The 60,948-nt window shown below is 33.2% G+C and overlaps 1 protein-coding gene across 3 annotated transcripts; it reads left to right on the top strand.

The window, feature by feature from the left end:
- Positions 1 to 1,152: 1,152 nt before the first annotated feature.
- LOC143252030 (regulator of microtubule dynamics protein 1-like) lies at positions 1,153 to 44,629 on the top strand. Of its 3 annotated transcripts, XM_076503564.1 has the most exons (9): positions 1,153 to 1,620; positions 7,593 to 7,761; positions 13,221 to 13,332; positions 15,605 to 15,741; positions 20,076 to 20,153; positions 31,528 to 31,626; positions 34,447 to 34,497; positions 40,301 to 40,381; positions 43,543 to 44,629. In XM_076503564.1, the coding sequence occupies exons 1-9, from the start codon at positions 1,169 to 1,171 to the stop codon at positions 43,603 to 43,605; spliced, it is 1,242 nt and encodes a 413-aa protein (XP_076359679.1). In that variant the 5' UTR covers positions 1,153 to 1,168; the 3' UTR covers positions 43,606 to 44,629. The 3 variants fall into 3 exon arrangements, with proteins under 3 accessions (XP_076359679.1, XP_076359680.1, XP_076359681.1); XM_076503565.1 differs by lacking the exon at positions 20,076 to 20,153; XM_076503566.1 differs by lacking the exon at positions 40,301 to 40,381.
- The last annotated feature ends 16,319 nt before the right edge of the window (positions 44,630 to 60,948 follow it).

The raw sequence follows: 60,948 nt of genomic DNA, 5'->3' as shown, positions 1-60,948 counted from the left end.
CTGTAATATTAGCCACGATATGATTTAGTGATGCAGTTGCTTTAACAAACATTGTTTTCGGCGTCTCAACTGAGGACTTCTGCAGGTTGGAAATAAAATTAGGAGAAAAATTTTTATTTTCTAATAATTATGAAAAACAACAGCAAATGCTTATTTTAATCTACGATTTGCCATTACGGCTTCTTCAAAGATTGCACAAAAACTGAAAGTTTGAAAACTAACCGTACTCTCCAAATAATAATGATAACATAAACACTTTTTATTTCAACCTACGTTTTGCCATTGTAGTTTCATAAAGATTTATTAAAGACTAACAAAATATTGAGATTGTTTGTTTGTTTTGAATTTCGCGCAAAACTACTCGAGGGCTATCTGCGCTAGAGGAAAGGCAGTTAGTCATAACCACCCACCGCCAACTCTTGGACTACTCTTTAACCCATGAACAGTGGGATTGATGGTGACGTTATAATGCCCCCACTGCTGAAAGGGCGAGCATGTTTGGTGCGACCGGGATTCTAACCCGCGAACCTCAGATGAGGAGTCGAACGCCTTAACACGCTTGCCCATGCCGGGTCAAATATTTATAATAAATTAATTTTATTCACCAATTAATTTAAAGAAAATCATTAACTCTTTCACCAAACGTTTGACTATTGAAGCTTCATTAAATTTTATAGAATACTAGAAGTCAATTGTTTGTTCTGAAATTTCGCACAAAGTTACTCGAGGGCTATCTGTGCTAGCCGTCCCTAATTTAGCAGTGTAAGACTAGAGGGAAGGCAGCTATTCATCACCACCCACCGCCAACTCTTGGGCTACTCTTTTACCAACGAATAGTGGGATTGACCGTCACATTATATCCTCACGGATGGGAGGGCGAGCATGTTTTAGCGTGACGCGGGCGCGAACCCGCGACCCTCGGATTACGAGTCGCACGCCTTACGCGCTTGGCCACTGAAAGTCAATAAAATACAATGATAAAACGGTTTTTGAAATAACAATAGTTTTTTTTTTTTAATTAACTGGAAAGTAAATCTTTTTTTCTAAATATTGTTATTTTAATAGTGTTATAAAATGGCTAAAGCCATCCAGAATGTATTATAAATTCTGAAAAACAACAAAAACGTTTATGTCACTACATGTAAGGATTCTTGTCAATAATCTGTATATGTTCTGTTACGAGGCGAAGTTCGAAGTGGAGAGGGGTGTTAAAGTGTTTGATAATTGTATTTTGTGGACTATTTTATATTTTATTGTCAAAAAAGCACGAACTGGGAAAATGAGTGGAATTTTGCGAAATAAGTTGACATTGGTTGTCGTATTCGGGACGGGAGTTTTCATAAGTATAAATAGTTTAGGTTTATATGTGTGTTATATTTTGAATAAAGCTATTCGTCGGGAACTGTCTGACTTAACTTCTGAAGTACGAGCATTAAAACAAGAATTTAAAGAAGTGAAATCTGTTTTACCAGTACAATTACTCAGAAAGCGAATTTCAGAGCCAAACTTATCAAGAGTTGATATTAATGTTATTAGAACTTCAGAAACACGAATACCATCAAGTATTGCTAGTGGTGATGACGGAGAAGAAAGTGAAATTTTCTATGAAGTTGCAGAAAAGTAAATATTGTTTGTTACATGTGTAGTAGAAAATTATACACACAAAATTTATCGTTTTTATTTATAAGCTATATATTTACATTTAATTATGTTAGGAAACTATATGAGAATTGCATTAAAATTTCAATCACTTGTAAGTATAAAACTAAAGTGACTTAAAATGGTGTAATGTTTTGCACTACAAACTTGGTAACAGTATATTACCATGGAGCTAAAAATTAGATTTTAAATTTGCATCACAAGTTTATAGTTTTTCTTTATTTTCTTAAATGTCAGGTATTTGTGAAAAAAAAAATCTTAAGTATTTGCAAACTTAAAAAGTTCTTATGTTACTAGTATAAGTAATAAAATGTAAAAAGGTCTTATAGATTAATTCACTGTAATACAGCTTAAAAGAATTTCAAGTGTCTCATGGCTCTTGAGAATTCCATCTCGTTTTAACTTTTGAAATTGTGGTTTATGTAATGTCTCAACAGGAGGGTTTGTAATGTTTGATATACACTGTTTATATTAACAATTTACAATGCTTCTTGAAGTTAAGAGCCACTTGTCTAAATTTTCTGTTGATTTTTGATATCCTATTAAAAATTGACTGCAGTAAGAATTTTTCTCTTATTGTTATCTTGTTAAGACAGTACTCATGTATATACAAATATTGTAACTGCATCAGACAATAAACAGGGATCGAAATGAATTCCTAGTTTCAAGAAATGTAAGAAAATGTAAGCTACTTTATGTAACTAACTAAACCAGTAACCTACCTTTGGTACAATTGGATAATAAATGATGAAATATTCCAACAGTCGAGATTGATTGTGGTCAAGATCTGATTCCACTGTGAGGATTGTAAACTTGCAGAAGTAGGTCAGTATTCACTTGAAGTGTGTGGTGATAACTTGCAATAGATTTCAACGTATACTGGCACAAGTGTTGTAGATGGAACATAGAGGGCTCAATAGCTTTGAACATTGACTGAGATGATGCAGTTGTTATCAAAGAAGTGGTCATCATTTAAAACTGCACTATATTTACTTAAATACTTAACTACCTACATTGTCCTTAGAATGTTGCATATGATCCCAGTTACTGTTGCTGCAGGATAGTAAAAGAGAATCTTTCCCATTTCAAAGCTAAAATTAATTAAACTTTCTTGCCTTTTACCATGTCTCAAAAAGGATAAACAGGACTGTTTGTAAGGTCAAAAGAAAATTAAATTGCAACAAATCTGGACTATACAAAATTAATGAGCACTTTTTCTGTTCTCAAAGCCATAAAAATATCACCAATGTAGTCTACACAAACAGACTGTTTTGTTCTATACTTCTAATTTGTTGTACAATCTATATATTAATATGTTGTTGCTCTAATTAAATAGTTCAGGACATAAAGTATCTTGGAGTTACATTTCTTCCTTTTGAGAGTAGGCCTAGAAAGAGGATGGAATAGGAAAGGCTGGAATATCAAAAATATTTCTCCCTTTAGTTCTTCAAATTGCTACGGCCAATCTTGTATGTGAGACTTCAACTTTTATGCAGTTTTGTCTTCTCATTGTAAGAAGATTATTATCAGTAGATAAGAGTACAAGATAAAATGCTAGATGTGTGGATGAAAAAGTCTAAAACATGAGAGAATTTTAGACTTGAACATAACTGTGATGAAACATTGTTGGTACTTTTCATTCTCTGAAACCTGCTGTTTGTCTGTAATGGCCAGTGACTCAAGAAGGAGACATAAAAAGATGATTTCTGTAAACAGTATGTTTATCAACTTCCTACCCACTTATTTAAGTTTTGATTTTTTTTTTTTTTTAGGGTGTGAAAAAGCCAGAAGGAATGTAATTGATTCAAATGCTTAGAATTGTTCAAGGCTAGAATAATCTATATATAGGAATGAAAAATTGAAAATGTAAACTTGAACGAACCATAAAAAACAATATACAAGCAATATACTTGAACCTTAAAAAATCCAGATATAGAATAGTTTTCTTGCAAAATTATCTTGCATTTAAAGTTTCAAATATTAAGCTAAACATTTTAAAGTCTTTGCCAAACTATGAAGTTTGTGTTATTTAAATTATTATAAACTGTTATAGGATAGATATATGGATGTAAATAAGCAACATTTAATTTGTTTAATTCTCTTATTGGTGAAAGCTTTCTTGTGTAGGTTAAACAACCTTTTGTTACCTTGTTCTTTCCTGTGGTATGTGTGCACTTATAAATTTTATGTACTTGTTGTAAGGGGCTTACAACTGTATTTGTTATTCTAAATTATGATTCTCTAGAGCCTTATTTCAGGATATTCTTAATTTTAATAAAAGTTTCTTAATAATATAATTGAATGTTTTTTTTTCTAGGTATATCAAGACACATTGTAGTGTGTTGTGGCAAAAAAATACCCATGTGATGCAGTGTGTGTTATTAACAGCTGTCATAGTTTAGTAATTTTCTACCTTCTGCACTTATACTTTGGTAATCCAAACTATCTCATATTTTTAGTGGATTTGCTCTACTGGTCTCTTGCTTCACAAACCAGATTTCAAAGCAATTCATTAAGAAATACTGATAATATAGCATCAACTTTGATTGAATTTCATCCTGATTTGTTTCTTCTTTTCACCAATAGTACAAAAACTTACTTGGTAGAAAAACATACTTTTTATGGATTTATACAACCTACAATTAAGTGTCTCGGTGTAAATATAAACCATCTGTGCAAAGTAATTCAGTAAAAATTATTCATATTTCAGGAAAAATTTTGTTCATACCTAAGCAAAAAGTCACATGAGATATTGGTCCAACATTATAACTTCACCTTTATCTAATGGTAAAATAAACAGTTTTTAGTTACTTGCCATTTGGATTAAAGACAGCAGCAAACCTACAAAGTATAAGGGTATGCAGATACATAAGTGTTGGTAAGGCAAGTGAATTGGATTGGCAGGTTTTTGCTTAAATTTGCAAAAGAATCATACAAAGGGATTCTTATTATTGATCATTCATTGTCAACTTTTCAAAACAAATTTACTACATTTTATGGATTCTCCTAATTAAAGAACCTTTAGCATTTTGTAATATTTGCTTAAATAATTAGCATAAATATGATGCTTGATGAAGCTGTACTGATTGCATGGGGTTGATAGCAAGAAATTTTTAATCTATATTCCATGGTATTATTACTGTAAAGGAAGGTATTACCATATATTTTAAAAAATCTGGTTGATTCTGTAAAGGTCTATCATGAATAATAAAGCTGTAATCCTGAAGCTAATGTGAATTACTGTTATCAAGTGTCATTTTCTTACTTGCTGTGGTTTTTTAGTGTGTATTAACAAAATTTCATATCTAATTAAAAACACCTTGGGTGTGAACAAAGTTGTGGCCAAAATGAGGACTGAGTCTGAGATATAAATGAGTGAAATCAAAATTGGCAGCTGAACTGGTAGCTACACTTGTAGTAGTGATGAGAATTGTACAGTAAATATTCATTCATTAGTTAGGCCATGTATGTTGTTTTTTCTTACCTACCATAATGCCCAAAGTTTAACAAAAAATGTGGCTTGGCTAACTGATAAATGAATATTTGCTGTAAAGTTCTTACTGATGCTACAAGTACAGCTACTAGTTGGGTTGCCAGTTTTGATTTCCTTTCTTTTATTGGCACACTGAATCCTTTCTTGGCTGCACCTTAGTTTCATATCCAAGGTCTTTTTGGCTAGATAGAATCAACTGGAGTATTCTTATCCAAAACCAAAAATGTGGAAACTTATCAGAAATTTATGAAATCAGTTAAACAAAGAAATCCTTTTTAAAAATCATGTTGAAAATCACTATTATAATGCAAAACGTCAAGATAATTTTCTGAGTGAAATTCTAGTTGACATGAACATTTCTTGTTACCTTCATCAGAATGTGTTTGTTTTTGTAAGTTCTGTAACTTGTGTCATTTTGGCATTGGGTTAAGGTGAACACAAGATAACAGTCTCAGAGGTTGTACAAAGAGTTATTGATTCTTCTTGTAAAGGCAGGCTACATCATATGAGGTAGAGGAGAGTTTGGGTGCTCATGCTACCAATGACATTCTGTTTGTATGTCATGTTCCTGATAAGTGCCCATGAGAGTAAGGAGCTTGTACACCCACTCAAATGGGCCTTTCATTTTAGAATTCTCTTAAAATAGTGTATAATTATTATAATTTTTTACAGATGCTTAAAACATAATATCCCTTTCAATCAAATTTTATCTTTTGAGTTGCAGAATTTCATGTTAAACTGTACAAGAAGTTTCTTTAGTTTTTATGTTCTCAATATCTTTGATTTCACAATAATCTCATATCCATACAAGTCAGAAATTTTTATTCTCTTAGATGTTTAAATTTTCTTTTTATCTATTGAAAAACAAAGAGTGGAATTTACAAAATTTATTGGGAATGCATTCCTCTTCAATTACTCTAGCATAGTGGCCCAACATGGCCAGGTGGTTAGGGCACCAGACTTGCAACCTGAGGGTGGTGGGTTCAAATTTCTATCTCACCAAACATGCTCACCCTTTCAGCCATAAGGGCATTATAATGATACAGTCAATCCCATTATTCATTGGTAAAAGAGTAGCCCAAAAGTTGGCAGTGGGTGGTGGTGACTAGTTGCCCTCATGTAGCCTTGCAAGAAATTCAAAATAAACAAATATTCCAGAGTAATTAAATGAATAAAATAATCTAAGCCTCTCAGCTTTCATCTACTTTTGATTAACTCTCCAGTCTCTCTTGTTTAAAGTATCTTTCAGTTTCCGTATGTCAATTTTCATGATGTGAGTGACTTGACTTCACAGTTGGTTTCCATAAGAACAAAGTATAATGATGTTCTGATTGGTTTTATCCAAGTTCCCAGTTAATTTTCTAACTATATCATACTATATAAAATATTTTTATTATGATCTTTCATGTACTGAGTGAATGAGTGAAAAACAATCCTCAGAACTTCTGATTCATGTAATAAAAAACAGAATAATCCAGTAGGCTTCCAAACAATTCAAGCATTCCATGATGATGAGCCTCTTTCCATTTGGATCTCTACTAATCTACATTTACAGTCAGGCTGTACATAAGAGATACTAAGAAGTTTTGTTGGGAATCTTAACCAAAACATATAATGTTGTTTCCAGTTTCTTTGCTTTCATTTTTCTATTGTCTTTCAGCTTATGTTTTTACAAACAGAATTATCATTCCCCTCCTTTATTAACAGATTGCTTATAAAAAAACTGAAAAGTAATACTCTTATAACTTGCATTAACCAATATTTAGTAATACCTGTGTCATCTAACATGGTAACTGATCAGAAAGCTTCCTACTCTGACAACTAACCTTGGAAAGTACTAATATTAATATAAAATATAAACTTCTACCACCATAGTTAGTTATTCTTTTTATCTCACATTGTCTTCCATGATGTGTTATTCTGAGGTCAAAAACTTTCTCACTTCTGTTAAATAGCTATTTAGCACTTCCCCAAATACTGTTTGTAAGCTGTATAAAGGGAGTCTATCAGGTGCAAAAATCTCTCCTTAGTAATAAATCTATTTTACAAATCTAATCAACATGTCATATGATATATGTATTCCCAATAACATATTGTTTAATCCATGCATCAAGCTCATTTTAAGAGATATAAATAATACATTGTAATATTCCAAACAAATGAAATGGAGACTGAAATATTTAAGTTTTGTTCAAAACCTGCAAATATCATTAAAAGGACTTTTAGAAATGACATTTAAACAAGACTAAAATGACAATCATATGTTAAGTGAACGAACCTTATGTAACACAAAAATCTAAAATATCACTTTTTTTTATTGTACAGTAAGCTGTAAGGAGAGAGGATTCTATACCATTTAAAAAATATGACAATTATAATAATGAGTGCATTGTACACAAACATTTTCTTCCAATAACTTGAAACATTATTTAACTTTCAGTGAATTATTGCCCAATGACTGGACATACACAAGTGGCTCTATAGAGTTGCTAAACACCGTTGGAGATGTATCAGAACAAGATTTCTTTAGAGACATTGATCAAAGCCTGGAAGGTTCAACTGAAGAAAGACAAGATGCATATGCAACACTGTCTTCAAGGAAAAATGAGGTAAAGTACTTTTGAAAGAAAATTTCAAGTTTTTTTTTTTTCAATTTAGAGAATTAATAAAATTATTATAAACATTGTGCCAAGTATAAGAAAGAACTCAACAGGTTATTATTACAGACTGAAGAGTATTCAACAAGTCATGGGGGTTTGAATTTATTTTCAGACCATGGTTAGGATTTCAGTGCAAATTTTTAAAAAAGTAACAAATAAATATAAACTTTATTTTTAAGAGACATGAAAACCTGTAACTGATATTTTACCCTTTATCATCTATGGAAGGTTTTTTTTTCCATTATTTGTAATTGGTATAAATATGCAGGTGGAAATGGCAAAGGTTCAAAACACAAAGGTCATTCACAAGAACTTTAACAGGAATGACATGGAATATATATATATATATTTACTATGCAATTTAGTAAATCTATTCACTAATATTATCACTGTTTGTTATATTTAATGGCTATTTATTTATATTTCAAAACATTACTTAAAATCCAAAATAATTTCAAGTTTTCTGTAGACATATAGGAAATGATTTTTTCATTTATTACTATCATGGATTTCCTAGTAAAGGGGTCATCTGGTACCCAAAGGTTTTTTTTTTTGTTTTGATGTTATTGTTTAACACCTGTAATAAAAACTTAAAAATGCATTTCCATAATTGTACATTGCATCTAGTTTCTATGATTAGTATATGTTTTCCAGCTAAATAGTTTAAAAGCTATTACAATAAGAATTTGGTAGACAATAATCTATAAGAAAGATAAAATGATATATTTTGGGGGGAATGTAAATAATGTTTTGACAATACATTGGACTGTCTTCTTTAGGTATGTGGATGACTCCACAAATTCATCTTTTGTTATCTATGCTATTTGGTAGTTTTGTTTTGTCTCCTAATGAAATTTGACTGCCACACAGCAGGACCGTATGACCACAAAATAGGTTGTGAAAAAGAAATTGTACACATTCTAATCAAAGACAGCAAAATGGCTGAAGAATGGCAACTAGTGGATACATTTACCAAAATTCTCATTAAGCCACAATAATGGAAAGTGACCATTCCATCAGCCTTGACTCTGCTGGTTCCCACTGTAAGATGGGGTGTTCCTCAGTATACTTAATTGTTTGATCCAAACTGTACCTATCCTATGGACTATTATGGAAAAAGCTAGAACCAAGGAGGTGTTCTGCCCATTTTTGTTGGCTCTCATTTGCTGGCTTTTAAAATAAGATTTTAAGATCACCCATTACATGTCTTTAGTAAAAGACTTTTCCAACTAGAGTTCTAATGGAGATCTGGGTAAATCTTCAGGTCTCACCAACATAAAATTCTTCTCCCTTTGTTGAGTGGAGCACTGGAGACCTTTCCCACTTACCAGTTCCTATCTACTAGAATGGAGGACCCTGGAGAAATACTGCTAGTTGGGATTAGCACAATGCAGTAAAAAGTGAGATGATGGTGATCCTTCTAAACCATAACTGTTACCACTTGTGCTCTCCTACTTTAGCCAGACCCTGTTCAACTGCATAGAAGTGAGCATATGATGTACAAAAAATATGATCCAGATCTGATGTGCTTTCCTCCTGCAACCAAAGTCTATTGAATAGAGTAATAGTGAGTACAGATTATATGAAACCATACTGCATAACTAAAGTGCCTTCCTCCTGCAATAGGAACTCATCTTGGTAAAATTTATCTTGGCTCTTCCAATAATTCAATGTGGGATTCTAGCTTTTCTATCAGTAGAGGTGATTTATGATCTTAAAAGTTAACATTTTCCCGGTTTGAATATGTATTTCTGATAGATACCCATCTCTGAATACATTTCTATCCATTCCTCCCCATTTCTGATGCACATTTGTGTCTTGCCTTATCAAAGAATGAAATTATAAGAAGTGCATAGCAGGAGAGTAATTGTGCATGGAAGTTTTGTTGCCCTCTTATTGATGGAGGGCTTTTATCTAGCTCATTTCTTATTAAAACCAATGAAATTAGGTATTAGCTACCTTAAGAATAGCATGTAAATCTATCAGGCAGAACATGAAATAGATAGTTTTTCTGTTTAAAGAGATAAGTATCTATCAGTCATACACTTTCAGATCAGGAAAATATTAATGTCAGGTGGCATGGATTTTGTTACTCAAGCCATATATTATGCATTAATGGAATCTGCTATTTTTGTAGAGGAATCATGATACCAGGTGGTGGTAGTAGCAGTGTGATTTGATCAGGAAGCAGAATTTGAGCCCCTCGGTGTGGATTCATGTACGTGGTGAGGGGACCTCCCAGGGAAGGTTCTGTTCTTTCAAGTTACCTCCTCTGGGATCTAAACATTTACCTACATGTTTGCCAAGCATGGCAACCTGTGAAGGGGAGGAGAGGATCTTGGTGGTTCAGGGGTCCAACCCTAACACACCACTTTGGCCTTGAATTCCTGTAGATGGGTGGCTCCCCCTCGGGGCAGTTGTCTGGTCTACTTGGGTTAGGTTCAACCAAGTACCAGTGTCAGAAGTTCTCAATGGGTGTTGTGGACATTGTGTCTGATGCTGGTGTTTGGGTATAGTGCTCACAAAACCCTGGAATTGCTGCAGTGTCCTTGCTTGACATTGTAGTGCATCCCCTCATAGAGCTCCATGGTGGGTGGGGTCAATGGGCACTGAAATCTTCTTTTTTTCTATAGATCATTCAAGTAGAAATTTAAATAAAATAGTGAAAAAACAGTCAATAGGTAAATGACCACATCTTGAAGACTCTAATCAGCAATCTTCAACATCTGTACCACCAGTTGTACCTCATTTTCTCATCCTACATTCTCTTTCAGAGAAATCTTTAGGGCAAATGTCCCCCTTTTTTATTCAGGAGGGACTGGAGGGACTTTCTGGCTCTCCAAAGTCAGTACAGAAGCTTTGATCTGGAGACATATTGGTTGAAACATCCACATCCCAACACAGTGAACTCATTTTGAATTCAAAGGCAATTGGCAATGTACCTATTGAGGTTACACCTCATGCTACTTTGAATTCATCATGAGGAGTTATTGTTGAGAGGGATTTGAAGAACTTCCTGAAGTTAGAGATTTTCGCTGGTTTCTCCACTCAAGCAGTTTCTGCAGTGAGTCGCATCTCTACTCACAAAGATGGAGTTACACTCTCGACATATATCCTTGACATATTTGACATTTACATTGCGATGTGTACCTGTCACCATCAAAGCAGGTTATCTAAATTGCTGGGTACGGCCGTACATTCCAAACCCTCTATGATGTTTCCATTGTCAGAGGTTTGGTCACTTAAAGACATCATGTCATGGTTCCCTGATGTGCTTGTTGAGGTGGCAAGGACCACGATGCCTATGAGTGTGAAACAGACCCACATTGTGTCAACTGCAATGGTTCTCACCCTTCCTACTTTCGTTCCTGCCCTAAATGGTTGGAGGAAAAAGAGTTGCAGCATTTGAAAAGGCTCGTAACATTACTTATCCTGAGGCTCGGAAATTGCTGTCCACCACTTCATGAAAAGCCTTTTGACCACCATGGTTAAAAAAGTTGATGAATCAACTTGTACACCCATCTCTATTCCTCCCATACATTCCAACAAACCCCAAGATACATATCCTTTGGTTCTAGGTCCAGGAATTTCTTCGGATACATCTTTTTCTCCCACCCCAAGATGCAAAACAATCATCGTTCATGGCCTCAGTCACTGGAATTCCCTTCCAACAACAAAGACCTGCCCAATCGACCCAGGGCAGGATCCATGGAGATCGAATGACCTCCCCTGAATAAGGACAATAAGGAAAAAAGACGTGTCATAAACAGAAGGGTTTTCCAGCCAATTCACCTTCACATCATTAAAAATGGCCACCTTGATACAATGAAACTGTCAAGGTTTACGTTCTAATTTGGATGACATCATAATGCTGATTGCTTCCTACCATCCTGTATGTCTTTCCTTACAGGAAACATTTCTGAAGAATGCTGATATAGTTACCTTTCTGCAGTTTTCTCTGTACAGAAGTGACAGGCTGTTTGATGGACGAGTACATGGAGGGGTAGCACTGTTGGTTAATCAGCATGTGCCCACCCTGTCTTTGTCACTCAACACACCCTTGGAGGCCATAGCCATCCATGTTTCCTTGGGTCATACCATCACTGTTTGTTCTCTCTACATGTCACCTGGAGAAACATATGATCAATGGTTGCATGCAGAATCACCTCTACAGCTTTTGTGTTTACTGCTGAATTTTACACCATTTCTCTTGCCCTGGATCATATTGAAGCTAAGCAGTATTCCAACTGCACTACTTATACTGACTCGCTCAGTTTTCTACTGGCCCTGGAATTGCTTCACGTTGGTTCACACCCTGTTCTCGCTGATATTCAAAACCGACTTGTCCATTTCTCATTAACATCTACTTCTATCCAGTTTTTCTGAATACCAGGCCACGTTGGTATTCACGGCAGCTATAACCATTGGCACTATCACCACTGTGCCTATTCCATACATGGACTATGGCCTAGCTGCTTTGTGCCATAAAACACTAAATCAACCAACCATCCAGAATTTGAGGATGTATCGACCACTACATTCTGTAAAGTGGCACCAGTTATACTGCATATTTTATGGTCACATTCTCTGTCTTTTCTTAGTTCTTATTTGTTTATACAGATAAATTTGACTTTGGTCAGGTGGTTGATCATACCCATTCTCACTGTGCTGGACTAGTAGATGCAATTTATGCTGACTGAAATTCAATCTCATTATGTTCTTTGAAATCTTTAATTGAAAAGCAGAGTAATTTGTAAATATGTCCTTTGAAAGAGGACAACTTTAACTAGTTAATTTCTTAATAATTAAAGCCCCCTACAATAGTAGCTATTTATATTAACAGCATAACTAAACCACCTGTTCACACTTATATCACTGTCAGTTAGTTACCTGATTGAGAGAATAAAATACCAGTAAGTATATTTTGTATAGGCTTTTTAATCAAAACTTGCACATGCATACTAATTACTATTACCTCACACATATTTCAGATATTTTATTTATTTCTAATTGGTAAAGTATGTTGATTATATTGTGCTTATACCAGCTAAGGGCCACGTAAAATGCACATTTGGTGTTTATATGTAATGTGTACAAAGGTCCTGAATAAAAGAGAAATGCAATGTGTTCCTATTACACTGCTTCTCCAGTTTCTGAGGTCACACAGCATTCAATGCAAAGAGTTCATACTTGCCTTTGTTGTCTTTCCAAGCCCGTTTATTGAGGGTCATCTGCATGTGCTTTGTGTTTCTTTCAAGTGGCATTTGGTGACACTTTAATTCATGTTTTGTAATGAATATGGATCATTCCTGATTGAGGTCATTTTAGTGTCCTTCTCCTGATCAATTTGTTTACACTGAAGTTGAATGTTTTACTTTTATATTTTATCACTGGTTTGTTTTTTGCAGTTTGAAGGAAATGCAGAATATCTTTGGAGATTAGCTAAAGCTGCTTATCTTTGTGGAATAATAGCAGAGAACCATTCAGAACCAGAAAAGAAAAAAGATTTTGCTTTTGAAGGTGATATGTTTTTGTGTGTTATTGTGTTTTTGTCCAGTAAGTACTGTTATATATTTCATGTGTTTTCTTTGATCTTTTGTAGTTGAAGAAGACAAAAGAAAAAAAAATCTGCATCTAAATAAATATATTCTTAATGTGAATTAGCTGCCCAGAAATGCTTATCCACAAAAGTGTTTGTTACATAAATAAAATGGTTGGTTTATTTGAAAGTTTTTGATGTACAGTGATAATCTTTTTATGATTATTTTTTATATATAAAGACATGAATAATGCATAAAATGTTTTGTTTTTTATCATTAGCAAGTTACATATATATTGACATAATACAGTCTCATAAGTCCAAGTTGACATCTTTTGTCCAAATTTCCTAGTACAGGTTTCATGAACGTCAAACATAAGCATATCATTGTGGTAAAAGTTCATAATATTTAAATAATTTAACAGAAAAACTCATTATTTCAACATCTAAAGCACATTTAGTTTTATTTTTGAATGTGGCATAATAAAAAATTGTAGATTTTTTTTTTTTACTGTTATTGTGTGTTATTTTGCTACTACAACCAAAGTGGAGAAAAATATTACTTTAACACACATTTTCAGTGACATTGTTATCTCTATGTATTTATATATATATAATTGTTGGTTATCTGTTGATTAACTTTTGGTTTTGACTGAACAGATGTTGCTACTTATTAAGCATTAAATTATCAGTGATTTTGCAATTTACTAAGACGACACTACAAGGTTGCGATATGTAACTTACCAAGATTTTGACAAGCAGTGCGTAACTATTACTCTATATTAACAAGCATGCTTTGACCTTTATACAAAGGCATCAACTTTTCCAAATGATTGAGGTGCAAGGAGTAGCAAAACCCACCTCTCCATCCATCATAAAAAAGAAAAGAATGCTTGCATTTATATAATGGCAAAAGTGTTATTTCTCAAGGTACTTCTGATAATGAAGACCTTTACAATTGCTTCAGAGTCCACTTATTCTTTATGAATTTGGAGCATAGCAATGCTACTTGTAACTCTTTTTTTGGACAGCTTCAGGGTGCTCAGCAGAACATGCATCAGTAAATTTGGGGGATCTCCAAGAACCCACAAAATTGGCACCTATGCTCTTAGAGTTTATTAAGTAAGTTGATTTTAAAGCTTGTACTTGGATTTTTTCATATTAATTGTTATGGATAATTATTAATTGGATACATGACATAATCAAACTAAACATAGAATGTTGTTAAACTGAATAATTTTTTTGTAAAAGTGCAGAGCTGCACAATGCATTATCTACACTATATCCAAAGCAGATATTAAACCCTAAACTTACTGCTGAGGCAATGGGGAGAGGAAACTGAACTGAGAAATCTTTGAAGTACATTTTACTCGAGCATAAGGAAAAAATACAAGAAAAAAAAAAAGCCATGTAGTTACATAGCTTTACCTTAGACTGAAATATTGATTTTTTTTGTTAAGACAGTGGGTTAAATCAGGTCTTATCATTATTTAAATTTAGCTTGAAATAATAAGAATTTTAAACTAATAGAATTAAATCTGTTACATACAAAGTAATTGAAGACAGAATATTATATTTTGGGTCAACTTTGTTTAATATTGAAATAATCACAGTTTTATTCTTGTTGATGTATCACTGGGATCTAAGTCTAGTTGTTTGTGATTTCTGTTATTTTTGAAATTGTTGTTTCAAAATTTTATACTATTTACTTTAAATGGAAAATTTGGTGAATGTTTGGATTATGACTGACAACTAAATTTATAAAATTGAAAATATGTTTTAAATGTTTTAACTGGAGATGGAGGTACTTTTAGGAAGTAATAATTGGAATATTTTTGAACCATCAAATATAACTTATTAATTCTTATAAATTCACAAACAATTGATAATAATGTGCAGTACACACCAAACAACATACAGTACTATTATTTTAATAAATATTCAGTTGTGATTTTGGAACTCAGCTCAAATTATTTGATTTTCTGTATTCTCAACTTTTTAATAACATGAAATCTCTTTAAATTTATTACAATAAAATTTGAAAGTTCTTTTCAAACTCCTGTCTATCACTTCTGCTGCTTGCAAACTATATACTTTTACAATACTTCAGAAAATCACTGAAAGAAACTTGTAAAAGAATTGAAACAAATACAAGAGTGATTTATATTATTTATAAGTTATACCCAACAGTAAGCTATGATTTGAAGAGAATTTCCATCAATTTTATTAAACTTTTTTCATAATAATTTCCAGCTTTTCATTATGGAAAGCAAGCATTAGAAGCAGAACCAAGTATAGCTGATGTTCAGAAGTGGTATGCAATCACTCTTGGAAATCTGTCAGACTATGTCAGTACTCAAGAGAAAATTCAAAATGGATTTGAATTTAAAGTAAGTTTTAATATCTAAATTGTTTAACATAAGACTTTGCAGTTCAATGTTAAGTTGATGCGTTCCTAAATTAGCTTCATTCCAGCTCTCAAATACCTCCTCATCCTTAACTCCAGTATTCCTTTGTCATGGCTACAAGGCTAAGTTATCTATCCTCTCATCATCTCATGTCTGAAACCATACACTGTGATCTCAGTAGTCATCATGGGGATTTAAAGTTGGCTTTTTTCAATACCTTGGCCAGTCCTCTCTTTCCTCCTTGGTTTCTCATCTATAAAAACCTCATGATCCAGTGAGCTATCACTGTCTCTCTCAGTTCCTGTTTCTATTCCTCCTGCTCATCAGAGTCAGCTGTTTAAGTTGTTACTGACTCATACACATATAGTTCATCAACCTTGAAGTCTATTTTTTTTTTCATTTCTCAACTACATCAGGCTCATCCTTCTTCCATCTATCTATGAGATACAGAGTAATTAGTCACCTCAATCTTACTTTTCCTCCTTCCTGTATATGAGGTTTTCTTTCTTTTGGAGACTCGTGTTTGTAGAGCAAACCCCAAAACAGAATAAATGTAAAGCAGGAACATTCTGATACTTACCTCTTCTTGATTTGACTGCCTTCTAGTCTTGAAACTCCAATTTAGTTTCACATGTTTACTACATGGTTCAGCTGCATTTAAGCATGCAAATTAATATGTAATAATCATTCACCAATAGTAGTGTGATGTGGACCCTCTTCTTGCAGCTGACTCCCTTTATGCAACTGAATCTAGTCTTTAGTTCTTGATTTGGTAACTGTGTTAAGACCTACTGCTTGATTTCAAACATTTTTTTCTTCTCTAGTACATTTAGAAAATATGTAGTTACTGAATTTCACATTTCAAAAGTATTGTGTGGAATACATTGTTGTGTTCAAAGTCTTATTTAATTGTGAATTTATTTCTCACTTAATTATTTGTAGTCAGTCAGTATTTATGAATTCACAATTTAATGTTATGACTATAATGGCTGAATGTTTTGTAGATTAATTACATGTGGGAAGTTAGTATGTTATGCCCCTCATGTACTGCAAAGACTCATGCTCTTGTATATATATATTAGTTCATTGAACTCTTGGGTTATTCAAGTTTTGTCAGAAAGACTCTTCCCCTTTTCCTTCCATCTCCTGCTTCCTTCCTCTTCTTGTTTTCTGTCAGTGTCTTGCAGAAATGGTTCGATACCTTCTCATGAAGTTTTTTTCTCCTGTACTTCAGCACCTTCTCTCCTGACATGAGAGGTTTTGTCTCTTTTGGTGAGTTGGGCATTACTAGAAGTTCATATCCCTTTAGTTGAACCCACATGCATTCCTTGCAGTGGGTACTATAAAATCAATGGCACCTCATCAGCAATCCTCTGGATTTACAGATACCCTTCCTGTGCTTTCCTTTACTCTTACTTCCTTAGTGGTTAGACAGGAAAACATGGTAATGGGGGTACCTATTTCTCCCCCTCTCTAAATATCCATCCATTCACAGATGCCTTCTTGTGAGGATGGAGTGTGTGCTGGTAATACACAGGATATCTCAAAGCCATTGGTCACAGGAGGAGTACAGTATTTATGTGAGTGTTTTGGAACTCCTTCCTGTTTGTCAAACAGGATTTTTGTCCCCGCTGATTTCTCAAAGCCCGTTCCCTTAGCTGTGGTTAGATAGTAGATAGTAGATTTGGAACTCCTTCCATTGTTTGTCAATTAGAATAGGCATTCATTTCTAAGAGAGTCATAGTTAACTATGACTTTATGCATAACAGTTATGACTCATTTTGACAACTGAACATTTGTCTCTTAAATCACTAATCAGTGGGTACTTCATCCTGGTTCTGACACTTCTGCACCCTAAAATTCCTCTTCTGGGCTCACAACCATCAAATTTATTTGCTGGTATGTCACATACTGAGTATCTTTAATCTTGTTTCAATCATTGCCCCTACCTGATATATTTCTACTCACAGAGTGGTCTCTTGACCCCAAGTATTCTTATGACTGTGTGCTCAGTTGGATTCTAGACAACCGGATGCACTTGCCCGTTCTTTTAAATTTCAAGATTCCTCTTCTATGTTCTTAGTTCCACTTCATTTGGCTTTGTCTGTAAATGTATTCATATTCATGTATGATTGGACCTACCATTCATTTCTTCCAATTTTTACCATGTTATTTCCATTCCTTCTATATTCCATGTTTATTCCCACCCAATTGTCTTGTCCAGTCCATGATTTACAGTGTTACATGTGAAACACAACACCCATCCATGACTCTTGCTTCCATTTGTTTATTTATTGGAATCCATCAATTTCTTGTGATATTTCTAATATTATCCTTACCAGTTGATTTCATCAGGTTATCAATCCTGCATATTCTTGTCTTTCTAATGAATCATAACAGCTGTCCTGTGTATTATCCCATCAGATCTACCATCTCACACTGTTCTTGGCTGTTCATTTTCATCATCCTTTGGAGGATATTATTCAGACCAGCATATGGATCATTGCCCATGTTTTTAGACATATTGCTTGCACCATCTGGCAGTTTTCTGCTCAGCCAAATATTGTTATCCCTCTGTAACTATCCTTCATACATTGCTACATCTCTGTGTAAGTTTTAGTTTTTTTTTAATTCAGGGACTTATTTCACATGTAATGGATCTCACTCTATGGCAAGCAGCATTTCTCCAGATATACTGATGTTGAAAATCCACAGTGTGAGATCTGTAAGGTCTATCATGCTTGCTGTGAAGATTTAGTGTTTCACAAGACTGCTTGTAGATTTTCCTCATGGTATATTGCACTATAAATATGTTGGTACTGGACCGTACACTCATGTACTAGCATACAGAAAAAGATTGCCACCCATCTTTACGTTCCGTAGATTGTTGAAATCTGAAAAGGCCTTCTTTTTAAAATGTGACCATATTTTATAAACACTTTTCCACTAGAACAAAGCCAGGTCAGGTTACTTTGTAAAGGCTGGTTTTATACTGTTGGATATGGTAAGATTAGTGCACGTGTGCTGCATCATTGCAACTTCTGTAATGCTAGTGGAACCTGGCTGAAAAGTCAGTAAAGTAAAAATAATAAATATATATACAGATGTACAATGTGAGATTTAAGCTATTCAGATTAAACATTTTCATTTTGTGTTATGATTTGTAGTCATTCTAGAATGAATAATTAATTTATCTCTTCCTAAATTTTTATGGTAGTTACGAGGCTGATCAATTTGACCAAACCCATACAGGCATACAATAATGAAATAAGTAAATAAATATGAAGTTTTATTTTCAAAAGAAACATTTGATAATTATCTGGAAGTTATTAGCAGGTTATAAAGACTTTGCATGTGAAATTTGACAATTTTCTGATACATAAAACCATTCTTTATCTCAAAATTATTCTGCATGTTGGACAATCAACATTTGTGAATAAAAAATGCATGACTAAATAGTTATTTAAAAAATCTTAAAACTTAATTTAAAAAGTCAAATATTTTGTATACTGAAGCCTTGTAATATTTTTCTGATAATATGCAAGCTTTTGTGAAAATATGCTTACTGTATTAAATATTATAGTATAAAAAACTATAATAAGCACAAAATGGGACTGAACGTGTAGTGAGAAAGTTAACAAACAATCCTCATGGATCAATTTTGCTTTCCAACAACAACAACAACAAAAGAAATTGTTGCATTTTTAATTCCTCTGAATGTATTTTATTTGGAAAATATTAAATTTCAGATGAAATACACAGTAGTGATAGCCCAGCAGAATTTAGGGTTTACACAGTGGTAGAGGGTCGTAGAAGTATCATGGCCTAAACTCCACCAGAAATAAATGGGTCGATAAATATATTAACATAAGTAATTAATTAGCTTTTTAACCTTGTAGAGTGTTTAGAATGTTACTTTAAGATAAAATCCAACCAGCTGCCACAAAACTGTGACCAGCAGAGAGGAAGAGAAAGATGAGGGAAATATAATTCATAACTTTAAGAAATATTAAAAGTGTTTATGTATGTATGTGTGTGTCATCTAGCTTGAGAAAATAATGTAAACATTATGTCTCAAATATTAAGCCTGTTTCTTTACCCTTTTTGCAGTTACATTTTCACTTTATGCTACATATCTTATTTCTCTATTATTTTGAAGATCCTTGTTCTCCCTTTTGAAATTTACAATTTCTAATAATCTTGTCTAACTTTGTGTTCATTCAAGTGTAGATGTTTAACATATTGTTTATGTAGAAACTTAATATTATTATTAATGTGTCTTCAAAGATGGTGATGACTTTATTTCTTTAATAAAGAAACATATCGACACTGCTCTTTCATTGAATAGTAGTGATCCAAGTCTCCATTATTTATTGGGAAGATGGTGCTATGAGGTGAGTTCATATGAATTCTAATGATTTTTTTGTTTTAGCTAGAGCAAAAAAACAAACACTTGTGAAAGAGATGTAGTTAGAGGTATATTATATTGTATATTGTAGATAAAAATATAAAAATTATTTTCTTCAGTATTGGTTTTTACTCCAAATTGTTGAATCAATCAAAATCAAGTGACTTATGATGTAATTTTAGTTGGAAATTTGTAAAAGTATTATTTATTAACTTACCAGAAGATTTTTGAAAAGGTGTCAAACTAGCTTTTACTTAAAAACAAGTATTATGAAATGACACATACTTGTATTGTTATTAATTTGTTTTTAATATACTCATTATTTTCATTTGAGGAATTTTTGACAGGATAGTGCAGGGGTAGAAATATTCTAAATTTTCAGCAGGACACATGTCCTGCTGGACAGTGAAACTTGCCGGGCATTAGAAATTTTAGCAGGGCACCTCAAAATTGTCACCGGACATTACCAAAACCAAGAAATCAAGTATAGACAATTATTATATAAAACAGAATCATTTTATTTATGGCACTGAAACATTATTTCAAAGCAAGTGGCAACAAGCCTTGTATCCATTAAAAATGACACATCAATCAAACTGGTAGATTTAGTCATCCAGCACTAAGACATCAGCTGATGTAGACTCAGTATCTCTATTGTCTCTACGTGTGCATGTTCCATGTGGACTCGCAAATCGTCTGGTTTTTTTACTGTCCTTCCACCAGGATTCTACAGACTTGCACAGTAATTCTGTGCTTGCAAGATCACAGGTCTTATTCTTAGCTAATTTTATTGTCATCAAGTTATTAAGAGAATCATTTATTAGTTTGGACCGCCAGTCATCCTTAATAACTGCCATCTGGGAAAATCCACGTTCTGGTTCAGCAAATGACATGGAAATCACTTGCATAAGGCATACCAAGGCCAACACTGTTGATCCAGGGAAAGGTTTACCGTCATCAACAGTAATTTGACTTAACATGTGGGCCCACAATCCACTTGCACTACTAGCCAGGGACTCATCTGATTTGGCAAATCTTGTGACTTTGAGCAGTGTCTTGTGTAAGTCAGCTTGGCAAATATCAGCTGCAATGTTGAAACCCTTAGCTTCTAGCAGAGCAACAAAGTGGTCCAATAGTGTCAAGAGTTCATTATGGCCATAAGATGGTAATGGTTCCTTGCTTTTAGGCCAGTTGCTTGGTTAAAAAATTTGAAAGGCACCAATAAAATCCTTATCAAATTCTTCAAATCTCTCATTCAGATATGTGACAATTTTACTTATGAAGATGGCAGTTTCTTCAGCCACTGATTGAGCAACTGTCTCTTTTGTGGCACTTTTTGAGCCTCTGGCCCTTGTTTGACCACTAATAACAATCACCTTTCCTCTAAGTAACCACTTGCCAGTTTGTTCACTTGTTGTGAGCTCTTTAACAATTTTCTGGGATCTCTCAACATGATTCAGACTGCCCAGCTTCTCTTTGCAAACAGCGAGTTTGTCAGAAACAATGTTCACAGTAGCAGAATTGTCTTGCATTTTGAGACTAAGAGATGTCAAAACAGGCAGAACTGCCAAGAGTATGTTCATGTACAGGATGAATTTAAGGCTTGTCAAAGTACTGTATAATCATGCAGCTTTCTGTCTACGTTCCCCTTTGTCATGCAGTTTTACTTGATACAAATGCTCCACTAAAGCTAGCCAGTTATGAGAAACTGACTCCAGAGCACGCTCTTTGTAGGCTACACACTGGGTTCCTGTTCCTTTTGTTGGCTTTCTAACAATAATGTTGTTGGCTTTACCATCTTCTTTGAGGCCAGCCCAGTTCTGTGGGGAATTGTCATAAAACTTCCTTAGGTTTTCTAAAAAAGGTTTGGATACTATCAAGGTTATGGATGTTCTTGATGGATTTCTTAATTGCAAGTTCCAATCTGTGGCTAACACAGTGGATCCCAATCAAATAAGGTTTTTGCACCTTCAATCTGTTGACAAGTCCTTTATTTGTGCCAAAATTGACAACTGCCCCATCAGCTGTCAGGCATACAATTGATTCAAGCCAGTTGGGAAACTTGCCATATATGGACAATGCTGCAAGTACAAAAAATTAGTACCCAATATTAGTTACTTTCTGTTAAAAAAAATAAAGTACATTTGTACTTTGGAAAATTCAATTGCTCCGTTATCTATTACGCTAGTTGTGTTAGGTTAAGCCACAATTCCGTCAATGGTAAATACATGGTTCTTCTTGGTTTAAATCATTTGAAAAATGCATGAATTTTCACTGATGTATATTAATAATGGAATGACTATGTTAACCTGAATTAAAACACAAATGTACATGAAATATTGTCCATTTTAATTTTTCTTAATTAGGAATTCAGAAAATTCTCATCCCAGGTAATTAAGAAACCTTTACCTGAACTAAGTTCCTGTAGCAAGTGTTCAGAATCAGTCTTCTCAACTGACTGCAGACACAGAAAGTGGGTTACTGGGTAACAGTCACTGTCCAAGTATCTTACATAGACCATCTTGTTCTCAATGTTGGCAGTGTCTATTGAGCTGTCAGTCATAATGCCAAAGAATAATGAGGTGTGCAGACGAGATTTGACATTAATTCTAATTGTTTCAGCAATATACTTCGTAAAGATAACTGTTTGTTTGTCATTGGCATAATGTTCTGTTATGTTCATACTAAAGTTGTGCTCCTGCAGCAACAGAAGCTCTTGAAAATCACTGAATGGTTTGGCATTCAAAGCCATATAAAGGACAGTCCTGAACAGCACAAGCAAATGATCTTTCTCAGTCTGGTTAAGTTTGCTCAATTCTTTCATCATGGGACTTAAATCAGGTGTTTCTTTTGCTGTCTTAGCTTGACAGTTTGGACTGTTGGCACGACCGTTTTCATGCTCTTTAACAGCACTTGCTCTCAGGTTGGAACATCCTGTTATCAAGGTGTTCTTCTGCCTTCCGCTACTTTGGTCATATTTCTGGCAAATTGAGCAAAACATCAGTCTGGTAGTGTTATTATACTCCAGCTATGGTTGGCCTCTATTCCATTCATCCTTGAAATGATGAGTAGGCTTAGCACCAGTACTAGCAGTAACAGTTTTTGCTTTAACACTTGGGCTTGGGTCAACAAGCTTGGGTTTTTTTCACTCGGGGTTCCACAGTATTGTCTTCTGATTCATTAGTCTTGCTCGTGAAGCCAAACTGAAATAGATCGTGAGACTTTCCTGTTTTTATACTATCAGACGCCATAGTCAAATCGTCGTGAATGTTTGGCAGTCACGTGACTATCCGAGACAGCACGAATAAGGGAACCTAAAAAGCACATTTTGTGAGCATTCACGACTGCTTTTTAAAATTTGCTTTTTTTTTTGTCTCAAATTAAATCTTAAATTTTGCAAGTTATTTTCCACTCATTATAGAATATTCTTTTAAGCAAAATCTTTGGGCTGTGCATACACAGCTTTTGCCTCACTTATTTTTGAGGGGATGATGTATTTGTGTCTAATATGTTAGGAATATGACCACTGGTCAGGATGTCCTGTGATAGATGGGAAAGTGTCGGTCAAACTTGATTTTTTAACAAACATGTCCAGCTTTAAAATGAAAATTTTGAACCCTGTAGTGCATGAATTAAATGCAATGCAAACTTTTGATTTTTTCAAATTAATTTTCAAATCAGTTTGGTTATGTGAAAAAAAAAAAGATTAAAACAGTAAAGTGACCTGGTATCTTTAGATACGTTGGACAGATTTTCATATTTCGTGCAACTTTTAAAAGTTCCCAAGTAAGTTAACAATAAGTTTGTAAATTTACAAAGCTAAAAATCCAAGCTAAATTATCCTTGAAAGAAAGAGGACAGATAAACCCAGTCTTTTGCCTTGGCTCAAACAAATGTACAATGTTTTAATAATGAAATTCTGCTCTAGAAGCTTACTTTTTGCCTCTAAATTCTTTCTAAATATTAGTCTGTTTTCTCTTGAGGTGTTTGATATAGTAAAGCACAAAGACAAACAGATAAGTTTAAATTTATGGTTAAATCTGAGCATTTTACCTATATTTCAAATATAATAAAATATTATCCTATGTACAGAACAAATTATGAAATATTTTTTGAGGTAAACATAAAAAATACATGTATGCATGTGTGTGTGTGTGTGTGCTGCTGCTTAACAATTTAGAAACATTATTGTGGCACTTATTAACGTGAAGGTAATAAGTGGCAGAATAATTTTGTTATACAGGGTGTTCAGAAAGTCACTGTGCAGTTTTGTAATCATATGTTATTATATTTCAGATTTTGATCCCAATATGGTGTTTAAAAATAAAATATGAAGGATCCTAGCCTGTATTGATGCCAATGGGGATCACTTTCAACATTGTTTATAATTGTCATTCATATTTACCTCCTCTATTCTATATTGAAACATGTCTGTTAATAAATATATAAGTGCACAGTGACTTTCCGAACACCCTGTATAAGAAAAATAAAAGCTTATACATATGTTCAGTTTCAACTTTTATATAAAAGCTTATACATATGTTCAGTTTCAACTTTTGGTCAGAATGAGCAGTTCTAACATCTATATGTTATATGAACATACTTAATTTAAAACACCTTCCAAGAAAAACTTACACTGTAACTGTTAACATTACATTTATTCTGCTTTATATGTAATTATCTATCTAAATATATACTTGTTAAAACAATTAAATCCATAGATATACTAATATTCAAGTAATTTTCTCTGAAATATCTATTTTTTTACTCTCACTTTCTTGTGTTTTAGTTACCATTTTCTTAATTTTTCAAAAGCAACCTGTTGACTTTATTCAAATGATATAAAAATACTTATGAATTTGGAAACTTTAGGAAAACTTGGGCTAAAATAGACTAATTTTGATTGATAGGTGTTGTGCTTACTAGGACAGGGTCACAATTGACCGGCTGAAGGATAAAACCTCAGGCTAAACAAGATGAGTGAATGCTGCCATATTGAAAAATGTTGTCCATATTTCATAACTTTTAATAATGACCATCTTGCAGTAATATTATTATTTTATCAATTAAACTCTTACAGTGATTAATGTCTCATAAATAGTTACATTTACATTAATTGTTTTTCCTTTGTTAATAGACAAGGTTCAGACTTCTATCACTATTACACTTAGACAACATAACCTACTTGGCCAATGAGAATCATGGGTTAATTAATAACCTTTGTACCTATCTGAATTTCACAGTATGACCCTTTCTGACTTGTTGGATTGGAATTAACAATACATCAGGAAAGATTTATTTACAGTCAGACGAGGTCAGTTTAAAGCCATACCATCGCATCAAAGCATTGTCCTTCAGTGTGGCCATCTAACCTTTATTTTGTTTAATGCCAATGCATAAGTAGAAGTACTTTGGGTGGACATTGATCATCAAAGTACAAGGGAAATTAATATAACTACAGAGTGAGTTTTACAAGGCTTTTTCCCATGCCAGGGAGCTTGGACCTAAAGTTTGAGGCCATACCAAAGACATTTATACCCTTCAATCACATGTTTTGATATTTTTTTATTTTACCAAAATTATATATACTCATATGCTAACACACACACTTCTAATTTTTTAGTGAAGGATACAAATCAAATGTATTTATTATGGAGTTCAAGGATTGACTCCAACATTGTATTGTCACAAACAACGCTTAGTACATCATCAGTGGAACTTTCTTTAAGAAATTCTATTTTGATGATAGCATAAATATCAACAAAGATATCTTCTTTTTTTCAACAACCATGCAAAAGGTATGTTTTAGTGGAGTTGTTTTCACTCTTAGTGCATCTTTATTGGGCATTTCTTCTTTTTTATGTATCATTTTTTATTACTTTTCATAATTATATATTCATGTAAAATACTTCATACGTATTGAGCAACTTGACATAATTTTAAATTAGTGATGATGAGAAAACCCGCTTGTAGAGAAATGTGTATGTAAAAACGGCTGGTTTGGGTTGAGAAAATTTTTTATGTGGAGGAGCGAACAACATTTTGACCTTTTTCTGTCATCGTCAGGTTCACACAGAAAGAAAGTGGTAACTGGCCAATAGCTGACCATATGTTTGAAGGGGGTTGTGTAACTGAGTATAGGAATGTAGAGGGTGTGCTTAAATGTTTGATTATATTATTAATATAGGTATAAAGGTGTTCCTTTATATTGGTTTATTTTGGGCTTGAGTTGTTGTATAAGTAAGGCTTCTTTAATTTTGCATTTGCTTATGTTTGTTTCTTTGTTTAGTATTTGGGTGTTTTCTATGGTTATGTTGTGGTTGTTTGATTTGCAGTGTTCAAAAACGTGTGGTGACTTTTTGTGTTATTTGAATCTGGTTTAAATGTTTTACTTGTTTCTCCAATATAGAAATCGTGGCAGTTATTACATTGTATTTTATAAATAATGTTGGTGTGGTGTTTGTCAGTGTAGTTTTACATAGTATAAACCTTAGTTTTGTGCCTGGTTTTTGAATAAATTTAGTATTAACTGGAATTTCATATTTTGATATTAGTTTTCCAAATGTTGGTTATTTTTCTGCTGATGTCGGGAATATATGGTATGCAGCAGTATATGGTTTTGTGATTTTTAAATCGTGGGGTATATTTACTTTTATTAATTGATTTTGCCTTTTGTCTTTGTGTGTGCGTATAGTGTTTTATACGGTTTATGGAGGAAACTTATTGATGTTGATGAAGTATTGTTTTATTTTGTCTAATTCTTCGTTAATTTTATCTGGCGAGGATAATTTTATGGCTGTGTTTATTTGGTGAGTCAGTCTTGCGTAGGTAGGAATAAAGTGTTTTTGAAATTGTGTTGGCTTTTTTCATTTTTAGTAGTATTTTGTTTTAAAAAAAGTTCTCAACCCAAACCAGCCATTTTTACATATATACAGGGTGTTCGGAAAGTCACTGTGCAGTTTTGTAATCATATTTTATTCAGTCTATTTCAAGCCAGCAACTGATAGCAGTGTTTAGAAACAAAATAAGAAGGATCCAGGCCTGTATTGATGCCAACAGAGGTCACTTTCAACATTGTTTATGATTGTTATTCATATTTACCTCCTGTATTCTATATTGAAACATGTCTGTTAATAAATATATAAGTGCACAGTGACTTTCTGAACACCCTGTATTTCTCTACAAGTGGGTTTTCTTGTCATCACTGATTATTATTTCATCATGGCAATTGTACAAGAAGTGTAAGTCTTTGTGTTTTCTTTATGTATTTGTACTTATTTATGCAACCATTATGTCTGAAGTAACGTACCTTACAACACTACTAACAGTACATGCTCATACACTCATAAAGAAACAAAGAAACTTAAACCAAAGAGTTATAAATAGAAGAAATGACATCTATTTCATTCAACAATGTAGAAGGGAACAACTAACCCCTAATTTTGTAATGGTAAGACTGTTAAAAAATTTTAATCAAAGCACAAACATTATCCAAAATTTACAGAATAAACTACTTAAAGCCATGTTGAACACAAAATACAAAGAACTACATGACTTGCAAAAACAAAAAATGAACATAGACCATCAATTGGCATGCTGCATTAAATCAGAGATTTATGGACTTATACAAAGAAACACAAACCAAATCGACACTAGGAATGACAGGAACAAACAGATCTGCCACAACAAAAAGCTGGAGAAACTAAGATGCAAACAACAGAAAAGACATCACAACAAACCGTTGACTAACCTCATAATTAACAGAACTGACCGACAATTAAACACAGGTGAGATACATCTACTAAACAAAAGACTCAACTTCGCAATAGCACCTAGGTATATTCCAACCTTAGAAATTAAAACAACTTTAGAAGACCTAGCCAGGAGATTTGTGATACTTTCCACAGAAAACAAAAACAAGAAAACAACCAACAGAAGGACGACAACTTTGACAGTTTTATTGACATCCAACAGCCAAACTTCCCAGAAAAAATTAAAAATTTATATTTTCCAGAAACACCTAAAAACAACATCTTAAGTGATTTTTTCAAAGAATTTTCTCACAAAACCATCAACATAATTTCACAAAACAAAAAACTAAAAAACAACCTTACAAAAAGAGACATTAATTCCATTAAAAACCTAAAACAAGAAAAAAACATAAAACTTCTAAAAGCAGATAAAGGAAATGCTATAGCTATAATGAACACGAATGAATACATCCCAAAAATGAAGAACATCCTATCAGACACAAACAAATTTAAACCAATACACACAAATCCAACAAAGACACATGAAATGCAACTAAACAAAATACTACTACAAATGAAAAAAGCCAACACGATTTCAAAAGCACTTTATTCCTACCTACTCAAGACTGACTCACGCACACCACAAATATATGGCATCCCCAAACCTCATAAACCAGATTGTCCATTACAACCAATAATGCCCACATATGAATTGTTTAATTACAATCTTGGCAAATACATAGCATGGGCATTCTCCAAATATGTAACATCAGCCAGCTCATTCATCAAAGACTCTTTTAATTTCAAGTCTAATCTTAAGAAATTTAATCATAAAGCCTTAATGGCCAGTTTTGACATTATACCTCTCTTTACAGAAGTCCTAGCTGCTGAAGCCTGTAAGATAGCCTCAGAACTCTATATCCAAGACCCTAACCCATCAATAGACATTCCCAGCAACCAATTAGCAACCCTCATAGAATTCACCACGATGAAGGCAAACTTCATGTTCAACAACCACAACTATATACAAATAAATGGCCTAAGCATGGGAAACCCAGTATCACCAGGTCTAGCCAATATTTTTATGACACAAGTTGAAACACAAGCAATTAACACAGCATTACATCCACTACTATACTGGTACAGATATGTAGACGACATGATTGTCAGTGATTTTAACTCTATACATCCCAACATTAACTTCACATGTAAACAGGAAGAAAGCAATCAAATATCATTTCTTAACCTCAAAATTACAAGAATCGATACACAATTTAAAACAGAAATCCACCGAAAAATCACCCACACTGGACTATACATTCCTTGGGACTCAGCACATGAAATCAAACAAAAACTCAACATACTAAGAAACCAAATAAACACAGCCATAAAATTATGCTCACCAGATAAAATTAACGAAGAATTAGACAAAATAAAACAATACTTCATCAACATCAATAAGTTTCCTTCAAAAACCGTAGAAAACACTATACGCATACACAAAGACAAAAGGCAAAATCAACTAATAAAAGTAAATATATCCCACGATTTAAAAAATCACGAAACCATATACTGCTGCATACCATATATTCCCGACATCAGCAGAAAAATAACCAACACTGGGCAGAAACTAATAACAAAATATGAAATTCCAGTTAATACTAAATTTATTCAAAAACCAGGCACAAAACTAAGGTCTATACTATGTAAAAACTACACTGACAAACACCACACCAACATTATTTATAAAATACAATGTGATAACTGCCACGACTTCTATATTGGAGAAACAAGTAGAAAAATTTAAACCAGATTCAAATAACACAAAAAGTCACCACACGTTTTTGAACACTGCAAATCAAACAACCACAACATAACCATAGAAAACACCCAAATACTAAACAAAGAAACAAACATAAGCAAAAATATTTAACGGATGAATATGATGAACTGGAAGCTGTTGAAGCAGGTTTGTAAAATAGAAAACGTGCTGAATTTCAGCTGAAGCAAACATATGATTATTGATGATTCACTCGTTAAGTAACAAATAAAACACTTATTAGTCACTCCTAAAAGTATTACATCTGTAATTTTCTAAACTTAGGTCCCCAGGAATATATAGATCTCACTGGTAACCATGTTGGTCAATCGTGGTCATGTAAATATTTCAATTCTTATAAACCTTCAGCCTTTAGTGTTTGTTTATACTTGAATATTTAACCCACACTATGATATACAATACTGACAGTTTTCAAAATAGCTTACATATCTATGGTCACTGTCACATTTTTTTCTTTTAATTAGTCAGTAGCAGGTCATTCCCTGATACCATTATAAATATAGTTAATCTGTATCTTTCATGAAAAAATAACCTTTTAGCATGTAAGTATACACAGGCTCTTTACAATATAAACAATTGAATATATATATATAAAGAATGTTTGTTTGCAGTTATAAACTGTTTTGCTATGAGCAAAAGGCTTATAAACCTTGTGGTGGGGTTATTTTGTTTTCCTGTGTATTTTGATATACTCAAAGTACCTCTGCTTTTAAGTTGACATTAAACAACATAAAGGTTGGATAACCATACCAAAGGATAATGTTTTGACAACAGTATATCTTTAAACAAAACATGTCTGACTTATGGTGGAAGTATTTTTCTTGGTTTATTGCATATTCAAAATCAATGAGTTGAGGAGAACTGTTCTATGAAAAATAGGTATATACATTACAGGGCTTAGTAAATGACTCGTGATCTGTATGAGTTGTGTAGTTTATTGCTTTAGACTAATGAGGAGGTATATTTGGATATATAGATGTTACCTGTTTTCTTGTTTGGAATGGAGCTTTACTCTTCCAACGAGTCAGTCATGGCCCCCTCTTCAATTTAAGTTTATTTGTTCTAATTCAAATATATTACTAACTTGTAGTAAACGTCCACTAACATTTAACTAGATGTACATCACTAACACTCTTTAAACCAACCGATTTGACTTGAGCATAAAAAGGTATACACAGCAGTATACTCAAATGTGATTGGGTGGCAACAGGAAAATCTTTGTTCATAAGGTACCTTTTATTATTATTGATGTGATCTACAAATAAAAGAAGAAAAAAAAGTCATGTGATCATTTTTTACACTTGTGTAGTACATGTACATAGTTAAAAAATGTGTTGTCAGAAACTGGCTCGTTTTTGTATTAATAACATGATCTTGGATGCCTCAGGACAACTTTCTATTATTGTGGAACTCAGGAAAATTATGTGTTTAAGGTATTAATTAAATCTTATACTGACTGCATCTGGCTTATCTGTATAATTCTACAATAAATTTACACAAATATTGATACATTATATTATTTCTGAAATTTTTTTACAAGTGTTAGTAAGAAGTCTTTAAAATACTGAACTAAAGATAATTTACTTTTTTTTTTAATACTTATTTCCCAAATTATAAATTAAAGTTAAACTATAAATAAATCAAACTTTTGACATGAAATGTTTTCTAAATCCATGTTGAGAAGTTTAAAGATGATTCTATTTACAGATATTTCTGGAAATATTAATTTCTGGTATGTTTTCAATTTTTAAGAATTGTATTTAAACTAGGTTGCTATACTGTCCTGGTGGGAAAGAAAACTTGCCTCCACACTGATAACTGCTTTACCAGAATCTTCCTTGGATATAGCTAGGATGCATCTACTGAAGGTAATGAAATAAAGTAGCTATTAAGACATTATTTAATTAGCTTGTGTTGAACATTCACGTATTCTGTTCTTGAAGTTGTCGTTTTTGTTTGAAAAAGTAAAATGTAAGTAGTGTCATTTTAAAGATGACTTGAACAACTAAAGTCTACAGATTTAGAGGAATACTCTGAATGCTGGAAAGTCAAAATGTATGTTTTGTGACCATTTTGCAGAGTAGCTTCTAAATTAAATACAGTCACCTTATATCAGTGTTCATCAGCATAGTTGGGATCAGAATGTTGTTTATAATTTAAAGTTTTGATTTCTTAATTTCAAAAGAAAATACGTAAATAAATTATTAACCTTCATTTTCTCTATTCTATTACACACCATTTCATAACCATTGCCCATTTCAGATATACTTTTTAACCCTATTTGAGCTTCTGAGGTTGACATAAATTATAGATATTGCTAAGATATAATGTAAATTTATAACCTCCAGTCTTCTTACTTTACTAAGATATATAGTAGAAATCTTCTAATGGTTGTTTATAATCAACAGAAAGAAAAAAGTTAATTTATGGAATTCCTTATAAGATAGCTTCTCTTGACAACATTTTATAAAATATTCTGCCTTCATTTTCATTGTTTGTTATTACTGAGTGACCAACCAGCAGAATTATTCTAAACCATTTGTAGCTTAATTAGAAAGATAGTTAAATTATAATAATTAAAGGACATTATATTCTTTATACACATCTTTATGTCTTAAATAACTTATTTGAAATAAATAAAAATTCATTTAAATGCAAACAATAACCCTAGCCAAATGTGCATTTCAGGGGTGCATATTTCATCATAGTAGTTAATACGAAATATGTCAAGATAATGATGCCATGATACGATACATATCTAAATACAGATGTTTTACCAGTGGTTGCTTACAAAATTGCAGTTGTTTCTGTAATGTATTATCTATATTGCTGAACTTGTCTTATTTAAGTGCTTTTTTCAGATCCTCAGGTTTAATTAACCAAATTGCAGCTAGCAAGAGAAGTAAAAGAAATATAAATGAATATCTCTTTTGTTATGTTACTCTGTACGTAAGACTTGATGAAAGGTCAACATGTACTCATCTTCCTTTATAATCCTTAAGTTTTAGCAAAACTACTTTTAGAAATTTGGATTTTTTTCTGTACAAAAGACTTGCATGTTTATTGGAAGCTTGCCAAATTTTGTGAATATACATTAATCACACATTGGACAACGTATTGATACAATCTTATCACGACTTCATGATACAAAACTTGTATAACTGCATCACCACTCCTTTAGTATTTGAATTTATTTTTATAAAAGTAACTAACTGTAAAAATGAGGAATTTATTAGTGAAAAAGGAAAACTTAAGTGACAAAGAAAATATATAAAACAAATACACTATTGAATATGCACATCTAGCAACCACAGCATCTTGTAATTTGATTGAATGAACTGGTAACACAATACTTTGTTTATACAAAGCATCCCTACTAGGTTAAGTTGCTTTTACCATATTCTAAGTGCAGGTGTAAAGCAATAAACTTAAATGAAGAGGAGGTTTGAAAAGTATTAGTTTTGGTTGTAAAAATAAATACCGGATATTGTTTATTACAGTGAGCAGTTATTCTAGAAAATTAGGTGTAATTAAGGCTTATTTCACACATGATGGTTACAAGGTCAGTTAAACTGGTTGAATCTCTATGTAGTCAATGTTAGTGTAGAGACCATAACATAAAATATGAAGTTTCACTTGAAAAAATTAAATATTCATTTAGGAGATCCTAGAATTATGCAAATGATGTCTGAAAACTGTTAGATGAAAAAAAAAAGTATTTTGTACTTTTAACATGAAAATCACCATGCACTCTGACTGAATTAAAGAAGGATTTGTAAATCCACAAATAAATCTTTAGTAAAAAAAAAGCCTATTACATTTTTCTGAGCCTAAACACTATTGTTTTATGACAATAAATTATTATCATGTTTCACCAAGATGTCAAAGGCTTTCATACTGTGACAACTATTGTTGAATTAAATATATTTTGATTTAAGCAGCTGCACAATTTGTCTGGTGTAATAAAGCATTACCATTATGTGGTTTTAGATTAAAACTATCCAAATACTCCTGTTGTGAATATTAACTCTTTTGTTAAAGAAATTTACATCCATGTATCAGAACTAAATATTAACCTACAATGAGTATAACTAACTTAGTAAAGTCTTCTTACTTCATAGTAGTCGGGAAACATTGTTTTGTCAGTTCAGTACTGTTGCTGTTAATGGTATTTTCAACCATAATTAATACTATTATGAAGCATTCCTATCTGAATGTATCATTGTAGCACTGTCACTCATTATATTCTAAAGTTTATGATTTTTAAAATAATTGTTAGGCAGCACATATATTTTGTAATTATTTTTGAGGTGGGCTAAAATATGTTTGAAAGATTTATTGATTGCACATCTATGGTGAAATCAGTGCTTTTACCTATTTTTCTTGGAAACCTTAATTTTTCTAATTATCAGAACTTTTAATATCAGGTAATCAATACATTAAATTATTAAACTTAAGTAAGTTTTATTTTTCCTTAAAAGGGAAAGATTATTTCAGTACTAAAGTTCAAGAGACACTTTTGCAGAGTTTAATAGTTCTGTAAAAAATGGGCATTTTATATTTCATGGTGATTTTATTTTTTTGCTCTGATCTTATAGTGTAATCTTTTCATCTGTTCATGTTTTTGTAATAACCTCTAAGTGTATCATAACATATATTTGAATATCAATGTGATTTCTCTATTAAAGGCTGATTCCCTCAAACCTGACTGGAAGGAAAATATACTATTTATAGCTAAGGTATGTTTATATATATATTTAGTGTGTTTTACCATTTCTAGATATAGGATTTGTAAGAATAAATAAATAAATGTATATTTATCAAAGTATGAAATCAAATTAAAAATTTCCATTATAAAAACCAAAACAAACATGACCTAAATTCCATAATTTCTTTTTTATTGTATAATGTTTTTAAACTTCTCTGCAAGGAACTTGCAGTGTACATGGACATAAATAAAACTCTTGTCTCAAAATCCCATTTCTCCTCTGCTTCTCACAGAAGTAGTTTGAGACCTTCTCATCAAGAGTGCCATCAAACAGGTTTTTCCTTTGGTTCTGGAATTCTACTCCTGACTTTTTGGCATACACAAGAAGACCATGTATTGGCTTCCTGTTTCAGATCTCTCCAATCTGAATCACTTCCTTGATATGCCTCAGTTTACCATGGAATCTCACTTGACTCTGAAATGGGCCTTTCTTCTAAAACTTTGGATGATGAGATTTGATATGCCTGACATTTATCTTCACATCTCTGTTGCTCAACCTTCACGTCGTTATGTGGCTTTTCACTACAAGGATCATGTTTATCAGTTTTGAGCTCCTCCTTTTTAACTGGCAATAACACCCTACTCTTTCTTTTGGATGGTTCAGTCATTTGTCTGATTTCTACATTTTTGCAACCTCACTTTTCATCTGTGTGTGGACACCTGGCATTGTCTGGCTCCATCCTTCGTAGAGTCTTCTACACTTATCCAGCTTCTCATCTGAGAAGTTGCTCAGGTGAAATGTATCAGTTAGGTGGAGAAAGATTTTATCCACCCCACCCAATATTATGTTTTTCTATGAATGTTTTTCAACTCGCATCTCAGTTGAGTGCAGCCTTCACCTCTTTGTGTGTGACCCATGGAGTTTCTAGTTTAGTGGGTGCTACCATCATCTTCTCTCCCTGCACAAGACGTTTTGTCTCTTTTTGGGACAAAGGCATCACTAGAAGTTGTTATTCTGGGCCATATGCACATACATTCCTTGCAGTGGTTGCTATAAGATTAGTGACACCTCATCAGGGACCCTATGGATTTATATATATATCCCTTCTATCAAATTTTTTCTGGTGGTTAGACAGGGCCAGATAGTCTCAGAAACAGCTAGGTATTCACCTCAAATTTTTGGAATTCTTTGTCATTTCTCAAGTGGTTCAATTTCTGACATTTATGTTTAATCCTAACCATTCAAAGGTTGTTTTTCACATCATCTAAAAAGGGAGTACTTTGTTCTGCTCCTTATGTTCCTGCACTCCAGATATCCCCTTTTGGGCTCACAGCTATCAAATTCATTTGCTGTCTTATTACATACTGGATGCTCTCAGTATTCTCAAGGTTCTTCTGTCCCATCCAGACAAGATTATACCCATAGAGTGATCTCTTGAGCCTCATATATTCAGATGGCTATGTTTTCATTTGGATGTTTACCAGCTGCATACATTTGCTACTTATTTGAATACCAAATCTCCTCTCTTTTCATTCCCAGTTCCATGTCCTTTGGTTTTAGATGTGTTCAGTCAGGATTGGAGGGACATTTTCCTTTATAAATACATGTCTCTCATCCAATACGTTCCACGTCACATCCTTCTTGTGATTCCTTTCTGGCTGGTTCAACCATGGTTTTTGTCCCTGTCCTTTCTCCAGGAACTACCTCCATTACCTCTCCTTCTCTGTCTATCCTTACTCTTGCAAACTCAGTGTTACCTCATGTCTCCATTGCCACACTCCAGCTTTATATATGGCTTTTGCCAGGTCCGTGTTGTCTTACTGTGTCTGTTTCTCCTCCATATCTGTGTATCAACATGAATGGAGAATATTCCCTTTTGGTCTGTTCAGCATGCCTCACCTGCTCTTACTCAGGTATCTGATTTTTCCATGGTTGTTTGACCTGGATCTGTCTGTTTCAAACATTGCAAACTTTAAAACAGGTCTGTCATCTACCTTTCACTTTTCCTGTTTTTGTTATTTGTTTTCACCTTCAGTTATTTCTCTCCATTTTGATTTGTGCCATTGTTCTCATAGTACAACTCAATTCCCATACTGGAACTGAAATATCATTCTCCATGCTCTTTCCATTCTTTCCTTTACAGATGTATTTTCTTTGTGGAAAATCACTGATTAAACTTGCTCATTATCAATATTCATAGCATTTTGTACCACCAAATCTTTGTCCTTTTATATACTGACTGTTCCTTCCCAAACATCATCTACCTGCAAAGGAAATTTCTCCTTTTCTTTTTTTATTCTTACATTTCCACTTTCCCTCCCTTTCTGATCTGAATTGCCCTCTTTGTCTGGACCATGCTTTACAAAATTATGTTGTGCACATTATGCTTCTGTTGCTCCCACTCCCTTTTTCATGAATCTTGCCAATTGTTCTGTTTCATTCTATCAGATCCATCACTTCCCAGTGTTCGTGGCTGCTTATTTCAGTTATCCTTTGGAGTAGATCATGGATTCTGCACTGTGACATAAAGAGCCTGTCAAGATTTATAGATATCAAAAATCCACACTGTGACATCTGTAAGGTCTGCCATTCTTGCTGGGAAAATGGAGGTGTTTCACAAGAGCACTTTCAGGTTCTTCCATGTGGTATATTGTGTCATAAATACATTTGTACTGGACCATACACTCATTTACTAAAATAAGTAATGCAGAAAGAAATTGCTACTCATTTCTAACATTCCTCAGATTGACAAAATTAGGAAGGGTCTGTTTTTCAAAATAGCATTTCATTGTCACCCATTGCTCTTTCTTTGATGATGCATTCATCCACACTTTCAAACATATTTCTCCACTCCTTTCTTCTAGTGGAATATGGGAATCCTAACCAATTTCCAGCTCTTAGCCACTGGGATGGTGGATCATAGAGGAATCCACCTGAGGTGCATAATTTGACTCAGTCTAAAATATGACAGTACATTCTGCCTGTGGAAAAAGTGTGACTATTCTCCTGCAGTGGGTATGATGTCTTATTTCAAATGCTGCCAGTCTGTACTGGATCTTTCCACCTACTTTGTAGTTCCTTCTGTCCATCTGTGAACCTTCCCCCCTACTGTCACTTAGATGTTAGTTCCTGCACAACTGTCTTTGGTTGAGCTAGACCAGCCAACAACATAAATTCTCACATGTAAGTGGACTGGGAGCTTCCTCCTACCATGCTCTAGATGTTATATCCTCAGTACCATTTAATTTTGGTTTTGAATTGACCCTTCACAGTGCATTTCCAACTTCTTGGTGTCATCTGAATGTCCATTTGTGGGGTATCTTGCTGCAGGCTTTGCTGGACTTGCACACATGACATTTTAGGTTCTCGGAACTGAGGCTTTTGTTTCTTTCATAATGTGAATGGTTGAGGACCCTCTTCCTACCATGGACTAGTCAAGTTCCTCTTGGTGCCACTAGTCTGGCTGGAATTAGCTTCTCACTTATGATCTAGTGTGTACTAGCCATTCTACACATATTCCTCTTGTGGATTTGGTATTTTTATCTTGTTCTGCCCTTTGATTTCAACTACACGTCTTGGTTCTACATGTGTGAAGAGTATATATGCTTCAAATGTTGTAGTCTCCCATCTGTGTGTTTCCATAGAAAGGGTTTATTTTACAAGTGCTCTTTTTAGTACACTTTTGAAGATTGCCTATCTATGTAACTTCACACTGTTCTCTCAACCTGCTCAACATAGAATTCTAGCTGTAACTGTGAGTAAAGGTAAATTAAAAGTTTTCTAAACTGAACATATATTTCCAATAGATAATTACCTCCTCCCACACTTCCCAGCCTCCTGTCCTCCACACTTTCAGTGTCATTTTTTGTGCCTCATCTAAAAATGAATATTGCATTGAACAGCATAGAGGGAGTCAGCTGTGACAGAAGGGCTTGTCACATTCCTATTAGTGGACAAATGTCACATGCTTTAAGTGCAACTGAACCATGTGGTATACACATGGAATTAGGTGGGAGTTTTGAAGGCTATTGGTGAGCAAAAACTTGTGTATTAGAGAGCAATCCAGTTGAGATAGCTGCAACTGTGATGGAGGTAAGAATCTATCAGAAATATGTAGATAGCTGCAACTGTGATGGAGGTAAGAATCTATCAGAAATATGTAGATAGCTGCAACTGTGATGGAGGTAAGAATCTATCAGAAATATGTAGATAGCTGCAACTGTGATGGAGGTAAGAATCTATATGTAGATAGCTGCAACTGTGATGGAGGTAAGAATCTATCAGAAATATGTAGATAGCTGCAACTGTGTTGGAGGTAAGAATCTATCAGAAATATGTAGATACCTGCAACTGTGATGGAGGTAAGAATCTATCAGAAATATGTTTTCAGGCAGGAAAATTATTAAATTTAAAAAAACAACAGCTTATCAGCAACAGTAATCATTTCAAGGGTGGACTATATGCTTATATTGTGTGAATTCATAAATTATGAAAGCTGTATTATCAAAGTACCTAACCAAAAGGAGTGCATGAAAACAACTGCATTGGTAATATCATTTTTGCTACCTATAGTAATATCCTGAAGTTGACAGTATGCTTCCCAAATCTGAAGTAACTGATACTGAGAATGCACAGGTTTTCTGAAGAGTAGATGAAAAAGAAAGTTTTGTAACCTGTGTTTTTCATTAAGTCGACAACAGCTTCTATTCCTTTTTCTGTTGGGTGATATAATGCAGAATTATCAAAGAAAAATATTACATTTTAAGCCACATATTTATTGTTTATAGTTTACCTGAGAAAGTCTTCAGTACTTTTATATGAAAAGGCTTTAGGATGATCAGATTGTGTCATTCTCTTCAATAAACATGTCAATGATTCTTTTGCTAATTTAAATTGAATGCCAAAATGATGATTAGTAGGGAAGATCATACTTGTGGCTTTAAGGAAAGCTGTAGAATTCCAAAATGTGACTGTCAATAATGTGCAGTAATCTTTTTGTCTTTGTAGATTTTTAGATTCTTCCTTGACCTTATTGTCCTTTTCATTCGTTAATATTGGTGGTTTTTTTTAGGTGGACCTGTCGTGTACTTATAAAAGCTTCAGGACTGTTTTCATAAAAAAAGAAGTTTGAAACAACATTGCATTCAGTTTATTTAACATTCACATGTCAGTATCTAGCAAAACACGTATAAATTAATAATGCAATTTCCCAAAATTATTTCAGTGAAAAAAAAAAGTTTAAACTGTAGCTATTCTCCTATAATACTTGCTAGGCTTTTGGTTAGATAGCAGTCATTAAACAAAGGGTTGATTGCACTGTTAAAAACTTGTGTATGCTGATATCGTGGCATGTTATCATAACTGTAAGCTCTTATTCCATTATTTGACTTCTGTGTATTCTTGACCTTTCAGTAGTGTAATGTTGTTCTTGACCTTTCAGTCATATAGTGTTGTCATGATTAGATTCATTGCTGGAATGATACAAAAATACTTTCCAAGAAAAGAAATAAAGAACCATGAAACTTTCAAATTAACAAACTAATTTATCTGTTTACACATTTATGTAAACAATTTAGTTTTTCTAAAATGATAATTTTTTAATAGATAAAGTTCCTTTTTAGTTTTTCTTTCTTGAATCATATTCTGCATATTGGTAAACTCATTCCACATGTACATGTTTTCAGTTGTATTTAATAAACCACATGCTAAGTACATGAAAACAAGAATATGAACTTTTAAAAAGTAAACAAACTCATCCACTTAGTTATTAAATTAATGATATTGTCTTCCTTAGTGTCTTACTTTAACTAAATGTATAATTCTCAATTAATAGACATTTATTGGAGAAGGTAACTATACTAGTGCTATGGAATGGATTGATAAAGCTGTAGAACTGAAAGTTTTAAGTGATGATGTAAGTATATACTTACAATTTCCTTGAACTTATATTATTCTTTAACAATTGGAATATTTTATATGTCTTTGTAAGGTTTTAAAAATTTTCAGATATGATAGTGAAGTCAACTTCGCTTGTGTTAAGGAATCCATTCCCTGGTTTGTTAATAGATAATTTTTACTATTACAGGAAACATTGTGACATAACAATAACATTAGACTCTATTTCATAGGAACAGTAAAGTTGTAGTTAAACAGTAGGCTTTTAAATGGTGTCTTCTCTAAAGGTTAGCTTTAATATTGCTGTAAGAGATTTTCTTTGTCAGCAGAATACATTTATAGACTTATAATGCTAAGAATCAGGTTTTGGTATCTATGGTGGGCACACGTGAAGATAGACCAACAAAAATGGTATCGAACAGCTCTTAAGTACATGTGGTAAAACAAAAGCAGATACTTAAAAATTGAAATTGGGGAATCCATGATTGATTAACAAAGAATGTCTACAGCAAAACCTACAAACTGTTATATAGCTTACACAACTAGAAACAAATTGAAATAAAAAAAATAGATAAGCTGCTGCTTTTAATTATTTTATGAAGAAAACTGTGAAGCTTAAAACTCTTAACATTTAAATTATGAATATTTGTGTTTTGTTACTTGAAAAAAGCAGTTTTTAACATTGCGTGTGTGAAGTGGGGAAAAATAATATCAATTAAACATACACACACACACACACGTATATATTTCATTACCCTGTGCAGATATTTTCTTTGTTTCGACCTACAAAAGATATGTATATGTAGGTTAGGTAATTAAATTATCAGAAGCTTGTATTTACATAAGACCAGTTAATTAATCTTGATTTTCATGATGCTTGTGATTAAAGTTACTTTTTAACTGTATGGCATGTTGAATGTTATATTAAAACAATTTTGAAGCCATACTGTATTGTCATAATCCATAACTCCATATTTGAACAACCTTCAGCATAATTTCCATTGAAAAAAGATGCCATCATAAAGCTTTTATATCTAAAATATCCCACCCTTCCCTATATGCATTCCATAATCCATCTAACATATGAGGAAAATATTTTTCTAGTGCTCCTTTCAGCTATTTGATTGCACAGAAAGTCATAGGTGCTGTATCTGATGACCTAAGCTGTATGTTTCCTTATGAAATAAAATAAAAGCCTCTTTTCATTCTCTGGCTCTTTGAGGTATGCAGTGATGTAACAGTCATGTTGTGGAAGTAGTTTGTGTACATGTGACTTGAGTTGCTTTTTCAGGTGGAGATACTTTATGATTATATTTTGTTTTGTTTTCTGAAGCATGTGGTTGGCTTTTGCCACCACTTTTGTGTTCATGGATTCTCACCTGATACATCTTATTATACTTTGCTTACCAAGACTGTTATATCATCTAACACTTTTATGGCAGGTCAAGGGTCATGTCATTGTGTTTTTTTACTTGTATTTAAAATTTTATTTGATTACTATTTTATGAATTTATGTCAATAAGTTTGATATAAAACTGTAGATTATAATTTAAACTTTCATATATAATATTAATTGTGTGTGTGTGTGTGTGTATATATATTAACATTAATACATAATAATAATTCTTTTAATATTTACTTTTTTTAAGTCACATGGTATGTTGAATGCAGCACTGGTTAAAATTAGATGTTTGTGATGTCAAAATACAAAGTATGTAGTATTGTATGAATTAGGAACTCAATTATCAATATTGACAAGCTAGAATATAAAATGAAAACCTATATTTTGATTTTGCTGAGATATGGCTTATGTTCTGAATTCAAGACAGTAGCCCTGGTCACCTCTTGCCATTTTTGGAAATGGTCCATTATATGTACTTACTTAAATATATGACATGTGAATAACCAGTCAACAGCTTAGAATCTTTGCCCAGTGGTTTTCTCAGCCATTTCTATCTGTTAAAAGGTTACCAAATCCTTTCAAACCAAGATTTCAAGGAGATAGATTGTGTCTTTAGTCTGCTCCAAGTTTCATTTTCTTTTTTAGACCTAAATAGAACATAGCAACTAAGCTTGATAAATTATAGTGGAATTCTGTGGTCTTGATATAGTAATTTATGTTTGTTGTTTGTTTTTCAACTGTTTATGTGTGTACATATAATCTAAAAAAAATATTTTGTTTTTATTCTTCACGTGAAATTTTAAAAGGCTTAACAAGTGTGTTCAGAGTTGTAACTAGAAGAAATAATTGTTTTCTTTATTTATTGTTCTGTATTTTAAGAAAATATAGAACAATAAATAAAGGTTTAGGAGATTGCACAAATAATATTTGGGCTTTTTTTTGGGACACAAAATAGTTTTGTAATCATAACACAAAATAATTTTGCACCCAGACTAGTAATGAAATAGAGTCAATATTTTCACAAAAAATACTTTAGTAAAAATATGTCGTTAAAATATCTGATTTTTTATGAACAAAAAACATGTAATCTTTACTACAAGACTACCAAATTTTGTTGAGATACACGTGCTACATCAAAAGTTGTAGTATAAGTAAGTAATGTGTACAAATGTATATATGAACTTGTGTATACTGTCCGTTGTGAAAGGGTTAAACAAAAGTCTTGGGTCTTTTTCCTGGATGTTCCTCATGTAGCAAGTAGATCCATATTCTTTTATTTTCTATTGACATTAAGTACAAAAATCATTCCTATCTTGAAAACTCTAAATTTATGATCTTAACACATCTGTGTAATTTGAATATATATGAATGTTTTGAGTTGAAAAGGGCTGGTACATACCATTCCCAAATCAAAAAAAATCACTTTTGGTGGTGTTACACTATGTATGAAATGCCAAATAATATCAAGATATGGTCCTGATATATTCTGTTTCACTGCAACTTTATAACAGCAGTCATTTTTACACGATTTGCTAATTTGCATATTCAAAGTTATTTTAGCATAGCATAAAGCAAGCCTTGTATTTCTTTTTTTCTAAGCTACAAGGTAAAAGTTGTAAAAGCATTCATGTTATTTGAAAGGTTTAATGAAAAATATAACAAAATATGTGTCCTAATTGTATTTCTTCATAATATTGTATGTATATCCAGCTAGGCAGTCTACTGGCTAAAAACACAAAAATTATAAGTGTATTAAATGAGGATTGTTTTTCCTTTAGGATGAAATGGCTCACATTGAACTGGAAGCGTTGCAAGCTAAGTATAATAGCTACAGAGCGTAAAACCTTTTACTACTATCAATGAACAATAACATTTTACCAAAGGAAAAGCATATCTGTGAAATAAATATATCGTGTCAGTTAAGCTTAATTTTAACTTACAATAAAGCTCATTGTTGCGCTAGAGGACCTAATTGTACATACACTGATGGAGTGTATTTTTTATAAATTTATAACAAGTTGTGAGTGAAAGTAAAGAAAAATATATGTCAACCATACTACATCTGTCATATCCAGTGATGATAAAATTATCATTTTAAGGATTTTAGAATGTCTATGTGTATTAAGTAATGAATTTTTATTCATTAACTTCTGAAGAATATTTGAAACAGTTTCAAAGAAATCTTGGTTTGTAGATTTCTTTATGTAAATATTGAATTATATCAATTTGTTATAAGGGCTCTGTATCGAAGCTGAGTGTTATGTCCAGTTTTACAGCTAAATGCTGTTACACAGAATATGTACTATTCAGAAGACTCAAATTTTGACAGTGAAGGTAGTTGACTTATTTTGGTGGCAATGAACGTAATGTATAGTATGCATTAAATGTGTATACAAAACCATCAACGTGGATAGTCTAATGTTTTGGTCACGGGTAATGGGGATGTGAACAGGCAATTATTATATTGTATGAGATTGTGTTTTGAAAATAATATTAAAACCTTTTTTAGAAGGATAAATACATACCTCATGAACAATTTCATGTTATTTTCCTTTCAGTCATTATTAATTTTTCTGTGTTATATGTCAGTTCATCCATTGTTTATGGTCATTTGCAATAGCTGTAATATTATGTACACTGTATGTAACTTAAGTCAGTTGATTAACTTTTTTTTCATTATAAATTTCGGATACATAGAAATTAAACATATGTTGGGAAGTTTAAAAAATGTAACTTCTCACTCCCATCACGTACAAACACATTTTGCGGGGATGACTTTTAGTTTGGGGTTAATTACTTGAAGGAGTAAATATAGCATTCTGACAAGTTTTTTTGTTGACAATAATAAAGCTTGTATTGTTTTATGTTGGGTGAGAATGAATTTTTTTCAGGTTTAGGATAAATACCATTATTTGACATTTATCTATAAAGTACTTTTTAATATTCTGAAGCAGAATTGTCTGTTTCTTTCTTTTTTTACATCCAAAATTACCTTAGTTACCTATGGCACACAAAGGTAGGAAAAAACAGGAAACTTGTAGTGATAATTTCTCATGTTAATTCTAGGTAAACTTAGATATACCTTGGTAAGGACTGGCAAAGATTATATAATTAAAAAAAAAAAGTTCCTAAATAGAATTTTTTTTTTACTTGTATGATTTTGAATGATTGCACATATTTTTTTAAAACCTAACTGTAGATGGGTCATTCCATGACAAATCATCTAGGGGGCTGCAGGTGACCCTACAGAATGCCTTGAAAAAATTCACATGTGCTCATCTACCCATATGATGAAAAATCGCCAAAGATTAGATCAATATCTCTAATAGTTTCTCATTTACAGCCCTGTAGAATTTAGTTAATTTCTTTTTTTATTTTTGGGCAACTTTGGCTGCTTAAAGCTGCAAGAGTAGTGGTGGTAAAAGGCTGAAATTTGTTACACCGACTGAATTAATTTCACAAAATTCAAAAATGGTCTCAAGCCAAGTTTATCTCTCTTAGGATTTGCATAGTGAGGCAGTAAAATTACCTTAAAACCCACAATTGTAAAAACCATTGGTTTATGTGATAAGCCATAGCTCTTAGACTTAACATGATACAAAGCTGAATTTTGTTTTCGAATTTCCTATAACATATTAGTTGATAAATCAGCAATTGTTGTAATTAAAAGTCTATTAGATCTTCTGTAAAAAATGTAACTGTATGCAACTTTGTATGATTTAGCTAAATATAACCCTACTTCAGGCCACAGTTTGACCATGTCACCAGTTATTCAGCCTTTTCAAATTTTTACCATGTATTCTTACATCTCTGAATATGATAAAAAAATCAGCATGGTGTTCAACCTACTTTTTAAGTTATAATTTTTTAAAGTATCCTCTGACCATACATTTTTTTTATTTTAAAAAAATTCAGTTCAGGTGTGTTACTGTGTGCAAATATATCCATACAAATTTGAAAAATACCTGTCAGAATTTTATGAATCCCACTGAAATATTCTAACCAGCCTTTCACAATGTTAAATAATGAAGTTGTAAGAAACACAAGAAAGAATTAATTCATTTTTGAACAAGTTTATTGGCATAACTAGTTAGATCACATGGCAATGCAAATATGCATTACAGTTATGCAGATATGGCTGAGTTTAAGATTCATAATACAATAAATACAAAGGTAAATAAGACACAAAAAGCACAATGAAATGTTTCAAAAACTGCTTTGGCAATAAATTAGCCTTAACAACATCAAATAAACATTGCTTTGTTCAGACAGCTTGAAAAAATTTCTGAAATTCGAGTTTGATTATGTTGAGATCACTTTGACTTAGAACATAGTGGCGAGCACTACTGCCTTGTACGGTAGGTGCACTTATCAGACAAAGAATATGTTGGAAAGGAATCCAGCTTTCATCTTTACGTGACCTTGCAGGCCACGAGAACAGTTCGTTTCTTGATTTCTTCATAAATGACACCAACACATCGGAATGTTCTTCTGATCTATCGTTTATGTTTTCCACATTTCATTCATGATCGTATAAGCATGCCACATATTTCCCTGGCTGATAATTGTCATTGCTATCATTAGACTCTATTTAAGCTGCTGCAGCATCACTTTCACTGTTACTACCAACAGTTACAACTGTGTACACATCATCATCTGATAACCTTCTCATATACAAGTTGTTGGTAGAATAAAGCTATGATGTGACTTAATACCTGACACAGTTTTGTGTTTTTCATAGTGCTCAAGTAGATCAAACTTTACACAATTCTGCAGGACTAATTCCTGATTGACAAGAAAGAACTGAATGCCCTGAATGTGGTCCTTTGTCCAGTGGTACATATCAGAGACACTTACAATTTGATAATTTATTATTTTATTCAACCTTGAATTTTTTTAAGATCACGTTCAGAGATGTAAGAATATATGGTAAAGGCTGATTAGAATATTTCAATGGGATTCATAAATTATTTCAAATTTGTATGTATATATTTGCACACAGTAACACACCTGAATTGAAGTTGTTTTTGTCAAGTAAACAATGCACACAGTAACACACCTGAATTGAATTCAAAAAGTAGGTTGAACACCATCCTGATTTTTTTTAATCATATTCAGAAATGTAAGAATATATGGTAAAAATTTGAAAAGGCTGAATAACTGGTGACATGGTCAAACTGTGGCCTGAAGTAGGGCTATTTTTAGCAAAATCATAGAAAGTTGCATGCAACTACATTTTTTTACAGGAGATCTAATAGACTTTTAATTACAACAATTGCTGACTTATCAACTGATATGTTATAGGAAATTTGAAAACAAAATTCAGCTTTGTATCATATTAAGTCTTAGCAGCCAAAGTTGCCCAAAAAAAAAAAAAAAACAAATTAACTAAATTCTACAGGGCTGTAAATGAGAAACTATTAGAGATATTGATCTAATTTTTGGTAATTTTTCATTATATGGGTAGATGAGCACATGTGAATTTTTTCAAGGCATTCTTAGGGGGTCACCTGGAATATTTTCCAAAATCTGGATGATCTGACATGGAATGACCCAGATGGTATTTTACCACAAATGATTAAAAACTTTTTATCACACTATTCTCAAATACTGATAAATAATGTTTTATGAAGTAGATGTAATGAAACTAAAGTAGTGCAGCTTATCTCTACTTATACTTGAGTAATATATATCAAAATCACTTACACAGTAAAATAATCTGTGCCACAGTTTGCATCATGATAAAATGATAGCAAACTTCTATTATTTAGAAAATTCTAGCCCCCTCTCCCCAGTAGTTCACTCATAAGCTGAGGAATTATAACAGTACAAACTATGAGTTGATACCTGTGACAAATACACTATAGAAACTTTGTGTAGCTTTGTACTTAAAAACAACAAACAGAAAGTTCTGTTCTCTTAAAACTGATAATTACAAAATTTGTGTTAAACCTTTTCATTTAATTTTCAATGCGCATATACTTTCATATTGTTGCACATAAGAATACCAGGAGATGGATATTCCTACCAACAATTCTAACTTGTTTATGTAGTCTGTGAAGCCCCCAGTAGCACAGTGGTAAGTCTGCAAACTCGTGCTGCTAGAAATCGGGTTCCAATTCCCATGGTGGGCAGAAAACATTGTCTATTGTGTAGCTTAGTGCTTAATTTAAAACAAATGGTCTGTAAAACCTTTTAAAAGTAATTTGCACTCTTATTGTTTTATAAAGTAAATCTTGAACTCTGTATGGACACTTGAAAACAATGGAAAAAGTAAAATTCACATAAAATGCTTAAAATATATGAGAAAAACTAAGAAAAATTAGAATCATATAATATTGTTTATGTTGTTAAGAAACAAGTCTTTTAGGACTGATTTTTCTTGTCTGAAATACATGTAATAATGTATAGACCTTATTTTTTATTTTCTAGTCAGCTTGTATTGCTGAATTTAAGCTACTGCTAGTCAAAGGATCTGATATGATATTAATATTCAAACAATCTGGATTTTTTTTATAAAATTGTAACAGACAAGCTTTAATTATGCTGTGAAACTAGCTTAAAAAAATTAAAACTTTGCCAGAGTTCAAGTTCAATATCTTTGAACAGTTATTTAAACTTTTTGAAAGCTCTAAATTTACAAAGATAAATTTTTTGCTTTCCAAAGAAAACTTGAATCAGAAATTTATGTAAGTATCCAAAAGGATGAAATAGTTTCATTAATTTTTGTTTTAGATGAAAAAATTGTTGCAGATGTTCTGAATTAGTCATGAAAGTGACATTTAAGTTGATTAATCAAACCATAATAAGAAACTAGTTACCTCCCTAATACTTTAGTTATGCTGGTTTTAGGAAGATTCCACAGTTGGTGATCTAAACTTTTATATATTCTGTATTTGAAAGATTTTTCCCGTTTGTTTTTTTTTACAATGTGGAATCCATAAATAAAATTGTATTGTTCTAAATCTAGAACTTATTTCTTAACCACAAAAATAAGGTTTAATTTTTACAGCATTAAATGTTTTTTTCATGATGAAAATAATGTTAAATCTACTATATCAGAGAATGAGCTTTTATTTAATCACTAACCAGTCACTTGTAATATCCAAAATAAATCCAATGCTGGGAAAGGTTCAAAACATAAATTGTAATTTTTTCTAAATATATTTTGTTTCTGTTTTTGACATACTTTTTAGCACTGTTCCTAAGATTCATTAATTAATATATTAAAAGTTCCAATATCATTTCTTTCATAATATATAGTTGTTAAACTATTGCATTGTATAATTATGAATCTGAGTTGGAATATTAGTGTTGTATTTCTGGTTGTTTATAAAGCAAGTATAAGAAAGCTAATCTAAGTATTATCCATTTCATCTTTTAATAAAAACCCTAGACTTATTCATAATGATGAAAAGCTACCTCAATAAGACTGGCAGCTTTTATAACTTTTTTTAGTTATAAAAAAGCATTGTAGAGAACAGTTTGGTTTAAATCCACAACTCTAATTATTGATTCTTAGAAGTACTGAAAATAATAGCTGTTCATATAAAACAACAGAAATACATGCAAGAGAGAAATATCTCTCACAATAAGTTCATAACTTGTAGAAAAAAAGTTCTAGTCAACTTAAGATAGCAACAAAAATGTAATAGAATCATAATACTTTCATATAAAACTTGTATCCACCTTAAAGCTTAATGTTTAGTGAATTATGAGATACTTTTAATACAACTCTGTTAAGTGAATAAAAATCAGAGGTGTGAATTTATATATGTATTTTAATAATGGAGTGCATATTTGGTGATTTTTGATAGTTTTGTATATTTTGAGTAAAAGCTTTATATTTTGATTTTTATCAAATACTAAAAACATCTTGTTACCTCTTTTGCATGCTAGTATCTCTTAATTATTAAATTAAAACCAACAATAAAAATTGATTTTAATCAGGATTTTTCCAATTTAAATTGTGTAACCCATATTTTTATTGGATCACTAAATAAGCTTAGAATATATGTGTGATTACTTTGTCAAATGTTTTTTGGGCTAAATTGTTATATTTTTGGTTGAAAGAGATAGTATATTTGGAGAAGTACAAATTTACATAAATTTTGAAGACGTTTTTTATTGATATTTTCATAGTGTCACTTAAAGAGTTTAATCAAAATGGTTTTAAACTTTTCCACTTTTCTATAAGCATTGCTAATGTATTAAGCAATGTTGAATGATAATTATTATAGTACAAAATGGACAAAATATTATTTTATTTATCCAAAAAATTATTTGAGTTATTGAATTGTGTTTTGAAATATCTAACATCAATAACCCTGTTACTTGGTTTTTTTTATGTATTCAATTTTAGGAGAAGTGTAAATTTTCAGATAATTTTATGGGTATCCAAAAGTTCTGTTCAAATGAAATTTTTTGCATAGGAACAAATAAAATTCTGAATCTGATAAGTTTTTCTAACATGTGTGATATAATAGAACTGAACAAATTTATTAGAAATTAATACAATTTTTATTATGAAACAAGCAAAAGACAACACAATGAAAGTACTTGGACAGACATTATTAAAGTCACTTTCACTGGACTGTTCTTAGCTACACAGCTTGCTTTCTCCTAGAATAAATCTCTGTCAAACTAAACATGATCTTAAAATAAGTCTTTACTCTAAAACTCAAAATAGGGCTGAACTACGAAAGCACAACTGAATTCAACAAATAAGTTAGGCTTATTTGATCATTAAATAGTGTAACCTCACAACCTTTGTTCTTTCACAAAATTAGTGAACTGTTACATTTGGGTAACATCAGTTTGGGAAGCGAAAGAATATTAAAATGCTACTCCTTTCAACCTAGATGCAGTGTTATTGTAACATTCTTTTCGGGGTAACAGGCGTTATCTGTTACAGAGAAAAAAGTAACTGAGGTGACATAATCTCATCTACTTTCTGGACTATGTGCATATGCTAAAACTGCAGAGAAACTAAACAAATAAGTTTTATACAAATTCTGTATCACTGAAGCAGGTAGAAAACATACAGTATGCTCACATATCATTTGTTTCAAGACTGCCATCAAGCTACGAGTAAATTTAATTTTGTAATCAGTAACATTTGATCTTATAACATAGCAAAGGATCACATCAAATTTACGTCATTTTTAAACACGAATAGCATCTAAGCTACAAGACAAAACAGACTTATAGAGATTGATATTTAACTACCAAACTAGCTATATAAGTATAAAACTTCAAACTTACTACATAAAATATGATTATTTAAATATCCCACTATTCGTTGGTAAAAGAGTAGCCCAAGAGTTGGCGGTGGGTGGTGATGACTAACTGCCTTCCCTCTAGTCTTACACTGCTAAATTAGGGACGGCTAGCACAGATAGCCCTCGAGTAGCTTTGTGCGAAATTCAAAAACAATACAAACAAACGATACTAAATCCTAAATATTGCATGAATGGACAAAAGGATCTAATTGTAAAAAGTGGTTTGAAAACATATTTGACATAAAAGAATAAAAGTGTAAAGATATAAATTCAGGAAGTTATTGTCAAAATCATATTGTTCCAGTTTGTTGTACAGAGGAAATATTTCCATGCATTTTACTACTTAAATTATGTACTTTTCTTTCTTGAATTTTGGAGTTTTATTACTGAAATTATTTGCATAATATGGAAAAAGCGGAACGAACATGTTAAAATAGGATGAGTCGAAATGTAAATGCAATCAGAAATTCGGACAACCTAAAAACCTAGGAGATTGGTGAAATTGTTTAGTTCCAAGACTAAGGCACGGCATGGCCAGGTGGGTTAAGGCGTTTGACTCGTAATCTGAGGGTCGCTGGTTCGAATCCCGGTCGCACCAAACATGCTCGCCCTTTCAGCCGTGTGGGTATTATAATGTTACAATCAATCCCACTATTCGTTGGTAAAAGAGTAGTCCAAGAGTTGACGGTGGATGGTGATGACTAGCTGTCTTCCCTCTAGGGAAGCTGCAAAATTAAGGACGGCTAGCGTAGATAGCCCTCGTGTAGCTTCACGTGAAATTCAAAACCAAAAACAAACTGAGATTAAACAGTTCATAGCATTCACACTCACATATGTTTTTCATGATGCTAATATGAAAGTTGGTAAAGTAACGGCGTTGTTTTGACAAATTAGGAAATCATTTAGCTACCTATTTTGAAAGAGTAATGTATTAATATCGTCGATATCCTCCATAAGGACCCTTTATTTTTTCCGTTTCTTCAGAAAACATATAGGTTCAGATTGCAAACGTTTTTGAATTTTTTAACTACATATACAATTATTCTTGTTTAATAAATTAATTTGATGTATTTAAATATCGTTTTTTCACTTTATCAAGATGTTAAAAAGATTCAAAATGTAAACTGTGTTTAATATTTATAAATTAGATTACGAAAGTAGAAATATAGGCGTATAAATAAATGGTTACATTGTACACATACCACAGCATTTTACTAGGACGCCAAGATAGTGTTACGTGGACCAAGAATTAACCACCTTAGAAATTAAATGTGTACTTTTAGTTTACAGAAGTGACCGCCAACTATGTCAGAAATAGTAAAGAGTAACAAAATGGATGTGGGGCATTTTTTCCAAACAAAGCAATTAATGGTTAAGTAAATTCGTAATCTATAAGTAATATTGTTTTGTATGTAGTTGATCAATGTTTTTTTGTGTTTAAGGATATATCAAATTTTGGTTGAGAGGAAAATAGCCAAAAATAACACATTTACATCTTTAAAAAAGTAGGGAATCAATTTCTCACGCTTCAAAAAGTGGATGGGATATGCCCGTTTCCGGAAACTACGCTTATGTTGACATGTGTGAAAGAGTGAAACATATTTTACTAAAATACCACATACTTATATTCAATAAAAAACTAAACCCCTGCCTTCTATATGCACTTGTGAATGTAGAAAGCAGAGGACACTCTAAGTTATAAAATACAGATTATACACATTGAACTGTAATAACTTATATCTGTATACAAAATATACACTCACTCAAGAAGATGATTGAACATTTACCTTGCCAACAGAGCTTCCAATGTCACTGTTGAATTTTTGACTGGTGGCCATAGATGCCATGAGATTGACTTGGGCCCTTGGCAGGTTCTGTATAGATTCAGTTATCCTATCTTGTATCTAGTCAGAATGGCACTACACTTTAACAGCTTTCCATCCCATTTTAGCTGCCATCTCCTGGCAATAGCACTTGAAGCTGGAATTTGCTCTAACGTGGACCAGTTTATAGTCACCTCAAATGGCCAGGAAGGGATCTATATACTCAGTTCTTTTGGGGTGTTTCACTTAGGTCATTTTATCAATAGTATCTCAGATACTCTGGTTAGATTCGTTTTATGCAAATCTCCAGAAGGTCCAGCCCTCGAGATGGAAGCTTCCTATTATTGACAATAACTGTTTGAGGAATATATTCAGTGGTTTAGTAAGCTCTTCAAAGCTCGATGCATAGAAAGCAAAATATTTTCATCAATGAGCTAAAGTGCAAAGCTTAATAGTTAAAGATTTAACCAAGTACATAGAACAGAAAACCTAAAGATTTTAGAAGCCTGGGTTTTTATTCAACCGGCTACCTATAGCTGTGTTATCTTTTGTCGCCCCTAATGGTCAATAAGAACACACAGCACACTCTCCAACCGGGGTCATCCCTAGCCTGTTGTCTAACTAATACATAGACAGTACTCTAGTTATAGTGTTAACAAGACTATGGTCGAGACTGCTTAGATCCTATACAGTCAAGCTGACTTCGATTAAATTAACTACTCAAATAGATGACACAGGTTATTTACCTCCATGCTATGCTCCTCTACTAGTCCTGGTCGGACTTGATCTTTCTGAATAGCGTAGAGTAGCCACACTAAATGAACATTCTTCAGTTGCCAATTTCAGAGCTCATTGAACATTATCTTCATCATTCATTTACCCACTTCGTAGTTTGCAGTTGTTGTTTCAACTCTTAACACAGTGCCGAGGGTCAGCACATTCCATAGATAACTATAACAACAATATTCTTACATCATTGTTATTCAAAGTACTATCATTCCTTCCAGATTTTTAAAGCTTACTAACTACTTCAGCAAAGTATGGTTCACTCAGATGGTAAACTTCCTATCATACAAGTAGTGGTAATATTGATTCACAAAATTAACCACTGGAAGCAGCTATTTCTTCATTGTACAGCTTCTGTGTTCAATGGGTGGAACAGTAAAATGTGATCACGTTTTCTGATCCTCAGAGCTCGGTGAATGATTCATTGATGGCCTATCCACATCAAGAATGAGTGGATAGAGAATTATCCTCGAGAATTTTGTACAAATTTAGAGAGCAAAAATCAATAATATGTGGTTTATGAAAGTATTAGGGTATCTACGAATATTGTTGTTTGTTTTTGAATTTCGCGCAAAGCTATTCGAGGGCTATCTGCGCTAGCTGTCCCTAATTTTGCAGTGTAAGACTAGAGGGAAGGCAGCTAGTCATCACCACCTACCGTCTAATTCATCGTTAATTTTATCTGGTGAGCATAGTTTTATGGCTGTGTTTATTTGGTTTCTTAGTATGTTGAGTTTTGTTTTGTTTCATGTGCTGAGTCCCAAGGAATGTATAGTCCAGTATGGGTGATTTTTCGGTGGATTTCTGTTTGAAATTGTGTATCAGTTCTTGTAATTTTGAGGTTAAGAAATGATATTTGATTGTTTTCTTCCTGTTCACATGTGAAGTTGATGTTGGGATGTATAGAGTTAATGTGATTGAAAAATTAAGTATGTGTTCTGTAGATTTGAATCCCGCAACCGTGTCATCTACATATCTATACCAGTATAGTGGTGGATGTAATGCTGTGTTAATTGCTTGTGTTTCAACTTGTGTCATAAAAAATATTGGCTAGAACTGGTGATACTGGTTGCCCATGCTTAGGCCGTTTGTTTGTATATAGTTTTGGTTGTTGAACATGAAGTTTGTCTTTATCGTGGTGAATTCTATGAGGTTGCTAACTGGTTACTGGGAATTTCTATAGTTGGGTTAGGGTCTCGGATATAGAGTTCTAAGGCTATCTTGCAGGCTTCAGTGGTTGGAACTTCTGTAAAGAGGGATATAACATCGAAACTGGCCATTAAGGCTTTATGATTAAGTTGATTTAGATTAGACTTGAAATTAAAAGAGTCTTTGATAAATGAGCTGGCTGATGTTACATATTTGGAGAATGCCCATGCTATGTATTTACCAAGGTTGTAATTAAACGATTCATATGTGGACATTATTGGTCGTAATGGACAATCTGGTTTATGAGGTTTGGGGATGCCGTATATTTGTGGTGTGCGTGAGTCGGTTTTACGTAGGTAGGAATAAAGTGTTTGTGAAATTGTGTTGGCTTTTTTCATTTGTAGTAGTAATTTGTTCAGTTGCGTCTCGTGTGTCTTTGTTGGATTTGTGTGTATAGGTTTAAATTTGTTCGTGTCGAATGAATACATCCAAAAAATGAATAACATCCTATCAGACACTACTACAAATGAAAAAAGCCAACACAATTTCACAAACACTTTATTCTACCTACGTAAAACCGACTCACGCACACCACAAATATACGGCATCCCCAAACCTCATAAAACCAGATTGTCCATTACGACCAATAATGTCCACATATGAATCGTTTAATTACAACCTTGGTAAATACATAGCATGGGCATTCTCCAAATATGTAACATCAGCCAGCTCATTTATCAAAGACTCTTTTAATTTCAAGTCTAATCTAAATCAACTTAATCATAAAGCCTTAATGGCCAGTTTCGATGTTATATCCCTCTTTACAGAAGTTCCAACCACTGAAGCCTGCAAGATAGCCTTAGAACTTTCCGAGACCCTAACCCAACTATAGAAATTCCCAGTAACCAGTTAGCAACCCTCATAGAATTCACCACGATAAAGACAAACTTCATGTTCAACAACCAAAACTATATACAAACAAACGGCCTAAGCATTGACATCAGCAAACAAATAACCAACATTTGGCAAAAATTAGTAACAAATATGACATTCCAATTAATACCAAATTTATTCAAAAACCCGGCACAAAACTGAGGTCTATACTATGTAAAAACTACACTGACAAACACCACACCAACATTATTTATAAAATACAATGTGATAACTGCCACGACTTCTATATTGGAGAAACAAGTAGAAAAATGGAAACCAGATTCAAAGAACATAAAAAGTCACCTTCACACGTTTTCGAACACTGCAAGTCAAATAAACACAACATAACCATAGAAAACACTCAAATACTAAATAAAGAAACAAACATAAACAAACGTAAAATTAAAGAAGCCTTACTTATACAACAACTTAAACCTAAAATAAACCAATATAAAGGAACGCCTTTATACCTATATTAATATAATAAATAAAATTATATATTCAAACATCTAATACCGCCCTCTACATTTCGACACACAGTTACACAACCCCTTTCAAACATGTGGTCAGCTTCCGGTCAGTTACCTCTTTTCTTTGTGAACCTGACGATGACCGAAGAAGGTCTCTATGTAAAGTGTTTTCTCAGCCCAAACGAGCCGTTTTGCATATAAATTTCTCAACAAGTGGTTTTCGTCATCACTGATTAAAGCTATTCGAGGGCTATCTGCGCTACTCTTGGGCTCACCACCTACCGCCAACTCTTGGGCTACTCTTTTACCAACGCATAGTGGAATTGACCGTAATCTTATAACGCCCTCACGGCTGGGAGGGCGAGCATGTTTGGCGCGACGGGGATGCGAACCAGCAACCCTCAGATTACGAGTCGCACGTCTTAACCCACTTGGCCATGCCAGACCGTACGAATATTGTTGAACGTTTGAGAATCTCGCGTAACTTGTATAAAAGCTAACTGAGAGACAGCAGTAAAATATATTGTTTGTCAGCTACAGTCAGTGTACTAATAAGCCATGGAAGCTATAATTGTAGTAAACGCTTATAAATCGGAAAACTCCAAAAACATTTATAAATTTCGAATATTAAGAACCGTTCAACTTCAAAGAATTAACTTCGGACATTACGTTTTCAACGAAGACATTAGTAATCCATCTTCCTCTGTAAAAAGGAAACTTATAAACCGCGTTAGGCCAAACTAGAATAGAGCTAGTTAGAATTTCTGACAAATGAAGAGATCCACGAGGCGCAGAATACTTTTATGTTGCTACACAGATTTACTTCACTTGACAGAAATTCTAACTAGCTCTATTCTAGTTTGGCCTAACGCGGTTTATAAGTTTCCTTTTTACAGAGGAAGATGGATTACTAATGTCTTCGTTGAAAACGTAATGTCCGAAGTTAATTCTTTGAAGTTGAACAGATCATTGATAAAATATTAAAATAGAAGACTGAATATTGTTTGTAAGTTTGTAAAATTCTGTATATAAATAATTATTTGTATTAAATATTTGTAATAACCATTATTATAAATTGTGTTTTTTGTATACTAAAATATATTTGTGTTAAGAAAAGATATTGTATGTATCTATCTTGCTAACAAATATCATAAACTCGATACGAATCGACATTTAGTTAACGTATAAATTCAAATTTAAGTTCCTGGTTATTTGAAATCGTGGTCCGGCATGGCCAAGCGCGTAAGGCGTGCGACTCGTAATTCGCGGGTTCGCGCCCGCGTCGCGCTAAACATGCTCATCCTCCCAGCCGTGGGGGTGTATAATGTGACGGTCAATCCCACTATTCGTTGGTAAAAGAGTAGCCCAAGAGTTGGCGGTGGGTGGTGATGACTAGCTGCCTTCCCTCTAGTCTTACACTGCTAAATTAGGGACGGCTAGCACAGATAGCCCTCGAGTAGCTTTGTGCGAAATTCCAAAACAAACAAACAATTTGAAATCGTAATACGTAATGAACGTAACATAATAAATTGGAGACTCGTGAATCGTAATACGTAATAGTCATCATTGGTAACATGACACAAAACCAAGAAACTGCAAATTTCTTATTTCATTACAGGTTGAGGCCAATTCTTCATCACAGCAATCTTTATAGGGTCTTTCGAGACTTCATTTACCCCAAAATGTGACAACAAACTCTATTCCATTTGCATATGCAAACATTTTATTGATTTCAGTTTCAAGCCTATCTTTCAAATACTGAAAAATACCAAATTCAGGTTTTTAAATATAAACTTAACAGTACAGTCAAATATAAAAGAATTATCGACGCATACCAGGTATTTTTCCTATTGCAGTCCTTTGTGTGTAAGTTCCATAAGCTACTCAGTAGTAGTTGGTACGAAACGCAGACTGAAAAGTATGACAAAATTCATATAGACTAATTATTTTACTGAAAGCAGCCATAGCCTTGCTTCATCATCCAACTTGACTTGCTGGTATATGGACGTCACATCCAGTCCAGGTAACCAATGGGGGTCTTTTATTGTATCCAGAAATTCATCTCATTATCGTAAATAAAAAGCATTGTTCTCATTAGCTATCTAACATTTAGTCACAAAACCTTGGCATACTTTTTTCTTTCTCAATAATCATTACTGGAGATGACAAAGCACGTACTGAAGTTGTATGGTTCCTTCCTGCAAGTTCTGTTGTACTCAGTACTTACAACCTCACTGGTGCTTCAAAGAAGCCAGGACAAAATTGGTTGCTTTAGTGAACATACACTGCTGGCGAAAATCTTAAGGCCAATGAACATAAAGAAAAAATATGCATTTTGCGTTGTTAGACTCAACCACCTATTTGATTAGAGCTTTGAAAGATGAAAATAAGAAAAGGGAAACTAAAAATAAAAAACTTTTTTAGCATTTAATAGGGAAAATGTGAACACTATGAAATTATCCTAAATACTAGCTGGTCAAAAGGTTAAGACCATACCATAAAGAAGACCTAAACAGGGTAGGAAATGTCAAACAATAGGTGTCAGTAGTGAGTTGCACAGCCGTCATTACAAATAACTTCAAACATTCGCTTTGGCATGGTCGATATAAGCTTTGCAGAAGGCTGGCTGGAATGTTATTTCAAATGGTGAAGATAGCTTCAGGAAGATCATGCACTGTTTCGAATTGACGTCCATTTCTATAGACTTCTCTTGCCATTCACCCCCAAACATTTTCAATGGGGTTCAGTTCGGGCGAACACGCTGGATAGTCCAAATGAATCACGTTATTCGCCATGAAAAAGTCCTTTGTCCTGGAGGCATTGTGAATTGCAGCGTTGTCCTGCATGAAATATCCAGTCATTTCCACACAAGCGAAAGCCTTCAGTCAATAAGGATGTTCTCTCCAACATGTCAACGTAGCCAGCTGCTGTTTGACGCCCCTGTATAACCTGAAGCTCCATTGTTCCATGGAAGGAGGAAGCAACCCAGATCATGATGGAACCTCCTCCACTGTGTCGTGTAGAAAATGTCTCCGGTGGGATATCCTTATCGTACCAGTAACGTTGGAAGCCATCTGGACCATCCAAGTTTTTTTTTTTCTCATCAGAGAACAAAACCTTTGCCCATTTTTCTACATCCCATGTTTGGTGCTTCTCAGCAAAGTTTAAACGAGCTATTTCGTGGTGTGTAAGGAGGCGTGGCCTTTGAAGAAGTTTACGGTTTTTAAAGCCTTTTTCTCGTAGATGCCGTCTTATTGTTCTTGAGCTGCATTCTGTGTTCGTAAGGGCCTTAATCTGGTTCGACGATCGGCTGGTGTCTTGCTGGACAACCCGTCGAATCTTTCTGCTCAACGCCGGCGAAATTTTCTTGGGCTGACTACTTGAAATTCTCGTTCCGTATCCTTCAGGGTCTTTTGAGAAATTTGCAACAGCAGTTTTACTTCGGCCAATCTTACCAGCGATGGCACGTTGAGAGAGACCTTGCTTTTGCAACTCGACAATTCTGCCACGTTCAAACTCTGTCAACTTTTTAGCCTTTGCCATGTTTTTATCCAATGTAACACAGGAGATGTCAGTGGGAGATGTTGACAACGCTATTGCTTGAACACAAATGACTAAATTTCGTTACGTGTTTACCGATTAACGCTTCGTTTCAGTATGGTCTTAAACTTTTGACCAGCTAGTATTTAGGCTAATTTCATAGTGTTCACTTTTCTTATTTTCGTCTTTCGAAGATCTACTCAAATAAGTGGTTGACTCTAACAACCCAAAATGCATATTTTTTCTTTATGTTCATTGTCCTTAAGATTTTGGCCAACAGAATATATGGTGCCGAGTAACCACTATTTGACCGAGTCTACTTTCCAGCTTAGTGTCCTCTGGCGGTAATAACATGTATGAAAACACAGTATAGCGACTTATGGGGTTATGTAGGTTAATCACACAGTTAACATTGTCACATATTAAAATGGCCTGGCATGGCCTAGCGCGTTAAGGCGTGCGCTTCGTAATCTGAGGGTCGTGGGTTCGCGCCCGAGTCGCGCCAAACATGCTTGCCCTCCCAGCCGTGGGGGCGTTATAAAGTTACGGTCAATCCCACTTTTCGTTGGTAAAAGAGTAGCCCAAGAGTTGGCGGTGGGTGGTGATGACTAGCTGCCTTCCCTCTAGTCTCACACTGCTAAATGAGGGACGACTAGCACAGATAGCCCTCGAGTAGCTTTGTGCGAAATTCCAAAACAAACAAACAAACATATTATAATTTATCTCGAACGAGTCTCCGAGACAGGGTCTAGATGTTTTTGTATTATGAACTTCTAAATTACGTACTTTTTCTTTTAATTTGTATTATGAAAAGCTCTAGGTGTCTAGAATTGTAATTTGAATTTTCTTCCTGTGATGTTGTAAACACAGTTAGCGAGGCCTGTGAATGAAAACATGTATTTACATAAATAGATAAACACGTCATAATGCTGATTTCGCTTTATCAGTATGTTTTTAATATAACTGCAACAGAATACGTGGTTTTCGTTACAAGAGGTATCACAGTCTTATTGTATGATTGAGATCATCCCAACTATAAAATCGTTTGCAGCGTCTCGAGCACAGTTGTTGCAAAAGGTGTTCTGGGGTAGTTCGTTGCAGATGCTAGCTGACCACTTCGTTTTACACAGCTAAATTGACTAGAATCGGATGATTGTCAAAAATGAAAATATTAGGTAACAGTAAAATTTAAAAGCAGAAAC

Source organism: Tachypleus tridentatus, chromosome 6 (genome assembly GCF_004210375.1).
Source record: "Tachypleus tridentatus isolate NWPU-2018 chromosome 6, ASM421037v1, whole genome shotgun sequence".
In the NCBI taxonomy this organism is placed as follows: domain Eukaryota; kingdom Metazoa; phylum Arthropoda; class Merostomata; order Xiphosura; family Limulidae; genus Tachypleus; species Tachypleus tridentatus.
This window is presented reverse-complemented; position numbering and strand designations above follow the sequence as displayed.

Coding starts and splice junctions, on each gene's coding strand:
- LOC143252030 (XM_076503564.1), top strand. CDS start 1,169: ATGTTCTGTTACGAGGCGAAGTTCGAAGTGGAGAGGGGTGTTAAAGTG. Junction 1,621..7,592: donor TTCTATGAAGTTGCAGAAAA/GTAAATATTGTT, acceptor TTTAACTTTCAG/TGAATTATTGCCCAATGACT. Junction 34,498..40,300: donor ATATACTATTTATAGCTAAG/GTATGTTTATAT, acceptor CTCAATTAATAG/ACATTTATTGGAGAAGGTAA.